Below are 55,604 nucleotides of genomic sequence, written 5' to 3'. Positions count from 1 at the left end.
ATGTCTTAAAAGTGTCCGGAATAGTGTCCTGCTCCTTGAAAGCAGCAGCTTTAGCTCAGTGCAGATGTTGCCTGGATTCCATGGCTTCTGGTTGGGATATGTACGTACGGACGTTGTTGGTGCACTTAATGAAGCCAGGGACTGATGTGGTAAACTTCTCAATACCATCGGATGAATCCCGGAACATATTCCAGTCTGTGCTAGAAAAACAGCCCTGTAGCTTAGGACCACTTCCGTATTGAGTGCGTCACTGGTACTTACTTTTTTTGTTGTTGTTTTTTTGCTTGTAAGCAGGAATTAAGAGGATAGAGTTATGGTCAGATTTGCCAAATGGAGGGCGAGGGAGAGCTTTGTATGGAGTAACGGTGATCTAGAGATGTTTTCGCCTTTAGTTGCACAGGTGACATGCTGGTAGAAATTAGGTCAAATGGATTTTAGTTTTCCTGCATTAAAATCACCGGCCACTAGGAGTACCGCCTCTGGGTGAGCATTTTCTTGTTGGCTTATGGCCCTATACAGCTCATTGATTGCAGTCTTAGCGCCAGCATGAGTTTGTGGTGGTAAATAGACAGCTACGAAAAATATAGAAAACTCTCTTTGTAAATAGTATGGTCTACAGCTTATCATGAGGTATTCTTGGCGAGCAGAACATTGAGACTTCCTTAATATTAGAGATCACGCACTAGAAAAAACAGCTCCAGTTATATTTTCCTTGTTCAGTCATGACTCAAACAGGATACTACAGTTCTTCAGATCACGTTTATAGGGTAGTATCAAATGGGGATCGTCCAGTTTATTCTCCAGTGATTGCATGTTCGACAATAGAATGAAGTGTAGAGGCGGTTCATCGTATTCCGCAATCCGGCCTCTGTAATGCCGCCTCTTCCTTTTTCGAGTGTCAGGGATTTGGGTCTGGTCCGGATGAGCATTATGTCCTTTGCTGTCAACTCTTTGAAGTAGAAATCCTCATCCAAATCGAGGTTAGTGATCGCTGTTCTGATGTCCTTAAGCATTTTTTCGGTCATAGGAAATGATGGCGGAAACATCATGTACAATTTTTTTTAAGATCAGCTCAAAAAAGCCCAATGTAAAACGTTTGCTCTTCCCTCCAGCGCCATTTCAAAAAGGCGGAAGACAGAGGGGCATACTTTATGCTACTTACCTATCTGTGTTTCAGAACACCTGTGTGTAAACAGAAGATGGATGCAACAAAGGTGTTGTCACAAAAAAATACTGTTGGCTGTAACTGTTAACGGTGTACAGTAAGTGTTTATTTTGGATTTGTGAAATTATTTTGATGTGATATTAAAGAGAGCTTTACGTTTGTCAATTGAGGTACAGTTCTATAATCAACTCACGTTTAGATGGAGTATTTGGATGTGATATTAAAGAGAGCTTTACGTGTATAGAACTGTACCGCAATTGGCAATCAACTCACGTTTAGATGGAGTATTTGGCTGTTTTGCTGCCAGAGCCAATTCGGCTCTGAACAGATCATATAAGGTCCTTGGACTATAAGGAGTAAAGTTAGGCTCCTTTGGTCCATATTGGGATAGTCTCAGTGGTTCGGAAAATTATGTAACATTACAAAATTTGAAATGGGTACATTATTTGTCTTGGTCCACTTTAAACAATGCTACCTTATATAATGTTACTTACCCTACATTATTCATCTCATATGCATACGTATATACTGTACTCTATATCATCGACTGCATCCTTATGTAATACATGTATCACTAGCCACTTTAACTATGCCACTTTGTTTACATACTCATCTCACATGTATATACTGTACTCGATACCATCTACTGTATCTTGCCTATGCTGCTCTGTACCATCACTCATTCATATATCCTTATGTACATATTCTTTATCCCCTTACACTGTGTATAAGACAGTAGTTTAGGAATTGTTAGTTAGATTACTTGTTGGTTATTACTGCATTATCGGAACTAGAAGCACAAGCATTTCGCTACACTCGCATTAACATCTGCTAACCATGTGTATGTGACAAATAAATTTGATTTGGTCTGCAATGGAAGTGAAGATGCAAAACTATTAATTACAACCATTTGCACTAACCACCGGATGTTATGTGATGGCTGTTTTGTGTCAACTTTTTATATACATTGTACATCACGTTCTCGTGAATTACTACGTAGGGGTGGTAGCGGAGGGAGGAGAGGAGTCAGGATCCTGTTGGTGGAGAACAACGCACGACACATTTGAACATTTTAACGAGAATTGTGTTTGGAACAGTTCATTTGTTAATGAAAGGTGAATTGGTGGAAGAGCACCTACAGCGTTAACATTCTGTACATTTTACTTTAATCGAGCTACAGGACAACTACGGGGCTGAGGATATGAGTATGGCCGCACTTCCCGAGGTCCGTGGACTTCAGACTGATGAGGTAAATATTTAGCTAGCTAATTAACCAACTGGCTACGTGGGCAGACAAAATCCGTTATATCCAAGTGTTTAGCTAACTTGTCATTACATTTCTTTGGGTATTGTCAACCAAGCTGTTAGAGTTGGACAGTCAAGTCCCAACATACCAATATCCATTTTACCGAAGCAACGTTAGCCAGCTAGCTAGCTAGCTAGTTAGCATGTGTAACAGTTGATGGTCACTGAGTACTCATAAGCTATCTGGTAGCTGTCATCGTTGTATAGGCCTACTGTTGATTAATTAACACACTTTTTTTGACCACCTATAGATAATTCAATTAATATATTGTATTATCAACTAACCATGTCAGTTGGCTATAAACTCAGAGAGGATTGCCCAAAGGAGTCATGTGAGTTATTATCACGTCATTATTAATGTGGCCTAAATTGATCAAATAAGTGTCCACGTGAAAAACCACACTTTATATTCCTGTGAGTCATTTACAGTAAGTGACATTTATGTAGTTAACATCATTTAAACTGATATTTGCAGTGTTGCATTTGGGAAGTATTCAGACCCCTTGACTTTTTTCAACATTTTGTTACTTTACAGCCTTATTCTAAAATGGATGAGAAAATAAATAAAACGCAGCAATCTACACACAATAACCCAAAATGACAAAGCGAAAACAGGTTTTTAGATTTTTTTGCAAATGTATTAAAATAAAAAAAACAGAAACCTTATTTACAAAAGTATTCAGACCCTTTGAGGTCGAAGGAATTTTCGGTAGAGCTCAGAGTCAGCAATGTGTCGCAGCACAGATCTGGGGAAGAGTACCAAAAAATGTCTGCAGCATTGAAGGTCCCAAAGAACACAGTGGCCTCCATCATTCTTAAATGGAAGAAGTTTGGAACCATCAAGACTTGTCCTAGAGCTAGCCACCCTGCCAAACTGAGCAATTGGGGGAGAAGGTCCTTGGTCAGGGAGGTGACCAAGAACCCAATGTTCACTCTGACTGAGCGCTAGAGTTCCTCTGTGGAGATGGGGAGAACTATCTAGAAGAACAACCATCTCTGCAGCACTCCACAAATCAGGCTTTTATGTTAGTGGCCAGACGGAAGCCACTCCTCAGTAAAAGGCACATGATAGTTTGCCAAATGACACCGAAAGAACTCTGACTATGAGAAACAAGATTCTCTGGTCTGATGAAAACAAGATTGAACTGTTTGGCCTAAATGCCAAGCGTTACGTCTGGAGAACATGGCACCATCCCTACGGTGAAGCACGGTGGTGACAGCATGCTGTGGGGATGTTTTTCAGCGGCAGGGACTTGGAGACTAGTCAGGATCGAAGGAAAGATGAACAGAGCAAAGTACAATGAGATCCTTGAAAACCTGCTCAGGACCTCAGACTGTGGCAAAGGTTCACCTTCCAACAGGACAAAGACCCTAAGGACACAGCCAAGATATCGCAGGAGTGGCTTCAGGATAAGTCTTTGAATGTCCTTGAGTGGCCCAGCCAGAGCCCGGACTTAAACCCAATCTAACATCTCTGGAGAGACCTAAAAAGAGCTGTGCAGCGACGCTCTCCATCCAACCTCGCAGTGCTCGAGAGGATCTGAGGAGAAGAATGGGAGAAACTCCCCAAAAACAGGTGTGTCAAGCTTGTTGCGTCATACCCAAGAAGACTTGAGTCTGTAATCGCTGCCAGTGATGCTTCAACAAAGTCCTGAGTAAAAGGTCTGAATACTTATGTAAATGTGATATTTCAGTTTTTAAAATTTTTAATACATTAGCAAACATTTCTAAAAAACCTGCTTTTGCTTTGACATAATGGGGTATTTTTTTGTAGATTGGTGAGGGGAAAAAACTTTAATATTTTAGAATGAGGCTGTAACGTAACAAAATGTGGATAAAGTCACTTTGCACTGTCAGCAGCAAGTAATGTGATTTATGTCCTTATTGTGTTTTTTTACAGAATGAGGCTAGAATTCTGAGAGTGAAAGTCATAGCTGGAATTGGTTTGGCCAAGAAAGATATCCTTGGAGCCAGGTCAGTCTTGATTTTGAGGAAAATATGTCTTCAAATGGATAATCCAATCTATCAGTATCACTTTAACAAATTCAGAAGATTGTTTTTTAATGGTATTATAGCGAATGGTGGGACAGAGAAGTTAACCTCATATAAGAGAGGATAGCTTCACTGCTCCCTCCGAACGCAAAATCACGTCCCTGTGTTTTGACCACTCGTACGTCCCGCCTTACATTCTGATGCAATCCCAATTCTGACACCAATTTAACGAACAGCGGTACAGGTAAGCGAACCCGGGTCATTGGTGTGAAATGCAAAAACCCTATGGATTGTACCCATAGGGTCAACCCACTTGGTTGGAATTGTAACCAGGCTCATATTAGTGAGGATTGCTTCAGTGTCTTTGTATAATTCTGGTGTCTCATGTTACCAAAATACTGTGTCCTATCTTTGGTACACTCCCTTTTTAGGAAACTCATGCTTTTGGCCATGTTATACCATAAAATACTAAATTCTGATTCTACATGATCCTTAGTGTGGACTGTGGAACCTTCCTAACTTATTGGACTCCTAAATCATATATTACAATTCTGTGTGCTGTTTTGCCCAAAACACAAGAGTCTAGAGTTTATAAGCATGTCTATTTCCCCAATCATTTTACACATCTACCCACTTCATTATAAACAGCAAACTGATTATCAGTTTGTACTGTAAACACTTGGTAATGAACCCATGTGTGTGGAACTTTTTTTTATTTAGTCAACATTGTGGACCTACTGGTGTGCATGCGCATACTATACTATATGGTTGTTGAAGGCACTGTGCATTTAGAAATACAAACTTATTTGCCTAATACTTATTGAATACTATTAATCAAACTTGAGTGCAAAAACCTGAAACTTGCAAAATCATCTTCAAACTGTGCTGTTCCACAGACAGATAATGGTTGCTGTGGTCCTGTTTTGCATTGTTGAATGGAAAGTTCAGCACCATAGCAGTGGGTTGAAAGACGGCCTTGAAGAAACCTTGTGTACCCACTTCAAAATATGATATTCTTATTCATATCAAGTAGGCTTATGTCATCTTCCATGCGTTCCTTAAATTGTTACATTTTTCCTTAAATTCTCTTTAGACCGTAATGTAGCTGTCCTGTGCCACCTTAAGATGGCCCTATAATCAGGAGTTCTGTGCCCTTGCATACAGTAGATGCTCCAGAATCTCCAGACTCCTTTCCCCTAAAATGCCCACCATTTCCCCTCAAGGCAGTGCTGTCGAATAAACACTTTTTTTCTTCACATGTACATTGTAAAAGATCAGTTGTTTATTTTCAGTGCAACTAGTTATGGTTTCGATGACATCATTGGTTTGTGCTCCATATGGCCTGTGGGATAATGTTACATGCTGAGATGTTCCCTCGTTTGATCTTTGGGCACACCAAGGGATAGATAGACAACAAGTTGAGCGTTGTCTTTTTTTTTTTTCACAGTGATCCATATACAAGAGTGTCCCTTTATGACCCTGTCAATGGAGAACTAACAAGTCTTCAGACTAAAACAATTAAAAAGGTGAGTAACTGCGCTAGCTGAATAAGTACAGAGCATTTATTTGTTTGTTTTGTAAGTATCCTATTTACATTTTAAATGCATTGTCATTTCCAGACATTGGATCCGAAGTGGAATGAGGAATTCTTTTTCAGGGTAAGTCAAATGTATGGTAAAAAGAGCATTGTGAATGTGTGTGTAGTTTCTGTTTTACCCAGGGCTCTGAGAACATTTAAGACTCAACCTTCCTAAAAAATAAATAAAAAATTCTCTCTCTTTATCTCATCTCTTTTTGCTGCATGCCTCCATGTAGTATGGACAATTAACTGGAGCCTTATTTCCTAGCCCTAACGGCTCAGTAATATGTTCCCTATTAGTGTTTGAAACTGCTCCAGATTCTCACTGGGAGGTTTAACATTTCACAAACAGTAAGTTAAAAGTCAGAACGCGAAACATGTTATGTTCATGTCTGCAGACATGAGTGTTTTTTGAAGAAAAGAAAATATTCACCATGTTCATGGGTGTCTGTACATAATGAGCACCAACAGGAAGTCCTCCACTGTGTTGGGCATTGTGATTGGTCAGTAAGATCCACACAGCATCCTGTGACTATTGTTGCCCCTTGTTCCTATCTTGGGCATGTAAACAAAGCTTGATTGAATGTTGAACTGAAGGTGTGAAACAGAGCCTCTGTGAGTCAGCTGGTGTTGTCGTGAGTCTTTGCTCTGAGGTTTTTGTGTGGAGAGCTGCGTATAGCAAGGTCCTTCTGTCCGGATTGTTTTTCATTAGGTTGATCCTCTACGGTGGAGGAACAGACATAAATATTCACAACTCTTTTTTAGTAGCAATGGGGGCACAGATATGAATTTGAAACGTTAGTGTACCTTGAGACCTGAAGTTCAAGGGCACAATTCAAAAGCTGGAACTTTTGCTGACGGAGGTTGAATTCGTTATTTCAACAAAAATACTTTGAAAAGAGTAGGTTGTTTGGGTGGTGGATTCCTAAGCCTATTGTGGTTGCAAAAATGTAATCTTGATGGAGAAATGCAGAAGATGTGGTTGTGGAGAAAAAGCAGAGAGCTGGGTAACTTCTACCTGCATCTGGATGTACCACATAGCAGGAGACTTGGCCCATCTCGCCAGGAGACCGAGGGAGATATTTGAAATGTTTTAATTTCTCTGGCCCTGGACATTGAGTATGAAGCTTTTGTGTGTGTGTGTGTGTGTGTGTGTGTGTGTGTATATATAGTTGTACACATTCACTAAAATGTCCACTATGTTTAAGCTTTAGACACTCATTAGCCATGTCTAGAAATGATGGCAGCGTTGCACAATGTCTCATTGCCCTGGACAATGATTCAACACTCTCCCAGTCATCTGAAATGTAAAAAACAATCACGTCACCATGCCAGTTGAGATTTCTCCATCTCCTACAGTCTATTCAGGGCTTTCTCCATCATGGTTTCTTGGTACAGTAAATCAGTACCTTAGTGTTACAACAGCTGTATACGTCTAACAGCTCCCTGCACTTTGTAGTACTTGTCCCTATTGTGAATATTATTATGTTTATACCTGCCCTGGAACTCTATATAGAACCTTCTTGATAAAATCAAATCAAATTTATTTATATAGCCCTTCGTACATCAGCTGATATCTCAAAGTGCTGTACAGAAACCCAGCCTAAAACCCCAAACAGCAAGCAATGCAGGTGTAGAAGCACGGTGGCTAGGAAAAACTCCCTAGAAAGGCCAAAACCTCGGAAGAAACCTAGAGAGGAACCAGGCTATGTGGGGTGGCCAGTCCTCTTCTGGCTGTGCCGGGTGGAGACTATAACAGAACATGGCCAAGATATTCAAATGTTCATAAATGACCAGCATGGTCGAATAATAATAAGGCAGACCAGTTGAAACTGGAGCAGCAGCACGGTCAGGTGGACTGGGGACAGCAAGGAATCATCATGTCAGGTAGTCCTGGGGCATGGTCCTAGGGCTCAGGTCCTCCGAGAGAGAGAAAGAAAGAGAGAAGGAGAGAATTAGAGAACGCACACTTAGATTCACACAGGACACCGAATAGGACAGGAGAAGTACTCCAGATATAACAAACTGACCCCAGCCCCCCGACACATAAACTACTGCAGCATAAATACTGGAGGCTGAGACAGGAGGGGTCAGGAGACACTGTGGCCCCATCCGAGGACACCCCCAGACAGGGCCAAACAGGAAGGATATAACCCCACCCACTTTACCAAAGCACAGCCCCCACCCCACTAGAAGGATATCTTCAACCACCAACTTACCATCCTGAGACAAGGCTGAGTATAGCCCACAAAGATCTCCGCCACGGCACAACCCAAGGGGGGGGGCAACCCAGACAGGATGACCACATCAGTGAATCAACCCACTCAGGTGACGCACCCCTTCCAGGGACGGCATGAGAGAGCCCCAGTAAGCCAGTGACTCAGCCCCTGTAATAGGGTTAGAGGCAGAGAATCCCAGTGGAAAGAGTGGAACCGGCCAGGCAGAGACAGCAAGGGCGGTTCGTTGCTCCAGAGCCTTTCCGTTCACCTTCACACTCCTGGACCAGACTACACTCAATCATATGACCCACTGAAGAGATGAGTCTTCAGTAAAGACTTAAAGGTTGAGACCGAGTCTGCGTCTCTGACATGGGTAGGCAGACCGCTCCATAAAAATTGAGCTCTATAGGAGAAAGCCCTGCCTCCAGCTGTTTGCCAATTTTGGGGCTTCACCATGTTTCATTGAAATGTACAGCTGTGTGTCATCCGCATAGCAGTGAGAGTTAACATTTATGTTTTCGAATAACATCCCAAGAGGTAAAATGTATAGTGAAAACAATAGTGGTCCTAAAACGGAACCTTGAGGAACAGCGAAATTTACAGTTGATTTGTCAGAGGACAAACCATTCACAGAGACAAACTGATATCTTTCCGACAGATAAGATCTAAACCAGGCCAGAACTTGTCCGTGTAGACCAATTTGGGTTTCCAATCTCTCCAAAAGAATGTGGTGATCGATGGTATCAAAAGCAGCACTAAGGTCTAGGAGCACGAGGACAGATGCAGAGCCTCGGTCCGATGCCATTAAGATGTCATTTACCACCTTCACAAGTGCCGTCTCAGTGCTATGATGGGGTCTAAAACCAGACTGAAGCATTTCGTATACATTGTTTGTCTTCAGGAAGGCAGTGAGTTTATTTATTTTTATTTTACCTTTATTTACTAGGCAAGTCAGTTAAGAACAAATTCTTATTTTCAATGACGGCCTAGGAACAGTGGGTTAACTGCCTGTTCAGGGGCAGAACGACAGATTTGTACCTTGTCAGCTCGGGGATTTGAACTTGCAACCTTTCGTTTACTAGTCCAACACTCTAACCACTAGGCTACCCTGCGCAACAGCCTTTTTTAAATTTTTGAGAGGAATGGAAGATTCGATATGTGCCGATAGTTTTTTATATTTTCTGGGTCAAGGTTTGGCTTTTTCAAGAGAAGCTTTATTACTGCCACTTTCAGTGAGTTTGGTACACATCTGGTGGATAGAGAGCAGTTTATTATGTTCAACATAGGAGGACCAAGCACAGGAAGCAGCTCTTTCAGTAGTTTAGTTGGAATAGGGTCCAGTATGCAGCTTGAAGGTTTAGAGACCATGGTTATTTTCATCACTGTGTCAAGAGATATAGTACTAAAACACTTGAGCGTCTCTCTTGATCCTAGGTCCTGGCAGAGTTGTGCAGACTCAGGACAACTGAGCTTTGAAGGAATACGCAGATTTAAAGAGGAGTCCGTAATTTTCTTTCTAATAATCATAATCTTTTCCTCAAAGAAGTTCATGAATTTATCACTGCTAAAGTGAAAGTCATCCTCTCTTGGGGAATGCTGCTTTTTAGTTAGCTTTGCGACGGTATCAAAAAGGAATTTCGGATGGTTCTTATTTTCCTCAATTAAGTTAGAAAAATAGGATGATCGAGCAGCAGTAAGGGCTATTCGGTACTGCACGGTATTGTCTTTCCAAGCTAGTCGGAAGACTTCCAGTTTGGTGTGGCGCCATTTCCGTTCCAATTTTCTGGAAGCTTGCTTCAGAGCTCGGGTATTTTCTGTGTACCAGGGAGCTAGTTTCTTATGAGAAATGTTTTTAGTTTTTAAGGGTGCAACTGCATCTAGAATATTGTGCAAGGTTAAATTGAGTTCCTCAGTTAGGTGGTTAACTGATTTTTGTCCTCTGGCGTCCTTGGGTAGACAGAGGGAATCTTGAAGGACATCAAGGAATCTTTGTGTTGTCTGTGAATTTATAGCATGACTTTTGATGTTCCTTGGTTGGGATCTGAGCAGATTATTTGTTGCATTTGCAAGCGTAATAAAATGGTGTTCGATAGTCTAGGATTATGAGGAAAAACATTAAAATCCACAACATTTATTCCATGGGACAAAACTAGGTCCAGCGTATGACTGTGACAGTGAGTGGCTCCAGAGACATGTTGGACAAAACCCACTGAGTCGATGATGGCTCCGAAAGCCTTTTGGAGTGGGTCTGTGGACTTTTCCATGTGAATATTAAAGTCACCAAAGATTAGAATATTATCTGCTATGACTACAAGGTCCGATAGGAATTCAGGGAACTCAGTGAGGAACGCTGTATATGGCCCAGGAGGCCTGTAAACAGTAGCTATAAAAAGTGTTTGAGTAGGCTGCATAGATTTCATGACTAGAAGCTCAAAAGACGAAAACGCCATTTTTTTTTGTAAATTGAAATTTGCTATCGTAAATGTTAGCAACACCTCCGCCTTTGCGGGATGCACGGGGGATATGGTCACTAGTATAGCCAGGAGGTGAGGCCTCATTTAACACAGTAAATTCATCAGGCTTAAGCCATGTTTCAGTCAGGCCAATCACATCAAGATTTTGACCAGTGATTAGTTCATTGACTATAAATGCCTTTGAAGTAAGGGATCTAACATTAAGTAGCCCTATTTTGAGATGGGAGGTATCATGATCTCTTTCAATAATGACAGGAATGGAGGTGGTCTTTATCCTAGTGAGATTGCTAAGGCGAACACCGCCACGTTTAGTTTTGCCCAACCTAGGTCGAGGCACAGATACAGTCTCAATGGTGATAGCTGAGCTGACTACACTGACTGCTAGTGGCCAGACTCCACTTTGCTGGCAGGCTGGCTAACAGCCTGCTGCCTGGCCTGCACCCTATTTCATTGTGGAGCAAGAGGAGTTAGAGCCCTGTCTATGTTGGTAGATAAGATGAGAGCACCTCTCCAGCTAGGATGGAGTCCGTCACTCCTCAGCAGGTCAGGCTTGGTCCTGTTTGTGGGTGAATCCCAGAAAGAGGGCCAATTATCTACAAATTCTATCTTTTGGGAGGGGCAGAAAACAGTTTTCAACCAGCGATTGAGTTGTGAGACTCTGCTGTAGAGCTCATCACTCCCCCTAACTGGGAGGGGGCCAGAGACAATTACTCGATGCCGACACATCTTTCTAGCTGATTTACACGCAGAAGCTATGTTGCGCTTGGTGATCTGACTGTTTCATCCTAACATCGTTGGTGCCGACGTGGATAACAATATCTCTATACTCTCTACACTCGCCAGTTTTAACTTTAGCCAGCACCATCTTCAGATTAGCCTTAACGTCGGTAGCCCTGCCCCCTGGTAAACAGTGTATGATCGCTGGATGATTCGTTTTAAGTCTAATACTGCGGGTAATGGAGTCGCCAATAACTAGAGTTTTCAATTTGTCAGAGCTAATGGTGGGAAGCTTCGGCGTCTCAGACCCCGTAACGGGAGGAGTAGAGACCAGAGAAGACTCATGTCCAACCAATGTCAAAATATATTTTTAAACACCTGATTCCCTAGCCTATCTCTTATCTTCATCCTTTGATTGTTCTATTGAACTTAATCATATAAAGTAAACAAGTTGTATTTGACGAACGCACTCATATATTCTACAGGCGTTGCGGCCTATTTGGCCCACCTTACCAACGTGGCAGTGTCAATAATGGCTTCATTTAGCAAGAGGGCCTGTTTTAACAGAAACACATTTCATTTTCCAGTGGTCATGAAATTCCTGGGGGTAGTGACTTTAGTTACAATGCCCCTGTGCGCCCCTTCCCAGCTCTGCCAGGTGGTTTTCTGACGTATTTTAGTTATAGATCACTCTCTCTGTTTTAAGCATTGAGAGGAAATACACCTATGTTTTGAAAATATTTATGAGAAATATTTGTACAAAAAAATGGTATTGTTAGTTCTGTGTTAAATTTAATTGAGCTTTATTTAACTAGGCAAGTCAGTTAAGAACAAATTCTTATTTTCAATGACGGCCTAGGAACAGTGGGTTAACTGCCTGTTCAGGGGCAGAACGACCTTGCCAGCTCGGGGGTTTGAACTTGCAACCTTCCGGTTACTAGACCAACGCTCTAACCACTAGGCTACCCCAGGGGGCAGGGTAGCCAAATAGGATGGGTTTTGTAATTAAAGCTGGGTGTCAGCAGATGGAGGATCCAATTCGCTTTCATTAGTCCAGTCAGCGATGGATTGAAACAGTAGCCATGTTTGGTGCGAAACCTACCAGTTTTCAAGGACCTGTTTGTGCTTTGTCTTAGCCAACCAGCCAGAATACCACAGGGCTATCTTTGCTTGTGAGTGGAGCTTGATTTTAGCTTTGACAGCTGACATTGGTCACCGGCCATTTGTGGTGCTGAGGACTGTGCTATTGGGGAGTGGGCTTCCTCCAAATATCAATCAATCAAATGTATTTATAAGCCCTTCTTACATCAGCTGATGTCAAAGTGCTGTACAGAAACCCAGCCTAAAACCCCAAACAGCAAGCAATGCATTTGTACAATCATGGCCAAAAGTTTTGAGAATGACACAAATATTAATTTTCAGTCTGCTGCCTCAGTTTGTATGATGGCAATTTGCATATACTTCAGAATGTTATGAAGAGTGATGAGATGAATTGCAAAGTCCCTCTTTGCCATGCAAATGAACTGAATCCCCAAAAACATTTCCACTGCATTTCAGCCCTGCCAGAAAAGGACCAGCTGACATCATGTCAGTGATTCTCTCGTTAACCTCTTGATGCTATGGGGGCGCTATTTCATTTTTGGATAAAAAGACGTGCCCGTTTTAAGCGCAATATTTTCTCACAAAAAGATGCTCGACTATGCATATAATTGATAGCTTTGGAAAGAAAACACTCTGACGTTTCCAGAACTGCAAAGATATTCTCTGTGTGTGCCCTAGAACGTGAGCTACAGGCAAAACCAAGATGAAACGGCATCCAGGAAATCAGCAGGATTTTTGAGGCTCCGTTTTCCATTGTCTCCTTATATGGCTGTGAATGCGAGAGGAATGAGCCTGCCCTTTCTGTCGTTTCCCCAAGGTGTCTGCAGCATTGTGACGTATTTGTAGGCATATCATTGGAAGATTGACCATAAGAGACCACATTTACCAGGTGTCCGCCCGGTGTCCTGTGCCGAAATTGGTGCGCAAACCTCAGCTGCAAGTATTTTTCCATGGAATTCAGAGAAGAAAGCAGGCTTCCACGAACGATATATCAATGAAGAGATATGTGAAAAAACACCTTGAGGATTGATTCCAAACAACGTTTGCCATATTTCGGTCGATATTATGGAGTTAATTCGGAAATAGTTTGACGTTGTTGGTGACTGACTTTTCGTTTCGTTTCGGTAGCCAAATGTGATGTACAAAACGGAGCGATTTCTCCTACACAAAGATTCTTTCAGGAAAAACTGAACATTTGCTATGTAACTGAGAGTCTCCTCATTGAAAACATCCGAAGCTCTTCAAAGGTAAATGATTTTATTTATTTGGTTATCTGGTTTTTGTGAAAATGTTGTGTGCTAAATGCTACTCAAAATGCTAAGCTAGCTTTGCATACTCTTACACAAATTAGTGAATTGCTATGGTTCAAAGCATATTTTGAAAATCTGAGATGACAGTGTTGTTAAGAAAAGGCTAAGCTTGAGAGCAGGCGCATTATTTTCATTTTATTTGCGATTTTCAGAAATCGTTAACGTTGCGTTATGCTAATGAGCCTGAGGCTTTATTCACGATCCCGGATCCGGGATGGGGAGTATCAAGAGCCACAGGTATGAGTGTTGACGAGGACAAGGCTGGAGATCACTCTGTCATGCTGATTGAGTTCGAATAACAGACTGGAAGCTTCAAAAGGAGGGTGGTGCTTGGAATCATTGTTCTTCCTCTGTCAAACATGGTTACCTGCAAGGAAACACGTGCCGTCATCATTGCTTTGCACAAAAAGGGCTTCACAGGCAAGGATATTGCTGCCAGTAAGATTGCACCTAAATCAACCATTTATCGGATCATCAAGAGCTTCAAGGAGAGCAGTTCAATTGTTGTGAAGAAGGCTTCAGGGCGCCCAAGGAAATCCAGCCAGCGCCAGGACCGTCTCCTAAAGTTGAAGGTACAGATTTGGACTGCTGAGGACTGGGGTAAAGTAATTTTCTCTGATGAATCCCCTTTCCGATTGTTTGAGGCATCCGGAAAAAAGCTTGTCCGGAGAAGACCAGGTGAGCGCTACCATCAGTCCTGTGTCATGCCAACAGTAAAGCATCCTGAGACCATTTGTGTGTGGGGTTGCTTCTCAGCCAAGGAAGTGGGCTCACTCACAATGTTGCAACTTCTCCCAACCATCCAGGAACAGTTTGGTGATGAACAATGCCTTTTCCAGCATGATGGAGCACCTTGCCATGAGGCAAAAGTGATAACTAATTGGCTCGGGGAACAAAACATAGATATTTTGGGTCCATGACCAGGAAACTCCCCAGACCTTAATCCCATTGAGAACTTGTGGTCAATCCTCAAGAGGCAGGTGGACAAACAAAACCCCACAAATTATGACAAACTCCAAGAATTGATTATGCAAGAATGGGCTGCCATCAGTCAGGATGTGGCCCAGAAGTTAATTGACAGCATGCCCGGGCGGATTGCAGAGGTCTTGAAAAAGAAGGTCTTGAATATTGACTCTTTGCATCAACTTCATGTAATTGTCAATAAGTCTTTGACACTTATGAAATGCTTGTAATTATGCTTCAGTATTCCATAGTAACATCTGACAATATCGAAAGACACTGAAGCAGCAAACTTTGGAAATTAATATTTGTCATTCTCAAACCTTTTGGCCACGACTAGAAGCACGGTGGCTAGAAAAAACGCCCTAGATAGGCCAGAACCTAGGAATAAACCTAGAGAGGAACCAGGCTATGAGGGGTAGCCAGTCCTCTTCTGGCTGTGCCGTGTGGAGATTATAACAGAACATTGGCAAGATGTTCAAATGTTCATAGATGACCAGCAGGGTCATATAATAATAATCACAGTGGTTGTCGAGGGTGCAACAGGTCAGCACCTCAGGAGTGAATGTCAGTTGGCTTGTCATAGCCGAACATTGAGAGTATCTCTACCGCTCCTGCTGTCTCTAGATAGTTGAAAACAGCAGGTCTGGGACAGGTAGCATGCCCGGTGAACAGGTCCATAGCCGCAGGCAGAACAGTTGAAACTGGAGCAGCAGCACGGCCAGGTGGACTGGGGACAGCAAGGAGTCATCACGCCAGGTAGTCCTGAGGCATGGTCCTAGTGCTCAGGTCCTCTGAGAAAGAGAGAATTAGAGAGAGCATACTTAAATTCACACAGGACACCGGATAAAACAGGAGAAATAATCCAGATATAACAGACTGACCCTAGCCACCTGACACAAACTACTGCAGCATAAATACTGGAGGCTGAGACAGGAGGGGTCGGGAGGCACTGTGGCCCCGTGCGACAATACCCCCGGACAGGGCCAAACAGGCAGGATATAAACCCACCCACTTTGCCATTGCACAGCCCCCACACCACTAGAGGGATATCTTCAACCACCAACTTACCATCCTGAGACAAGGTTGAGTATAGCCTACAAAGATCTCCGCCACGGCACAACCCAAGGGGAGGGTGGCGCCAACCCGGACAGGGAGATCACGTCAGTGACTCAATCCACTCAAGCGATGCACCCCTCCTCAGGACGGCATGGAAGGGCACCAGTAAGCCAGTGACTCAGCCCCTGTAATAGGGTTAGAGGCAGAGAATCCCAGTGAAGAGAGGGGAACTGGCCAGGCAGAGACAGCAAGGGCGGTTCGTTGCTCCAGAGCCTTTCCGTTCACCTTCACACTCCTGGACCAGACTACACTCAATCATAGGACCTACTGAAGAGATGAGTCTTCAGTAAAGACTTAAAGGTTGAGACCGAGTCTGCGTCTCTCACATGGGTAGGCAGACCATTCCATAAAAATTGAGCTCTATAGGAGAAACCCCTGCCTTCAGCTGTTTGCTTAGAAATTCTAGGGAGAGTAAGGAGGCCTGCGTCTTGTGACCGTAGCGTACGTCTTGGTATGTACAGCAGGACCAAATCGGAAGATAGTTAGGAGCAAGCCCATGTAATGCTTTGTAGGTTAGCAGTAAAACCTTGAAATCAGCCAGTGTAGAGAGGCTATCACTGGAGTAATAGCAGCCGTTTTTAGCACTAGTTTCTGATTTTTGCAATGTTACGTAGATGGAAAAAAATCTGTCCTTGAAACAGTCTTTATGTTCGTCAAAAGAGAGATCAGGGTCCAGAGGAACGCTGAGGTCCTTCAGGTTTATTTGAGACGACTGTACAACCATCAAGATTAATTGTCAGATTCAACAGAAGATCTCTTAAATAGAAATCAGAAGCTTGAAGCTTGCCTGAGTTTATCCGCATAGACAACTCATGTTTTACAGACCCCTCATAACATGGCTGGGCTCGTTCTTACTCAAATCTGGTCATGACTCAATCATGACTCAATGCATAAACACTCAACTTATTTACAGTAGGAAGTGCTCGGGATGTTTTCACAATTGTAACTATTTACATATTTTCTATTTACATTATTATGAAAACCCTCAGTCCTCTACACAATATTGTGCTGCTGGTGCCATGGCCCATAGCAGTCTCTTTCTGCTGTAAAGCAAAGGTTTACTGAACAGGTGGTGCAGGTGATGGGGCATTTCCTGTGACAAAGGGCACAACCACGTCTCCCTACTGTGCCCTTTTTGCCCAGATTAATCTGGGCAGGTGAACACCACTGGTTGGAGCAGAAGGGACAGAGGTAGAGGGGACAGAAGGTGCTACAGTGGACTTGCTGTAGTTCGCAAGCTCCTGGATGAGCAGCTCCCTGAAGGCTAGCTGTGAGATGGGGTGCTGCCCACATCTCTTAGCCATTTCCTTCTGGAGGATGAAGGCATTCACTACTTTTTTGTGGTCCATGCCCCGGCACCGTCCTTCACATGCCTGACGACGTGATCTCCACCGAAGGACTTGTGGATACTGGAGCACATGACCACCTCTCTGGTATCCATCCACTTCACAAAGAGCAGGCCATCTTCACGGACCATCGCATGGTACCCCACTCACGAACACTTTGTCCAAGTTGAATGAGACGGAAATCATGACGCAAGCGGTTTACAAATGTTTTGCATTAGGCAATAAAAATGGATTTTATCAAACATTCACTGTGTAGCTAGGACACTTGGCATTGCCACCAGAGGAAGACCTTCAATGGTAAGCAATTTATTTTATTATTTCTGACTCATGACGCTAATGCTTGGTTGGAAAATGATAGTAATACTTGTGTGTGCGTGGCGCCGTCCTCAGAAAATGGCATGTTTGCTTTCGTAGTAACTGCTTTTTGAAATTTGACACAGCGGCTGTTATAATAAGACATTCATCTTTTAAATGATGTAAGATACATGTATTTACAACAAATGGTGTATTTAGAATGTTAGCTCTCTGCAGTTTCAAAGGATGTTGGCCTGGTGGGACGTTAGCGGCCCCATTCATTCTTTCCTTTACATGGATCAGTCGTCCTGGTCCCTTTGCAGAAAAACAGCCCGAAAGCATGTGTTTCCACCCCCATGCTTCACAGTAGGTATGGTGTTCTTTGGATGCATCTCAGCATTCTTTGTCCTCCAAACACGACGAGTTGAGTTTTTACCAAAAAGTTATATTTTGGTTTCATCTGACCATATGACATTCTCCCAATCTTCTTCTGGATCATCCAAATGCTCTCTAGCAAACTTCAGACGGGCCTGGACATGTACTTGTTTAAGCAGGGGGACACGTCTGGCACTGCAGGATTTGAGTCCCTGGCGGCGTAGTGTGTTACTGATGGTAGGCTTTGTTACTTTGGTCCCAGCTCTCTGCAGGTCATTCACTTGGTCCACCCGTGTGGTTCTGGGATTGTTGCTCACCGTTCTTGTGATCATTTTGACCCCATGGGGTGAGATCTTGCGTGGAGCCCCAGATAGAGGGAGATTATCAGTGGTCTTGTATGTCTTCCATTTCCTAATAATTGCTCCCACAGTTGATTTCTTCAAACCAAGCTTCTTACCTATTGCAGATTCAGTCTTCCCAGCCTGGTGCAGGTCTACAATTTTGTTTCTGGTGTCCTTTGACAGCTCTTTGGTTTTGGCCATAGTGGAGTTTGGAGTGTGACTGTTTGAGGTTGTGGACAGGTGTCTTTTATACTGATAACAAGTTCAAACAGGTGCCATTAATACAGGTAACGAGTGGAGGACAGAGGAGCCTCTTAAAGAAGTTGTTACAGGTCTGTGAGAGCCAGAAATCTTGCTTGTTTGTAGGTGACCAAATGCTTATTTTCCACCATAATTTGCAAATTAATTAATTAAAAATCCTACTGTGATTTTCTGGATTTTTTTTCTTTCTCATTTTGTCTGTCATGGTTGAAGTGTACCTATGATGAAAATTACAGGCCTCTCATCTTTTTAAGTGGGAGAACTTGCACAATTAGTGGCTGACTAAATACTTTTTTGCCCCACTGTATGTGCAAAAGTACTATCTGACAACTCGATGAAACCTTCACTCTTGCGTAGACATTTAGAAACAAAATGTTCCAATTTGAAAAATAAGCCACAGGAGTTTTTTGAACAAGATTTAAGATGACTATAAAAGCAACAGATACCATTAATAAGAAGGGTCAAGAAGCATCTTACATGGTGAGCTACCGAGTGGCTAGGACAGGCAAGCCCCATACGAATGTGGAGGACTTTATTCTTCCTGCTGCTGCGGATATGGCTGGGACAATGCGGGGGGAAAAGGCAAAATAAAACTATAGAGGCAATGCCTTTATCAAACAACACTGTTTCACAACACATCAGTGACATGGCATGAGATGTTTTGAAACAATTACTGCTTCGCATACAAGCCAGTGAATTGTATGCGTTACAGCTGGATGAGTCAACAGGCGTGGCGGGCCTGCCACAGCTCCTGCTATATGTCTGTTATGTTTATGGCGGGTCAATTAAGGAAGACCACCTCTTCTACTAACCACTGGAAACCAGCACAACAGGAAATTATATTTTTAAAGTACTGGACAGCTTTGTGACATCAAATAGACTTTGGTGGTCAAGATGTGTTGGTATCTGTACTAATGGCGCAAAAGCCATGACAGGGAAACATAGTGGCGTGGTAACGCGTGTGCAAGCAGTTGCTCCCGACACCACTTGGGTACACTGCAGCATCCACCGAGAGGCACTTGCTGCCAAAGGAATGCCTGACCGCTTGAAAGATGATTTGGACACTACAGTGAAAATGGTTAACTTGTTTAAAGCAAGGCCCCTGAACTATTTTCTGCACTATGCAATGATATGGGCAGCGACCATATAACGCTTTTACAACATATAAAGTGGACTGGTTATCAAGTGGCAAAGTATTCACACTTTTAAAAAATTGATAGACGAGCTTAAAGTTTTATTTTCTGGCCTGAATGATCTGAAACTTGGATTACAGAGACTCTGCAACTATATTCAATGTGCGGGACAGAATTGAGGCTATGATTAAGAAGTTGGAGCTCTTCTCTGTCTGCATTAACAAGGACAACACACAGGTCTTTCCATCATTGTAGGATTTTTTGTTTGTCTGTAAACTTGAGTTCATTTGCAATGTCAAATGTGATATAGGGAAGTACCTGAGTGAGTTGGGTATGCGGGTACTTTCCTGAAACGGATGACACAAACTGGATTCGTTATCCCTTTCATGCCCTGCCTCCAGCCTACTTACCGATATCTATCTGAATGAGAGAGCCTCATCAAAATTGCAACAAGCGGTTTTGTGAAAATTTAATTTAATCAGAAGCCACTGCCAGATTTCTGGATTGGGCTGCGCTCAGAGTATCCTGCCTTGGCAAATCATGCTGTTAAGACACTGTTGCCATTTGCAACCACGTACCTATGTGAGAATGGATTCTCGGCCCTCACTAGCATGAAAACTAAATGACTTAAATGTAATGTAAATGTAAAACTAAATACAGGGACAGACTGTGTGGAAAATTATTTGACTGAGACTCTCTCCAATACAACCCAACATTGCAGAGTTATGTGCATCCTTTCAAGCACACCCTTCTCATTAACCTGTGGTGAGTTATTCACAATTTTCGATTAACAAATAAGATTATATATTTAAGATGGTTAAATGAAAAGCAAAATGATTGATCATTATTTGTGCCCTGGTCCTATAAGAGCTCTGTCACTTCCCACGAGCAGGATTGTGACACAAACTCACTCATTCTTATGTTTAATACATGTATAGTTTGCGTGTGTGGCAGGCTTACAATGATGGCAAAAAAACAACATTTGAGAGTGCGCTGACCCTGGTACCAGAGGGGGTACTCAGATGGAGGTTGAATGTTTGAAGGGGTACAGGACTATAAAAAGTTTAGGAACCACTGGTCTCGACGATGTCGCCGGTGTTGATGTTCTTATTTCTATGTGGATTTTCTTTTGACTTTGTAATCAGATTACTTTGAATCTTCACCTAGTTTTGAGACCTCTTAGGAAATTGCTCAGTAGATGTTTCCACTGCCTCTGTGGGTGTTTGTGACAGGCTATACAGCATAGCAATTCTAACTGTTTTCATGGTATGTGAGCTCTGAGCAACATGAGGTCAAATGTCATGTTTCCACATACCAACGCATTGTGTGGGCCACAACAGAGATGTTTAGAGGGTACACCCAATTCTAAAGAAACATTCAATTTGAACTTGGAAACCAATAGTAAAAAGGTCAAGTGCTATACCTAATGAAAGTAAACGATTTGTTGTGATTGACAGAAACTGGGGTTCTTCGGAATATACCATGTTGGGGAAATTAAGTAGGGGTTGTTGTTGATTTAATCTGTTGATGTTCTTTGACCCATTTATTGATGTCGATCTTTTCTCTTTCAGGTTCATCCCAGGAAGCATCGGCTGTTGCTGGAGGTGTTCGATGAGAATCGTCTGGTAAGTCATTACGATATTCCTTCAGTATGTCCAGGCCTGTGGTTTTGACACTGCCACCACCGCTGCTGACTCACTTTACTGGAAGTGGAAATGATCTTGAAGGCAGAGACATAGTGATTGTTATTATAATCCTGTACTTATGTTTTACCGTTTAGCACTTTATGCATCTAGTTCCCCTATTTGGAGGTTCATAAGTATTTAGACCAATTCACCTATGTGTATTAAACTAATCCGAGGCTAAGTATTTGGTCCCATATTCCTAGCACGCAATGGTAAAATCAAGCTTGTGACTCTACAAGCTTGTTGGATGCATTTGCAGTTTGTTTTTGTTGTTTCAGATTATGTTGTTCCCAATGAATGGTAAGTAATGTGTTGTCATTTTGAAGTCACTTTTATTGTAAATAAGAATAGAATATGTTTCTGAACACTTCTACATCAACCCCTTACACTTGTGGAAATTGGCCTATATGGATAGTGCCAAATTGAAATGAAGAACAATGAAAAGCATTTGCATGACCATGTTAGCAATTGGGGCAGCAGGGTAGCCTTGTGGTTAGAGCGTTGGACTAGTAACCGAAAGGTTGCAAGTTCAAACCCCCGAGCTGACATGGTACAAATCTGTCGTTCTGCCCCTGAACAGGCAGTTAACCCACTGTTCCTAGGCCGTCATTGAAAATAAGAATTTGTTCTTAACTGACTTGCCTAGTAATATAAAGGTAAAAAAAAAAAGAGAGAACACTTTTGAGATTATGGGGAAATGATCAAGCCAAAGGTGAGGACACAACAGTTCACCTGACACAAGACTGAATCCAAACATTACACTTTTGATTTTATGTGCATTTTACATTTACTGTACATTTTTCATAGCCTTTTTCAATAACGAAAATCTGAAATTACACTCGATACATTCAGTAACATAATAAGAATATTCATTGGCATTTTGGAGTAGGTACAATATATTAAGAAAATATTACAAGGGTTGAGTGAGAGGTCAGTGGTGTTTCCAAGTGGCCACACACCACTCCAGTGTGCACAGTTCCTAAGTCACTTCAATGCACTTTTATGATATAGTTGAAGGAACCCTTAACTATAAGGTCATTTTTTGAGCTCTCCTGGATTTGCTATTGAGGAACTGAAGCAAGCCCACTTGTAGTTTTTTCTGTGGAACACAGCCCTGTGTCCCAACCATCATACATTATTGTTGTATACGCAATCAAAAAACTTTCCATTTATAAATCGCAATTTGGGACAGAGGGCATCATTTGAAGGCTGATTCTATTGCCAACATGGCTAGCTAAGTTATAAAAGATGATCTTAGTGTTAGGCTTTCAAAAGGCACTTCAGAAGTTGAATGCATTTAAGTGCGTGTTCTGCTGCAAATTTTCTTCACAATACGACAAACACTCTCATTGTGTCCAGAACAACCCATGGTATAACGCATGTCATCCTGTAGCTGTGGATCAAACATAATGGTCATAAACGTTGATAAGGTAAATGACACGAGTTTTCAGATATGGACATGTGAAGTGCACATTTGGACTGTTGAGTGTGTGGTTTGCTTCTATAACATCAACGTGGTATTCATTATGATCCTCAAGGGTTCAACTTTCAGAACACATTGACGACTCCTGATTTACAGCATTATCCTCACTCAGACGACAAATGTGCAAAAGTAGACCAATTACTGGGAGGGACGGGGGCATCTTCTTGTCTCGTGCAGCTCTGTGAACTGTAAAAGCTGAGCTCTGACGTCATGTCTAGCATGTTGCTGTACAGCCACTGGTTTCCAATTTTGGTGCTTATCAATTATAAAATCTGCCACTTTCAACATGTGGAAAGGGTTATTCTGGATGAATGTATCGTGAATGAGAAAGTTACAAAGGCATAAATATAATACCCCCCCCCCCCAAAGTATGTATTGGGGGTATGATGTTTGGGCCTCTAACTTTGTCATTTCATGATTCATTCATGATTATCCATAATCATGGTAGCATCCACATTAGTACTGAAGTGTTCGGAAACATATTCTATTCTTATTTACAATGAAAGTGACTCCAGAATGACACAATACATTGTTTACCATTCATTTCTATTGGGAACAACAATCTGAAACACAACCAAAACAAATTACAAATGTATCCAACAAGTTTAAAGAGTCACAAGTGTGATGTAGTCATTGCGTGCTAGGAATATGGGAACATATATTACACTTTTCACTAATTTAATACAGAAGTGCATTTTTCCAAATACTTGACACCTTAAAATGGGGGGACAAGATATAAGAAGTGCTTTAATTTCTAAACTGTAAAATGGATATGTATGAAAATAACCTCAAATGAAAGGTAACATTTTGTGCTCTCGCCTCAAATTAAACATTTGAGCTCAATTCCAAAATGCTGGAGTATAGAGCCAAATGAAAGGTTTCAGCTTCACTGTCCAAATAAGTACGTAGGGGAGTGTAAATGTGGTGAGTTATCGCTTGATTCATTCTGACAATGGTCAGAATAACTTTTACTCCACGAATAGGCCTAGTTTATATTCAAGTACGCCAACACTGAGTAGGCCTACCTGTTTGTATTGCTACCTTCCAGGTGTATTTGGCTTTCATTTGGTTATTTCTGGTCTCTGTAATTGTCACATAGACATATTTTGAATGACCCAGTTACCTCTATTTCATGAGGTCTACTGAGCAGCATCAATACATTAAACTAACTCAAGTATGACCAAGCAGTGATTTGTTTTAGTAGTGTTATGGTTTGCCAACGGCCACATAGCTGAACTGCTGACTAAGACCCAGGATAATCTCCCTTTTAGTTCTAAGTGTGTAAAATTGTGCATACATGGGGCCTCGTCCAAACTTTAGACACGCCATGTAGGCCTGATTCAGACTTTCAGACTTTGTAAATTATAATTCATTGATATCAATAGATTTGCGCAGATCTTAACATATTGTACATGTATACAATATATCAGTGTTGATACTAGAGGTCGACCGATTAATCGGAATGGTCGATTAATTAGGGCCGATTTCAAGTTTTCATAATCTGAAATCGGTATTTTTGGACACCGATTTGGTCGTTTTTTTTTTGTTTTTTTTTTTACACCTTTATTTAATCTTGATTTAACTAGGCAAGTCAGTTAAGAACACATTCTTGTTTCCAATGACAGCCTAGGAACGGTGGGTTAACTGCCTCGTTCAGGGGCAGAACGACAGATTCTTACCTTGTCAGCTCGGGGGGGAATTCAATCTTGCAACCTTACAGTTAACTAGTCCAACACTCTAACCACCTGCCTCTCACTGCACTCCACGAGGAGTCTGCCTGTTACGCGAATGCAGTAAGCCAAGGTAAGTTGCTAGCTAGCATTAAATCTTATAAAAAAACTATCAATCATAATCACTAGTTATCTACACATGGTTGATATTACTAGTTTATCTAGTGTGTCCTATGTTGCATATAATCGATGCGGTGCGTATCGTTGCTCCAATGTGTACCTAACCATAAAATCAATACACAGAAGTATATATTTTTAAACCTGCATATTTAGCTAAAAGAAATCCAGGTTAGCAGGCAATATTAACCAGGGGAAATTGTCAGTGTATATGCAACAGTTTGGGCCACCTAATTTGTCAGAATTTTACGTAATTATGACAGAACATTGAAGGTTGTGTAATGTAACAGGAGTATTTAGACTTATGGATGCCACCCGGTTCCGTATTTCACTGAAAGAATAAACGTCTTGTTTTCGAGGTGATAGTTTGTGGATTCGACCATATTAATGACCTACGGCTCGTATTTCTGTGTTACCATGTTATAACTAAGTCTATGATTTGATAGAGCAGTCTGACTGAGCGATGGTAGGCACCAGCAAGAGCTCATAAGCATTCATTCAAACAGCACTTTTGTGCGTTTGCCAGCAGCTGTTTGACTTCAAGCCTATCAACTCCCGAGATTAGGCTCGTGTAACCAATGTGAAATGGCTAGCTAGTTAGCGGGGTGCGCGCTAATAGCGTTTCAAACGTCACTCGCTCTTGGAGTTGGAGGGGTTGTTCCCCTTGCTCTGCATGGGTAACGGTGCTTCGAGGGTGGCTGTTGTCGATGTGTTCCTGGTTCGAGCCCAGGTAGGAACGGGGAGAGGGACGGAAGCTATACTGTTACACTGCCAATACTAAAGTGCCTATAAGAACATCCAATAGTCAAAAGTTAATGAAATACAAATGGTATAGAGAGAAATAGTCCTATAATTCCTATAATAACTACAACCTAAAACTTCTTACCTTGGAATATTGAAGACTCATGTTAAAAGGAACCACCAGCTTTCAAATGTTCTCATGTTCTGAGCAAGGAACGTAAACGTTAGCTTTCTTACATGGCACATATTGCACTTTTACTTTCTTCTCCAACACTTTGTTTTTGCATTATTTATACAAAATTGAACATGTTTCATTATTTATTTGAGGCTAAATTGATTTTGATGTATTATATTAAGTTAAAATAAGTGTTCATTCAGTATTGGTGTAATTGTCATTATTACAAACAATTAATCGGAATCGGCTTTTTTGAGTCCTCCAATAATCGGTATCGGCGTTGAAAAATCATAATCGGTCGACCTCTAGTTGATACTTTAGTGGCTCTTGATACCCCCATGCCCATCACGGGTTGTTGTGGGAATAGTCACTATGTGGTGCGACGTGGGCGCCCTGACTGCGTCAGTCTCAACTGGTGAGTCATTATCACATCCAGCCTGTGCCACTTTCATAGCATTACAGTATGGAACTGACCTACTGCAGGCCAGGCTGACAGTAATGCCCCAGAATAGCCCCAGCCTCACACAATAGCTTTTAGTTGATATGGAGTGAAATGTCAATGACAGCATATTAAATTAAACCAGCTACTGGCTGTTATATGAGGTGTCGAATGACAGGTGATGCCACATATATCCCTTTGTGTTTCAAAGCTGCTTTATACATGAAATTATGCTCTCTATAGTTGCCTAGTTTTGTGCCGAGCTACTGTAGGAGTGAAGTTTGTTTGTAATAGGTATGAATGTTTAAACGTTAAAATTAAGTTGGGATCAATCATTTTAATAAAAATCGCCAGCCGATAAGCTTTTATTTTAATTTATTTTTTCCACAAAATTCAAATCACAGTGCAGTTACCACAAAACATATTACTTTCTGTAGACAGTAGGCTATAAAGGCCTGGGGAACGTTAGGAAGAGTCGAACTTTATGAATTTTTATTGTTTTAACGGAAAGTTACATGTTTTTCATTTGTCACATCCCTCGTTTGTAGATAATTTTTTATTACATTTTCCAGCCCTTTGTTCTTTTTCAGTTCTTTGTTTTTGGACAGTGCCATCAGCTGAAGCTTTCATGTCTTTATCCGCGCTTCAATGTGCTGCCGAGGGACTCAAGCATTCAGTTATTGTGCTTGCTGACTTTTGCAGTTTAACTACCAGTATCTTCCCTACATATTTCCCCGGCCACGGTGGTTTCCCAGTATGGATGCTATTCGTTTTTCTGCACCTTACATGTGGAACAATCTCAAACACCCTGAAATTGGGGGAATTTGTGCCTCTAGGGCTTTTCAGACTGCTGTTAGGGGACCCTTCATTAATGAACTTATTTGTATTTTATGATTGCATTGTGTGTATGGTTTTGTGTGTATGATTGTGTAGGTTCGTTTTTTATGATGAACCTGTATATTGTGCTTTTTTGTCATACCCCCATGTATATTTTTATCTACAGGGCTCATCTGTCAAAATAGTGATACAAAAAAAGTGTGTGTGTATTAGGACATCCATTCCTCAGTTTCATATAGAATTATGCTGAAACTCATTCCTCTTGATTTCCTGTAATTCAATACCAGTGGGTAAAAATATGTGTGGGGGCACAGCGCAGGAGAAACATTAGAAGCATAGCTGCTGCTGGGAGCCAGTAGTGCCAGAGTCTTGAGTGAGTGGCCTGAAACAGAAATGAACAGTTCTCCAGTCTGAGATGCCGAAGAGACTCCTGTGTTCTTGTTTCTAGTGAGGCGACCAGGAGGAGTGGGGCTTTTGGAAGAGGCAGGGGGGTGTCGGACACGGTCTGTCTATATTTCAGAAGGCACAGTTGCAACAAGGCTGAGGTTTGGCTGGAATGGGAGTGAGTACTGCCCTTTAAAGCCTTGGTGCAGCTCTCTGTGACTGGGTTAAGTTCAGTTCCATAAAGAGGCAGACCACTGGGGTTACTTCAGTCTGAGGGGATTGTGCGTTTGGGTCGTGGCTCCACAGAAGAGTGCCTGACCTCCAATGACTACTAGCCTTACAGAGCAGCCCTGAGAGGAATGTAGATTGTCAACCGAGGTATTTTGGTTATGTGCAACAGCTAATGATTGTAATCACAGAGCAGAACGGGACTCTGAGAAGTTTTTCCTCCCCAGCAGTTTTCTTGCCATGCCACGCTCACTGTCTCCCAGAGATTAGAGCGTTAGACGAATGGCACGTCGGCTCCGCTTGCACTTTGCGTTGAGAAGAAGCAACACGGATCCTCTGTCAGAGAGCCTGAGCAGCCATGGTGAGGAGAGCGGTCTCTGTGTGTCAACCCGCAGCCCCGCAGAGATCCTAGCGCACAGCTCTGTCCAAATGAAGGTGATTCCAGGGAAGCTAGCCTTGGCTTTGCCTCCCCTGTCCCCGGAATACGGTAATTTACAGCGCTACTCATCCGTATTTATACCCAAGGTGAACACCGTCAGCAAGAAGAGTACTCTGCAGATCTCCCTGCAGCCCCGTGGCAAGCTGAATGGAGAGTTGGAGAACAGCACTGAGGGCGGGGAGCCAGGGGTCTGCGATGTGGGAGCAGGCAGTGGCTCAGACGGGGTATCCTGTAGCAGCAGCAGCAGCACGGCCAGTGACGCAGGCTACTGCAGCAGCAGCAGCAGCATCTTTGAGCCAGAGTTCCCAGATCAGCGTAGGGCATCCCATGATAGAAGTCTGCCCCGTAGGAAAGCCAGGGTCCCTCTGAGACGCTGCTCCTCCCTGGTTATATTTCCAAGGAGCCCCTGTAATACACCACCAGCCTCCCCGGTCAGCCCTGTGGCACTACCCGCCTTGCCTCTAGCCAGGGGCTCCTACCAGACTTCTCACCAGCTCCAGTTGTCCCCCAGTGAGCCCCCGCAGGAGGACGAGACGGGGACATCAAAAGCGTCCATCGCCACGGCGATGAACGGCCTGCGACTCTCTAAGAGCAGCTTTCCATCAGCGGAGTTCAGAGACACCAGGCCCATGGTGCATTTTAACATTCCCCTTCCAGATAAACCTAAAGACAAAATGGAGGAGTGTGAGAAGACTGACCACTCGGCTACCTTAGACAGACCGTGTCGCGACAAGGCCGACCTATCGGCAAATTTAGACCAACACTCCAGTGTGCTACTGCACTTTGCCCACCAGCGACCAATATCTGGGAAGGCATCTAGAAACAGAACAACCGTCAATGTTGAATGTCCTGAATCTCCAACCCAGGCCCCTCAGTCGGAGGGTGAATGTTGCCCTCGCCACATTAAGCTGTTTCGCAGCACCTCTGCTTGCTTTCTCCCCTCAACTAAACTTTCAGAGAGGAGCCACATTGCCGGTCTTGCAGACAATGGAAATGGACAGGAAATGCCTGAGGAAAACCATTGTCATCACGCCTTACAAAGGAGCTTTTCTCTGGAAGTCCCCTACCATAATACTGGTATTTCATGTCACGTTTCCAACCAAAAACTATCTAACTCTCCACATGTGCACATCCATGTGTCCCACGGCTCTGGGGCAAGGGTCTCTAGCCCTGTCATTGATGTAAACACTAACCACAAAAGGGATCACATACAAAAGAGCCCTGCAAGAAAGACCACGGTGAGTTTTTTCCTTCACTGGGTGGGGTAGGATAGGAGCTTAGCAAGGCTGAGAATAGAGAGAAATTAGGCCTATGCTTTGGCCAAATGTAGTAGAACGGGTGGTACATTTATTGGTTAAATTATAGAATTTATGTTTTCAACTGTGTAGTGTGATAGTGTATTGGCTCATTGTGGTTGGTCTGTATTTGAACTATTTCACTTCTAACCTCAATAAATAGAGATTGTGGTATTCACTAAGTGGGGTATTAATGTTGTACTTGTTATGTTCGTCACCCATAAGATGGCATATCTGAAATGCTCCATTAGATTCCATTTGAAATATGTTATGCTGTTTAGTAAAGCAGCAAACCTACTCTCTAAGAGAGATTGATAAGAGTTTGTGTGTAACTTTCAATGATGTCCATTTGATAATGCTACCTCCTTAATTGCTCAGTGCTCAGTCTGTACCCTACATGTTTCTCTGTTTACTCAGCCTTTGGGCTCCCTGCGAGCAAGCAGGAGCAAAGTTCAGTAACTGAGAAGACAGCTACAGCTAAGTCATGCGATTAACAAGCCCAATGTGGACAAAAATGCAAAGGTATTCAGGTGTATAACAGTAAACCATTAACATACTTGCACCCAGCAAAATGCTAAAAGAGAAAGAAAAGAAAGGCTCCCTCTTGCGATACTTGTCTGCGGCGGCCTTGCGAGTGTTTCTGTACACACGTGCTTTGGTTAAGAGGGGTTCTCTGTTTTTATTATTCTATTAATGCTTTGAGTAATCAGTTTAAGTATTTACCCCTGACTAAATTTAGTTGTGGGAAAAGCAGGGCCCCCCCTCTCGCTATAAATAAAGCTCCTCTGAAATATTCCCCCCGACTCCAGATAGTCTGTCCCGCTGTTGCCTTGGCCAGCCCTATGAATTCAAATTGAACAACGTGATACTAGAGTAGCGCTCATTTATGCCAGCCGTCCGCAGGCCTGGGGATCATGTTATGTGGGTAGAGGGTGTTTGGAGACGAAGCCTTTTACAGTAAAAGGATGGTGTGTTCCCTTCCTCGCGGGTCCCCCTGCTAGACCGTGTTTGTAAAGCATCATGTGTCAGTCCTTCTCCCCCTCTATCACTCATGTTCCCTTGCTCCCTCTCCCTCTTTGCATTTAGCAGCTTGTCAAGTAAGACCTGCACCAGCAATTAGCCAAAGCTACTATCTTTATAACAGCTGAACTCTTATATAATCTCATTTAGGACATGAGAGACCCTCCGCTGCATACCTCTTGCTTAAGCCCAGCAGGTCATAAGCATCTGTGCTCCTGTTTTATGACTTATTTTAATCCAGTGATAGCCTCCTAGTAAAGCTCCTCTGGAAACATAATCTGAATAACAGTTGCAAGATGTGTTTATTACATTTATTCCACAGGACACTTTTGTTGACATTTTTGACTGGTATATTCTACTTTTATTAGCTCCAATCAGTACTGTTGCCAGGAAATGGCTTGTGCTATTTAAAGAGGGCTGACTGATACCATATGTTCCTGTATTTTGACACTGTTAGTCTCAAAGTAAGAGTTCTCTCTGATGTAGGGAAAACTAGATACTCAAAACGCTGGTGTATGTGTAGCCTGTCAGTGGAGCGTGAAGAGAAGGTAGACAAAGGTGTGCTGACAGAATTGTGCCAGAATTAGCCACGCGGTGAGAGCTTTGGAGTCCGAGGCGAGCCCTCATGGCCTCCACTGTGGCTACATCTCCTCCCTCCTTACTTACTTTCTCTCTGTCTCTTTCCCACTCTCTTCTTCCCTCTGCCTCTCTGTGTTCCTTGCCTATTTCTTGTGAGCTGACCAGATGCCTTTTGGACATTGACAAGGCTAAGCACCATCTTGATATGAGCCCTGATACCTCACTGAGCCTGATAAGTGACCATTTCTCCTGATCAGTCAATACACCTTAACCCTATTTGGCTGTTTAAAGGGCAAAAGAGTAGCAGCCCCAGAATCATGATCAGCAGCTCCGTGTTGTGGCCAAACACAGAGGATAAACAAGACACCTAGCATAAGAATGAGGAGAATGAGATGAATGACAGTCTCATAATGTAAACATTGAATCTCCCTAATCATGACGATCAGTCCCCAGGCAGTGAAGTTCAACAGAGCTCAAAGGTCATGCTCGTTTTTTGCATCACATCTGAGTGTTGTCCTGGATAATGCAAGAATGACTTGCTTTTCCTTCCAAGGTCGTGTAAAGATACTGTACAGTAGTCAGAAGATACTGTACAGTAATCAGACTATCGATAATGAATAACAGGTGACCGAATGCGTTGTTCCCTCTAATTTTTGCAGCACTGAGCAAATTTAAGGTCTGCTGAGAGCAAACTTCAATGTGAAAATTCTGTGCAACTTCCTTTGTGAACACTGAGGTTGTACACCCTTTAATTTACTATTTTAATAGTGACCAGGTAGGCTACTGTGACTATTTGATAATAATCTAGCCCTACCAGAGTGGCCTACCATAAAAAAACTATGAAGAAAATGCATCACATAACATTTTAACATGGAAATAGCGGTTCTATCATTCAGCCTACAGAAGCAGCCAATGTGTAGTGTTCAATGTAGGCCTACATTCCTTGAGACTTTTGGAAAAAAAAACATGCAAGCTTGGCATTAACCTGTTTATCCACTTGTCCTTCAGATGAGGTGACTGAACATTTTGTTTGATGCAAGAAACCACTTTACAAAATAAAATATATTATTATCCCCATACCGTTATTACAGAGAATCAGACAAATTATGCTACCCTCTGCCTATTGGCTACTTAGCTTATTCAAGCCTTTTTTTTTTAAATACAACACTGGCCATTTAGGACCAAAAAAAAGCTCTTTCCCTAACTCGCTTTTCAAAGATGGCTAGAAATGTTCACATTTTGTGCTCTTGTAGGAAGCAATCACTCCCACATTTCTGACGACAAATTAGCTATAAATTGGCTAATAAATCACTAACTAGCAAAGAATATGACCAAATGTTCACACGTGGCTACATGCAGCTCTCGCTTTGATCTCAAAACAAGTGCATAATAATCATTCATGCACTTCATGCACTCAAAGTGAATGGCACAAATCCGTATATGGCAATGGTAGATTTGCATATAGGTCTACTGCAGCTCTGATTTGGTTATGGCGCACGTAGTGTGCAGGCCTGAGTCGTGCCTGCCAATGCAATAGAAATCCTACTCCGATGTGCTCTGCCAACAAAATCTCTTGCGTAGTTAGTTTTGCATAATAATTATTGCGTAATTCATTTTATTTTGTTATGTTGCATTGAAAGTGGCTATTGCATTGATTCAAAATGCACGCAGAGACGTACAAATGCTATCCATGAGTTCATCTGACTCTGAGGAAGTGGATAAAGGGCTTCATTGCTAGAATCCTGACGTTTCCATTTAACTAGATATAATTTTTCCAGATAGGGTCCCCAGCATTTTCTGATGTCAATTTGGGGTTGTGTGCAGTGCCATTTTTTTGGAACACCTTGTCTAATAGAACTATGTGTATAATGTGCCAATGAATACATTTACAACTAAATCATCCATGAGGGCTGATGGCACGTGCTGTAAAGGTGACTGTATCATGGAAAAAGATTATCTATCTTGGCTAGTCGTGTTTGTGTGTGTGTGTGTGACTCATACCTTTTGCACTTGAGACGTAGGTAGGTAGGTGTGTGCGAGCCGGCAAACATGCCGATACATTGTAACCACTCCCTTTTTTGTTGGACTGACTCATGAATGACTACTGTACATGACTCCCCATTACAATCTCTTATATCCTTCCGCAGACACGTGATGACTTTCTGGGGCAGGTGGACGTGCCATTACACCAGATACCGGTGAGTCAAGTGCAAGGAAATTGTTTATTTAGCACTTGCATAATGTATGTGGAAACCAATTTTCCTAAATCAACATGTTTCCAATCCCACATCTAAAGGAGTAGGCTATTCTGTGCTGTTTGGTGTTCCATGTTCTCCATTAAATATAATTTGTTGGAGATCTGTACACTTTACATAGTTATCTTCACCCATGAACTCTTCATAGGCGCACTCATGTAAACATACTCCTAAACATACCCCTCATGTTCCACAACGTTGTCCATAGTTATGGAAATACAGTCCTCCATGTTTCCTACCTTTAGATGGCATTTACAGTAGACCTAGTGTACATCTGTCCACTGCCTATACAGGACTTGTTTACTGTTCATATATTATACAGTTACTGCGTGCATAGATGTTATACAGCAAATATCTTTATAGAACATTTCAACTGGTTTTTAAATACTTTTATTTTTGTTTCTTTTTTCAGACAGAAAATCCTAACATTGAAAGGCCATACACATTCAAGGATTTTCTACTTCACCCGAGAAGGTTGGCATTATTTCATGATTATTCAAGCTGCTTATCCTTCCTGGTTTAACATGGATTTACTTTGTGACATTTTTATCACATTCAGCCTCTTGGCATTGCATAAATTAATTTGAATAATATCTTGAGTTCCATTCCAGTGAGTTTGTCTAACATTCAATAACCTTATTTCCTGAGGTGTATAAATTAAGCTCAAATAACATGAGGTACATATTGATTTTACCTCGGAGAAAGCTCAATTTCATGTTTGAGTCCGTCACAATGATAAATTGTTCGAATTACATTTATTGTGTATTTGATACACCTAAGAGGCTCACATTACTCTCATTTAGAAAGTGCACTGTTTTCCATGTAATTTTTTTTGTAAAGTGTTCACTTTTTGTTTTGATGTAGTCACAAATCCAGGGTCAAGGGTCATCTCCGTCTGAAGATGACCTACCTACCCAAAAACAACTCAGAGGATGCTGCAGAACAGACTGAAGACATGGATGTAAGACCGCCACCCACCCAACCTACCCCTATCTCCAGCCCTCTGTCCCCCTGACCCCCTGATATTGAATATTCCCACGCCGTCACCCCCCTCCTCCTTTGATTAGACTGTGTCTAATCTACGTGCCTTGGCTGTTGCTCAGTCGGCGTGCTTCAGTATATACATGTAACGGCATATTGGTGCTCAGAGCCAGGAGAAAAGACACTAGGCTTTTTTTACCAATGTCAAGCCAAGATGGCTGATTGCCTGCCATCTCCCTCCTGATGTAGTTTTGATAAAACCAGCCTGTCATCATTCTTGAACATGCTTAATGTAAGCAGTGGCTAGGAACACCATGTCCAAAAGGCCAATCTATATTTGTCTCACCATGGGTCCATGGCCTTTGATGAATATGCTGACATCTTCCTTAGAATTATTTGAAGCCACACTTCAATAAATTACAAGTCCCTATGATTGCCACTGAATTTTCTGAGTACTGGCCAAGACCTTGTTTGACTTGAACAAACGTATGTAGAGGATTTGGGCAATGTTGACATCTGCATGTGCCGTGTAACAATTGTTTTTGTTATGCAGCCCAGCTGGGAGTTTCTAGAGGGCCAGGACATGTCCGGTCCCAGGCACAACCACCTGCTGCCTGCAATGCCCCCTGGCTGGGAGGAGAGGCAGGACAACCTGGGCAGGACCTACTATGTCAACCACGAAACCAGGACGACACAGTGGCACAGGCCCATAGTACAGTAAGTCTGGGGTTCTCCGGTCATGTCCTTTATTCTGACAGCTTGAACTTAATCTAGCACTATTTCAACACAATGGTAGTATTGGAATACACTAACACCTGGTTGTTCAAGAGATGAAAAGTTGACTGTGAGTATGTATGTGTGTTTCCCTGTGTAGAGACAGCCAGGTGGAGGCAGAGCAAAGGCAGAACATCCACATGGAGGCCCAGCACGCCTTCACCGCCCGCAGGCAGATCTCTGACCAAGAGGACTCCAACGACAGACACGAGTCTCCTGAGGTAACTTTCAAGTCAATCGAAGTTCAATTAATATATTGAAAAATTCACATTCAAGTTTAATGACACTTTAAATTCATAAATGGAATTACAGTTATTCTCCTGAATTAGATATTGAAATGGAGACGAGACTCTATTATATCCTTTTGCGGTCTCTGGTACGATTATGAAACAACTGTACGTGGTGTGCAGTCCAACTATACGACCTATTTAAGGTATATAGGCCCGGACCTACACTCAGCAAAAAAAGAAAAGTCCCTTTTTCAGGACCCTGTCTTTCAAAGATAATTCGTAAAAATACAAATAACTTCACAGATCTTCATTGTAAAGTGTTTAAACACAGTTTCCCATGCTTGTTCAATGAACCACAAACAATTAATGAACATGCACCTGTGGAATGGCCATTAAAACAATAACAGCTTACAAATTAAGGTCACAGTTATGAAAACTTAGGACACTGAAGAGACCTTTGTACTGACTCTGAAAAACACCAAAAGAAAGATGCCCAGGGTCCCTGCTTATCTGCGTGAACGTGCCTTAGGCATAATGCAAAGAGGCATGAGGACTGTAGATGTGGCCAGGGCAATAAATTGCAATGTCTGTACTGTGAGACGCCTAAAACAGCGCTGCAGGGAGACCGGACGGACAGTTGTTCGACCTCGCAATGGCAGACCACGTGTAACAACACCTGCACAGGATCGGTACATCCAAACATCACACCTGCGGGACAGGTACAGGATGGCAACAACATCAGCCCGAGTTACACCAGGAAAGCAGAATCATTCCATCAGTGCTCAGACTGTCCACAATAGGCTGAGAGAGGCTGGACCGAGGGCTTGTAGGCCTGTTGTCAGGCAGGTCCTCACCAGACATCACCGGCAACAACGTCGCCTGTGGGCACAAACCCATCGTCGCTGGACCAGACAGGACTGTCGAAAAGGTGCTTTACACTGACGAGTTGCAGTTTTGTCTCACCAGGGGTGATGATCGGATTCGTGTTAATCATCTAAGAAATTAGCGTTACACTGAGGCCTGTACTCTGGAGTGGGATCGATTTGGAGATGGAGGGTCTGTCATGGTCTGGGGCGGTGTATCACAGCATCATCGGACTGAGCTTGTTGTCATTGCAGGCGATCTCAAAACTGTGCGTTACAGGGAAGACATCCTCCCTCATGTGGTACCCTTCCTGCAGGCTCATCCTGACATGACCCTCCAGCATGACAATGCCACCAGCCATACTGCTCATTCTGTGCATGATCTCGTGCAAGACAGGAATGTCAGTGTTCTGCCATGGCCAGGGAAGAGCCTGGATCTCAATCCCATTGAGCATGTCTGGGACCTGTTGGATCGGAGGGTGAGGGCTTGGACCATTCCCCCCCAGATATGTCCGGGAACTTGCATGTGTCTTGGTGGAAGAGTGGGGTAACATTTCACATGTCAAACTGGCAAATCTGGTGCAGTCCATGAGTGGGAGATGCACTGCAGTTCTTATTGCAGCTGGTGGCCACACCAGATACTGACTGTTATTTTAGATTTTGACCCCGCCTTTGTTCAGGGACACATTATTCCATTTCTGTTAGTCACATGTCTGTGGAACATGTTCAGTTTGTCTCAATTGTTGAATCTTGTTAGGTTCATAGAAATATTTACACGTTTGCTGAAAATAAACCCAGTTGACAGTGAGGATGTTTCTTTTTTTGCTGAGTTTATAAGGACAATATCTTATGACCATGTGTTCTGGTCCTAGCCCCTCTCTTTAGAGGCTGCTAACCGAGCAAATGACTAAATGTCAGGAAGGCCCTTAACAAGATCAAGTTCAGGATCAGGGTGTTCCTCAAAGTCCCCCAAAATAGTTGCACTACTGAAGTAATATCGCATGTCAGTTTTGTGTAATAACGTCACTCCTTGCCAGAACAAGCATGCCAGAACTGTTTTCTTAGCTTATAGCTAGATAAGAAGACAGTGACATAACACTATCAAGACATCCTTCAGAACAGATGGTTAACTCTTCATTTGTCTTGTTTCCTGTCTGCTCCAGAGCTGGGAAATCATGACAGAGGATGAGTCCATCTTGTACAACAGCCAGCGCTCCCCCCCTCCACCCCACTCCCCCTGGAGTTTCACTCCTTCTGTGATGAGCTCAGTCGCCTCCAGGCCTCGGGTGCCACATCCGGCAACCGACGTACCTCCCTCCAGGTGAATAATTTACTGGCCGGCGCTGACCGGGCTCCCGTTATTAATCGACCGACACCCAAAGCCTCCTGGGGATACGCGTCCTCCACAGTTCCAAGAAGGGACTGAAACACACGTTATAGTTTGTGTTATAACAACACAGTCCCTCCAGGATTTCGCTGGGATTTTTTGTGATATGCAAAAATTATTGATTTTGCGACGTCAATTCTAAGATTTTACATGGCGATATGCAAAGTTTTTCTGTGTGGCTTGATTGAACCATATTATGCAGTATATGTACACTGCTGATTGGTTGGAGTTTGAAGTCCTTGCATAATATTGTTGATTTAAAAAAAAACATTTCAAATGCAATTGCGTAATCTTGGAGGGACTGTAATATTTTAGTGTAAGACGGGTATTAGTGCCTGTCTAGAGCTGGAGAATATGTGCCTATTAACACGTGTATGGGTAATGACTGTGGTTTCTGTTGTCTTGCTCTCTTCAGCTGCAGGGCACTTCCAGTCATTCAAGTCACTCCAGTCGCAGAGGCAGTGCCCAGACTCTGACCGTAGAGGAACACCCTGTTCATCCTGTGGTGTGTTGCATTCCCTGAATCCCCTCCGCCCTCACACACACACAGACACACACACACACACACACCGAAGCACAACACACACACACACACACCGAAGCACAACACTCCTGTATTACAGCAGTATTTGTGGGATAGGGTCATCTGAGCTCAGGTTTAGCATGTAAGTGTGGCTTCCATAGTTTTCCGAGATGATGCAAGGACAGTGAGAATGCAGTCATCAGGTTTGAGCATGTTGCTCAGTGATTCAGAGGAAGTTATTGTTCTATTCACTTAAGGTATTGTTGTATGGATTGTTTGATGCCTCTCTCTCTCTTTATGTTGTTCAATAGTTGTTAGCAACCTCAGCGGGGCTGCCTCCAGGCTGGGAGGAGAAGCAGGATAGTAAGAGCAGACTCTACTACGTTAATCACAACAGCAGGATAACCACTTGGACACGGCCACTCATCCAGGTAGGCTGCATTCCTCCTTCTTTTGCTCTCACTCTCTCTCAAACCACAGTGCACTGAAGAAGTATTCAAAGTCTTGTGAAAAGCCAATCAGGACCTACTTAACTTGTGTAGTTCCAGTGCCTTCAGGAAGTATTTAGACCCCTTGACTTTTTCCACATTTTGGTAGGTTACAGCCTTATTCTAAAAATTATTAAATAGTTTTTTCCCCTCATCATTCACAATATCCCATAATGACAAAGCAAAAACAGGTTTTTAGAAACTTTTGCTAATTTTATTTTAAAAAATACATTTACATAAGTATTCAGACCCTTACTCCGTACTTTGTTGAAGCACCTTTGGCAGCGATTACAGCATTGAGTACTCTTGGGTATGACGCTACAAGCTTGGCACACCTGTATTTGGGGAATTTTTCTCATTTTTCTCTGCAGATGCTCTCAAGCGCTGTGGGGTTGGATGGAGAGAGTTGCTGCACAGCTATTTTCAGGTCTCGAAATATGTTTGATCGGGTTGAAGTTCCTGTTCCACTCAAGGACATTCAGAGACTTGTCCCGAAGCCCTGCGTTGTCTTGCCTGTGTGCTTAGGGTCGTTGTCATGTTGGAAGGTGAACCTTCACTCCAGTCTGAGGTCCTGAGCGCTCTGGAGCAGGTTTTCATCAAGGATCTCTCTGTGCTTTTCTCCGTTTATCTTTGCCTCGATCTTGACTAGTTTCCCAGTCCTTGCCGCTGAAACACATCCCCACAGCATGACTGCCACCACGCTTCACCGTAGGGATGGTGCCAGGTATCCTCCAGATGTGATGCTTGGCGTTCAGGCCAAACAATTCAATCTTGGTTTCATCAAACCAGAGAATCATGTTTTTCATGGTCTGAGAGTCTTTTAGGTGCCTTCTGGCAAACTCCAAGCGGGCTGTCATGTGCCTTTTACTGAGGAGTGGCTTCCGTCTGGCCACTCTACCATAAAGGCCTGATTGGTGGAGTGCTGCAGAGATGGTTGTCCTTCTGGAAGTTTCTCCCATCTCCACAGAGGGACTCTAGAGCTCTGTCAGAGTGACTATCAAGGCCCTTCTCCCCCGATTGCTCAATTTGGCAGGGCAGCCAGCTCGAGAAAGAGTCTTGGTTGTTACAAACATCTTCCATTTAAGAATGATGGAGACCCAGTTGAGTCACGCGAGTGGTGTCGATAGACCCTATTCTGCAGATAACATACTGCGCATCAGTAGCCGCAGGACTAACCTCCCAACAGACTTTACAATGGGCTTTTACACCCGGCCGACATCAAGAGTCTGCGAAGTACTTATAGGAGACTTATACCCTTTACCCGTCTGTATTACTAGCGTCACCACCAGCCGGGCGTCGGCCACTGTGTTCTTGTGGACCTTCAAATCTGCAGAAATGTTTTGGTGCCCTTACCCAGATATGTGCCTCAATACAATCCTGTCTTGGAGCTCTATAGACAATTCCTTCGACCTCATGGCTTGGTTTTTGCTTTGACATGCACTGTCAACTGTGGGACCTTTTATATGGACAGGTGTGTGCCTTTTCAAATCATGTCCAATCAATTGAATTTACCACATGTGGACTCCAATACAGTTGTAGAAACATCTCCAGGATGATCAATGGAAATGTGATGTACCTGAGTTCAATTTTGAGTCTCATAGCAAAGGGTCTGAATACTTATGTAAATAAGGTATTTCGGTTTTCACTTTGTAGTTATGGGGCTATTGCTGAGGATAATTTTGAATTTAATCAATTATCAATTTTAGACTACGGCTGTAACGTAACGTGGAAAAAAGTCAAGGGGTCTGAATACTTTCCGAAAACACTGTAGATAATGTTGATATAGGATCCAGTCCACCCTCCTATTGAGTATACCAATAGTGTTAATCTTCATCTCTCCTTCCATGTTCCAGATAACCTCAGAGGCAGCAGCCCAGGCTCTTCTGTCCCAGAACGCCACTGTGTACCAGCCCCCCATGCTCCCTCCTGAGGGCTCCCCCCAGCACTCCCCCGGCTCACAGAGGGAGTGTGGCTTCATGCCGGCGGGCTGGGAGGTCCGCAATGCCCCAAACGGAAAACCCTTCTTCATCGACCACAACACTAAGACCACTTCCTGGGTGAGAGAGCAAGCACCTGCATTCTTAAAAGGACATGCAGTACCAGTCAAAAGTTTGGATACACTTACTCATTCAAGGGTTTTTCTTTATTTGTACTATTTTCTACATTGTAGAGTAATAATGAAGACATCAAAACTATGAAATAACACACATGGAATCATGTAGTAACCAAAAAAGTGTAAAACAATTCAAAATATATTTTATATTTGAGATTCTTCAAAGTAGCTACCCTTTGCCATGATGACAGCTTTGCACACTCTTAGCATTCTCTCAACCAGCTTCATGAGGAATGCTTTTCCAACAGTCTTGAAGGAGTTCCCACATATGCTGAGCACTTGTTGGCTACATTTCCTTTACTCTGCGGTCCAACTCATCCCAAACCATCTCAATTCGAGCATGAAGGCCTGATTCACGCAGTCTCCTCTGAACAGTTGATGTTGAGATGTCTGTTACTTGAACTCTGAAGCATTTATTTGTGCTGCAATTTCTGAGGCTGATAACTCTAATGACCTTATCCTCTGCAGCAGAGGTAACTCTGGGTCTTCCTTTCCTTTGGCGGTCCTCATGAGAGCCATTCTCATCATAGTGCTTGATGTTTTTTTCCGACTGCACTTGAAGAAACTTTTAAAGTTCTTTACCTTCGTGTCTTAAAGTAATGAGGGAGTGTTGTTTCTCTTTGAATATTTGAGCTGTTCTTGCCATAATATGGACTTGGTCTTTTGCCAAGTAAGGCTATCTTCTGTAACCATCCCAACCTTGTCTCAACACAACTGATTGGCTCAAACGCATTAAGAAGTTAAGAAATTCCACAAATGAACTTTTAACAAGGCACATCTGTTAATTGAAATGCATTCCAGGTGACTACCTCATGAATCAGGTTTGAGAGAATGCCAAGAGTGTGCAAAGCTGTCTTCAAGGCAAAGGGTGGCTGCTTTGAAGAATCTCAAATATTCAATATATTTTGATTTGTTTACACTTTTTTGGTTACTACATGATTCCATATGTGTTATTTCATAGTTTTGATGTCTTCACTATTACTCTACAATGTAGAAAATAGTACAAATAAAGAAAAAACCTTGAATGAGTAAGTGTCCAAACTTTTGACTGGTACTATATATGTAGTTTTTCTTGATCAGGTCACATGATCAAGAAATACACCCAGGCCCTACCTATAGGGTCTAGTCACGCAACATCATGGCCAGAATGTCCACTGGACAATACTGCCATTCCCACTGCTCCTTCCTGTTTGTGTGACTTATTTCCTGTTTATCTGGCTGTGAACAGGAAGACCCCAGATTGAAGATTCCTGTGCACATGAGGAGGAGACCTTCGCTAGACCCAACTGACCTCGGGCCAATGCCGGTAAGCTTTACAATGATATCATACCCAATAATAGCATTCTAAGAAGGCAATTAGAAGCCCAATGTGATGAGCCTCTTAAAGTTGAAAATTGCATGAGTGAATGGTTGATTTTTAAGGGGGAATATGATGGTGGGAGTAATGTTTGTGCTATCCCTTATCTTAGCCTGGCTGGGAGGAGAGGGTCCACAGTGATGGGAGGATATTCTACATAGATCACAGTATGTATGACATGTATTAAAATGTTTTAAAACTAGTGAAAAATGCATACGCCGACTACCAATGCTGAATAAATCTGATGTATTTTCAGATACGAAGAACACACAATGGGATGATCCCAGATTGCAGAATTCAGCCATAACTGGACCAGTAAGTACAGATTATATATTTAAAAAGCTATAGCTAGAGATTTTTATTTATTAGATTCCGATTGGGTCATATTGCATTCCTCATAAATTACTCTTTCTCTTTTTGGAGTCAGGTTCTCCAGGTTGGCCATAAAACCGCGTAATTCATCATGTGTTCATAATTGATTTCCGGTCATTGGATCTCCCATCCTTGTCTATTTTAGGCTGTGCCTTACTCCAGAGACTATAAACAGAAGTATGAATACTTCCGGAAGAAGATGAAGAAACCAGTAAGCATTGTTTTTATTTCACAAATAGGCCAGATATAGAGCACATTCAAACTGTAAAAGCCTATCTTGTCTTTCTTTCAATCATCCTCACAATATCTTCTATAACATTTAGTCTAGCTACATCACCTGACCTGACGTCAACTCAGCTCTTCAGTAGAAAGTCCACTCACTCAGCCTGCTCTATCTCCAATTCCAGGCTGACATCCCCAATCGCTTTGAGATGAAGCTCAGGCGGAACGCCGTGCTAGAGGACTCCTACAGACGAATCCTGTCAATCAAGAGGGCCGACTTCCTGAAGGCTCGGCTGTGGGTGGAGTTTGAGGGAGAGAAGGGCTTGGATTACGGTGGCGTGGCCAGGGAGTGGTTCTTCCTCATCTCCAAGGAGATGTTCAACCCCTATTATGGGCTGTTTGAGTATTCTGCCACGTGAGTCTATTTGAATGTGTTAGAATTCCATTTTCAGGCAAGGAAAAATGGAACATGCCCTCAATGGGGCTTGTTATTGAATAACATCTCTGACTGCATTATTAATCAATTTAATGAGGGGATATGTTCTGGAATGGATCAGAGAAGGATTTGGATAACTTTAGAGCTGTTTTAAGTTTCTCCTCTGCCTGTTCTGTGTCAGGGACAACTACACTCTGCAGATCAACCCCAACTCAGGCCTCTGCAATGAGGACCACCTGTCCTACTTCAAGTTCATTGGCCGTGTGGCAGGCATGGCTGTCTACCATGGCAAGCTGCTGGATGGTGAGTCTCACTGCTGGGGATTTCGCTCATGAACTTTGTGTTTGGTAAAAGATCATTAATTTGTATAATCGTAGTGTTACACGAGTGTGTGTATGTGTGTGTAGAGAAACTAAGAGCTGAGGACAGCTCTATGCATGGGCCACAAGGATTAGGTGTGTGTTGAACAGATCCTGACATGTAATTTTTTTTTTTTTTCTAGCCTTCTTCATCAGGCCTTTCTACAAGATGATGTTGCAGAAGCCCATTACTCTACAGGACATGGAGTCTGTGGTAGGTGCCTAATACTATCTAGATTACTCTCACATCTTCCCATCACCTAATCAGATAGTAGAGACATGATAAATCAGAGAGCTAAAACAGCAGTGTTTCACCATAAGAGGTAATGGTGTTTGTGTGTTGTTATTTCAGGACAGTGAGTACTTCAACTCCCTGAAGTGGATATTGGAGAATGATCCGATAGACCTGGATCTGAGGTTCACCATAGACGAAGAGCTCTTTGGACAGGTGGGACCTGCATCCTATTTGTTGTTTGGCACAAGTATTTTCTGTTCTATCTTGTGCCTATTGAGTGAAGAGGTTAAAGTCGATGCTAGGTGGTACTCTGGTATCAGTCATGCTGACATGACATTTCCTCCTCTTTAGACACACCAGCATGAGCTGAAGCCAGGAGGATCTGAAATAGTCGTCACCGATGACAACAAGAAGGAATACATCCAGTAAGCACCAGAGCCCTCTGCTGGTAGAAAGAGGAAACACGCCTCATACTCACTGCCATGTAGAGCTGTTCAGCTGGTTACCTGTTGGTGACCCACAAGTCACGTATTTGGCCTTAGAAGGGTTTGCTAATGGACAGTGAAACCACCACCCACCACATAATGTTTGCATCATTAGATAAATTTGAAATTATTTTCAAATTATTTTGAATGCTTCCATTTCAAAGTAATCCTTTTCTTTGTCAGTCTTGTCATGCAGTGGAGGTTCGTGAACAGGATACTGAAGCAGATGACTGCATTCAAGGAGGTAAACACTAGGTTTTATTGAGATGTTTTGATTGAGTTGTGATAAGATTGAAAGAAATGGTTGACTTATTGCTTGTTCCTCTCTCTTGTCTTAGGGATTCTATGAGTTGATACCCCAGGATCTCATCAAGATATTTGACGAAAATGAGCTGGAGGTGGGTGTCATTCCTATCACTCTGAAATGTATGCATGACTGAGAGCCTGTCTTTCCAGATCGTTGAGTGATGTTCTATCTTGTTTTTTTCTCTCTCTTTAGCTCCTGATGTGTGGCCTGGGAGACGTGGATGTGAACGACTGGAGGGAGAACACCAAGTACAAGAATGGCTACTGTCCCAACCAGCCTGTCATCCTGTGGTTCTGGAAGGTAAGAAGATACTCCACCACTAGAACAGAAGCCCGTGGATTCTAGAATGTTTTTGTTAGGGATGCAGGATTGATTGGTGACCATATCGGTATTGGACAATAATTGGTAAACAAAAATATTATGTCTATCTGTCTGATGTGGAGACAAAGGACAATGATGGAGACCATGGTCTGTGGCGTTTTTTAAAAGTGGGTAGTGTGACGAAAAGGTCTTCCTATGAATTTGGCTTTAGCGTCCAAATGGTTTGAGCTATTAGCTATTATTAGCCCATTCCTGAAAGCGAAAACTCCCAGGAACGCGTTGGATATCGCTAAATATCTGATCGGCCCAGAATTTCCACATTGGTGTAGCCTTAGTTTTTGGGTGAATTCTCAATATTCATTCCAACAATTTGAATGATATTTTGTCATTCTCAGACTGTTCTGCTGATGGATGCAGAGAAGCGTATCCGCCTTTTGCAGTTTGTGACTGGCACCTCCCGGGTCCCAATGAATGGCTTTGCAGAGCTCTACGGTGAGTCCTCTTTTCTACTTCTCTGTATTAAGACTCATTTGTATAATACAGGGTACATTCTGGTTATGTTTTTAACCATTTTGTCATTACATAGATTGATATGAACTTTGAAACATGGATTCTGAGTTGTAACCAGAGCTGTTTGTATAAGATTCTCACCTCCTAATCTTGTTTTATGTTGTGAAATCGCAGGGTCTAACGGACCACAGCTGTTTACCATTGAGCAGTGGGGAACACGAGACAAACTACCCAGAGCCCACACATGGTGAGTAACAAACAATACAGCAGTTTGGCTAATAGTCCTACCTGGTTACTGCAACAAATGTGCATTTGAATTTGGTTCTGTTTTACCGTCTTCAGCTTCAACCGGCTGGATCTGCCTCCCTATGAGTCGTTTGAGGAGCTGAGGGAGAAGCTACACATTGCTATAGAGAATGCACAAGGCTTTGATGGAGTAGATTAGGGGAGTGTGTGGCCTATGGCGCAGATGTTAAAAGGGCAGTTACTGCCAGTGAACTGAGGGCTAGTTTTGTGCTGTAGTTCTGTTTAATGCTGATAAAACACCTAATATTCAGGTCCAGACCTGACAACCGCCTGAGAAGATGGAGAACAATCACAGACAGCAAAGGTCTTTGGTGCTCCTCTCTCCTGCACAGTGGAAGGGGTGGATGATGAGTGAAAATCACTTCTTAAATCACTCTTGGTCTGTGAAGTTTACAAATAGTTTTTTTGTCTCATAAATATGTATGTATACTTAAACCAGATCTATATACAATTTATCAAATGCATTATAGCATACATATATTATTGTTCATCTATGATAAACATTCTATCATGAGGAGATTGACATTGGACTTCGATATACATTACCGTATATACACTGGTGTCGAAAGAGTTCAACAGGGATGCTGGCCCATGACTCCAATGCTGGCTGGATGTATTTTGAGTGGTGGACCACGGGAAACTTAAGTGAGAAAAACCATGCAGTGTTGCAGTTCTTGACAAACCGGTGCGCCTGACGCCTACTACCATACCACTTTCAAAGGCACTTCAATCTTTTGTTTTGCCCATTCACCCTCTGAATGGCAGACACAATCCTTGTCTCGAGGCTTAAAAATCCTTCTTTAACCTGTCTCCTCCTCCTTCTACACTGATTGAAGTGGATTTAACAAGTGACATCCATAAGGGATCATAGTTTTCAGCTGGATTCACCTGGTCAGTCTATGTAATGGAAAGAGCAGGTGTTTTCTTCCTGTTTTGTACAATCAGTGTATGTGTACGCAATTGACAGTGAATACACTTTTGTATAGCTTACTGAGGAAATCAGACTCCACATGAGACTCCATTGAAAAACCATGTTGCCATTGCTTTCTCATTCTTGCACACACACTTGCAAAATATTTCCTCTGCTGTTTTTTTATTCAGTGATGGATGTATTATTTTTTTATTCCGCTATTCCAGGGCTCTCAACCCTGTTCCTGGAGCGCTACCCTCCCGTAGGTTTTCACCTCAAACCCCAGTTGTAACTAATTAACATAATCAGGAGCACTAGATTAAGGTTGGACTGAACCTACAGGACAGTAGGTCTCCAGAAACAGGGTTGGAGAGCCCTGCTCTATTCATGGGTGTTATAGAGCAGTAGAATACTCTATTTTTAGGAGTACATGTATTATTTTTTTTCAAATTGCTCTATGTAATAACTCTATTGAATTAATATCAAGAAATTGATATGGTCAATTCTCAAAGATTTCTGTGAATGTCTTTTTGCCTTTGATTTTCTTGAGGGAATTGACTGTACATATGCAGTGGTGTGCTCTATCAAGAATGTATTGTATGAATGGTAGAAAACATATGTTTACATGCTGGTATGTTTACAGATTGTTGATGAAGGAAAATATGATGGGCTTTTTCATTTCTCTTAAATCAAAATGTTATACTTGTGCTTTTATAAGGTAAAGCACTTGTTAAAATGGTTATAAAAGTCTTAGTGTCTTGATCTTTGCCAAACTACCAATTTCAGAATGCATACGTTTAGTATGATTTCATGCTAAAATCCTCTGCTTTTAAGTGCACATTTGACTTGAGTACATTTTACTTGCCAAGGAAGAAAAAAAGTGCTTTCTTTCCTTTCACTGGTAATTAAGACTTAAATTACAATGCCTTCATTTGTAATGTATCATAGAATTTGATCATCCAAATCGTTTGACATGTTCTTATCCTTTAGTTGAATGGATATATTGTTAACATCCGATACTCTATAATTCATTATTTTAAGAGATACTTCATTTATATATTATCTCAGAACTGTCATTCTGACAACTGTAAGTGGATTTTCTATCAATGTTTTAATGAAATAAAACCTCTGTATCTTGATGAAAACATGTTTTGATTACATTACAAGTAAATGGCAGCATATTTAGAAAAACAAATACATGGAAAATGCCACCTAATGTTCTCCTTTCATATTATACTGAACAAGAATATAAACACAACATGTAAAATGTTGGTCCCATGATTCATGAGCTGAAATTAAAGATCCCAGAAATGTGCCATACACACAAAAAGCATATTTCTCTCAAATGTTGGGTACAAATTAGTTTACATCCCTGTTAATGAGCATTTCTCCTTTGCCAAGGTAATCCAGCCACCTGACAGGTGTGGCATATCAAAAAGCTGATTAAACATCTTGATAATTACATAGGTGCACCTTGTGCTGGGGACAATTAAAGGCCACTCTAAAATGTGCAGTTTTGTCACAACACAATGCCACAGATTTTGAGGGATTTCAAGTTTTGAGGGAGAGTGTAATTGGCATGCTGACTGTAGGAATGTCCACCAGAGTTGTTGCCAGAGAATGTAATGTTAATTTCTCTACCATAAGCCGCCTCCGTCATTTTAGAGAATTTGGCAGTAGATCCAACCAGCCTCACAACCGCAAACCGCGAATAACCCATGCCAGCCCAGGACTTCCACATCCGGCTTCTTTACCTGCGGGATCATCTGAGACGAGTCACACGGACAGTTGATGGAACTGAGGAGTATGTATGTCTGTAATAAAGGCCTTTTGTGGGGAAAAATTAGTTCTGATTGGGTGGGCCTATGCCCACCCATGGCTGCGCCCCTGCCCAGTCGTGAAATCCATTGATTAGGGCCTAATGAATTTATTTCAATTGACAGATTTCCTTAAATAAGCTGTAACTCAGTAAAATCGTTGAAATTGTTGCATGGTGCGTTTATAATTTTGTTCAATATAGTTGTTTGATATCTACAAGCCAGAGAATTACTTTTATTCACTTTTTGATGACAGTATTTGTCTGTTTTAAGACTAGTTAATTTCTCAAGACATCAAATCAAATTTATTTATATAGCCCTTTTTACATCAGCTGATATCTCAAAGTGCTGTACAGAAACCCAGCCTAAACCCCAAACAGCAAGCAATGCAGGTGTAGAAGCACGGTGGCTAGGAAAAACTCCCTAGAAAGGCCAAAACCTAGGAAGAAACCTAGAGAGGAACCAGGCTATGAGGGGTAGCCAGGCCTCTTCTGGCTGTGCCGGGTGGAGATTATAACAACATGGCCAAGATGTTTAAATATTCATAAATGACCAGCATGGTCAAATAATAATAATCACAGTAGTTGTAGAGGATGCAGCAAATCAGCACCTCAGGAGTAAATGTCAGTTGGCTTTTCATAGCTGATCATTAAGAGTATCTCTACCACTCCTGCTGTCTCCAGAGAGTTGAAAAAAGCAGGTCTGGGACAGGTAGCACGTCCGGTGAACAGGTCAGGATTCCATAGCCGCAGGCACAACAGTTGAAACTCGAGCAGCAGCACGGCCAGATGGACTGGGGACCGCAAGGAGTCATCATGCCAGGTAGTCCTGAGGCATGGTCCTAGGGCTCAGGTCCTCTGAGAGAATTAGAAAGAGCATACTTAAATTCACACGGATAAGACAGGAGAAATACTCCAGATATAACAAACTGACCCTAGCCCCCGACACATAAACTACTGCTGAGACAGGAGGGGTCAGGAGACACTGTGGCCCATCTGATGATACCCCCGGACAGGGCCAAACAGGAAGGATATAACCCCACCCACTTTGCCAAAGCACAGCCCCCACACCACGAGAGGGATATCTTTAACCACCAAATTACCATCCTGAGACAAGGCTGAGTATAGCCCACAAAGATCTCCGCCACGGCACAACCCAAGGGGGGCGCTAACCCAGACAGGAAGATCACGTCAGTGACTCAATCCACTCAAGTGACGCACCCCTCATAGGGACGGCATGAAAGAGCACCAGTAAGCCAGTGACTCAGCCCCTGTAATAGGGTTAGAGGCAGAGAATCCCAGTGAAGAGAGGGGAACCGGCCAGGCAGAGACAGCAAGGGCGGTTCGTTGCTCCAGAGCCTTTCCGTTCACCTTCACACTCCTGGACCAGACTACACTCAATCATATGACCCACTGAAGAGATGAGTCTTCAGTAAAGACTTAAAGGTTGAGACCAAGTCTGCGTCTCTCACATGGGTAGTAGGCAGACCATTCCATAAAAATGGAGCTCTATAGGAGAAAGCCCTGCCTCCAGCTGTTTGCTTAGAGATTCTAGGGACAATTAGGAGGCCTGTGTCTTGTGACCGTAGCGTACGTGTAGGTATGTACGGCAGGACCAAATCAGAAAGAAAGGTAGGCACCAGCCCATGTAATGCTTTGTAGGTCAGCAGTAAAACCTTGAAATCAGTCCTTACCTTTACAGGAAGCCAGTGTAGGGAGGCTAGCACTGGAGTAATATGATTAAATTCTTTGGTTCTCGTCAGGATTCTAGCAGCCGTATTTAGCACTAACTGAAGTTTATTTAGTGCTTTATCCGGGTAGCCGGAAAGTAAAGCATTGTAGTAGTCTAACCTAGAAGAAACAAAAGCATGGATTAATTTTTCTGCATAATTTTTGGACAGAAAGTTTCAGATTTTTGCAATGTTACATAGATGGAAAAAAGCTGTCCTTGAAACAGTCTTGATATGTTAGTCAAAAGAGAGATCAGGATCCAGAGTAACACCGAGGTCCTTCACAGTTTTATTTGAGACGACTGTACAAACATCAAGATTAATTGTCAGATTCAACAGATGAGCTCTTTGTTTCTTGGGACCTAGAACGAGCATCTCTGTTTTGTCCGGGTTTCAAAGTAGAACGTTTGCAGCCATCCACTTCCTTATGTCTGAAACACAGGCTTCTAGCGAGGGCAATTTTGGGGCTTCACCATGTTTCATTGAAATGTACAGCTGCGTGTCATCCATATAGCAGTGAAAGTTAACATTATGTTTCCGAATGACATTCTCAGGAGGTAAAATATATAGTGAAAACAATAGTGGTCCTGAAACAGAACCTTTAAAGAGACATGCAGCTCTTTACTATTCACTATGTGTCATGGGCTCTAAGTCAACTGTGCAATAAGCACTTTTTAAATATATATACACAGTGCCTTGCGAAAGTATTCGGCCCCCTTGAACTTTGCGACCTTTTGCCACATTTCAGGCTTCAAACATAAAGATATAAAACTGTATTTTTTTGTGAAGAATCAACAACAAGTGGGACACAATCATGAAGTGGAACGACATTTATTGGATATTTCAAACTTTTTTAACAAATCAAAAACTGAAAAATTGGGTGTGCAAAATTTGCTGCGATTACAGCTGTAAGTCGCTTAGGGTATGTCTCTATCAGTTTTGCACATCGAGAGACTGAAAATTTTTCCCATTCCTCCTTGCAAAACAGCTCGAGCTCAGTGAGGTTGGATGGAGAGCATTTGTGAACAGCAGTTTTCAGTTCTTTCCACAGATTCTCGATTGGATTCAGGTCTGGACTTTGACTTGGCCATTCTAACACCTGGATATGTTTATTTTTGAACCATTCCATTGTACATTTTGCTTTATGTTTTGGATCATTGTCTTGTTGGAAGACACATCTTCATCCCAGTCTCAGGTCTTTTGCAGACTCCATCAGGTTTTCTTCCAGAATGGTCCTGTATTTGGCTCCATCCATCTTCCCATCAATTTTAACCATCTTCCCTGTCCCTGCTGAAGAAAAGCAGGCCCAAACCATGATGCTGCCACCACCATGTTTGACAGTGGGGATGGTGTGGTCAGGGTGATGCGCTGTGTTGCTTTTACGCCAAACATAACGTTTTGCATTGTTGCCAAAAAGTTCAATTTTGGTTTCATCTGACCAGAGCACCTTCTTCCACATGTTTGGTGTGTCTCCCAGGTGGCTTGTGGCAAACTTTAAACAACACTTTTTATGGATATCTTTAAGAAATGGCTTTCTTCTTGCCACTCTTCCATAAAGGCTAGATTTGTGCAATATACGACTGATTGTTGTCCTATGGACAGAGTCTCCCACCTCAGCTGTAGAACTCTGCAGTTCATCCAGAGTGATCATGGGCCTCTTGGCTGCATCTCTGATCAGTCTTCTCCTTGTATGAGCTGAAAGTTTAGAGGGACGGCCAGGTCTTGGTAGATTTGCAGTGGTCTGATACTCCTTCCATTTCAATATTATAGCTTGCACAGTGCTCCTTGGGATGTTTAAAGCTTGGGAAATCTTTTTGTATCCAAATCCGGCTTTAAACTTCTTCACAACAGTATCTCGGACCTGCCTGGTGTGTTCCTTGTTCTTCATGATGCTCTCTGCGCTTTTAACGGACCTCTGAGACTATCACAGTGCAGGTGTATTTATACGGAGACTTGATTACACACAGGTGGATTGTATTTATCATCATTAGTCATTTAGGCCAACATTGGATCATTCAGAGATCCTCACTGAACTTCTGGAGAGAGTTTGCTGCACTGAAAGTAAAGGGGCTGAATAATTTTGCACGCCCAATTTTTCAGTTTTTGATTTGTTAAAAAAGTTTGAAATATCCAATAAATGTTGTTCCACTTCATGATTGTGTCCCACTTGTTGATTCTTCACAAAAAAATACAGTTTTATATCTTTATGTTTGAAGCCTGAAATGTGGCAAAAGGTCGCAAAGTTCAAGGGGGCCGAATACTTTCGCAAGGCACTGTACCTTTAAAAATAGATTTTTCCCGTCGTCACCGGGATACAGAGGTCAGGGGTTAGGGTTAGGGTTAACCCTAACCCTAACCCTAACTTCATGCACACATCCCAGTTCAACCCTCAGCCACAACCCTAACTCTAACCCTAGCTTCATGCACACATCCCAGTTCAACCCTAGCCTCAACCACAACCCTAACTCTAACCCTAACTTCATGCACATATCCCAGTTCAACCCTCAACCACAACCCTAACCGTAGCTTCATGTCCACCATCCAGATCAACCCTCAACCAAAACCCTAACTCTAACCCTGGCTTCATGTCCACATCCCCTGGCCCATTCATATGATTCAGTTTACCCACAACTGTCCTATTTTCCCCCAATCCCCAAAGTGCTGGCTAAAGACCAACCCCCCAGGCCAAAGGGTCAGGTGGTAGGTCACACACAATTCAGGCCAGCCTTTTGGATGCTGCTGGGGTCAGTGAGGATGGGTGTGTATGTGAGCAGGATGACACTGGGTTTGTCCAATAGCAGAAGGCCATGGAGGTGCCGGATACTCCTCAGCCCCCTTTTAACCTATTGATCTGGCCCCAGAGCTCGACCTCCATCCATGTGCAGCCCTATCTTCACTCCACCCCCTAACAGTGTCGTGTTGGGAGGTGCTCAAAACCAATTTATAATCGAACATCCTCGAGACCCCTCGTGAGGGGTCACCATAAATGAGGCTGCATATTCACTTTCACATGTTATGTAAGAGCAAAAGCCATAAGGTTAGCCTGGGTCACAAACAAACATATTTCTAATACAATGATTCGTCAGGAGGGTACTGTGGTATATCTCTACGCAGCCTACTGGATGTTCAGTTATCGTGATGGATCACATAGTTGTAGTATTATTACACAAGAGGATCATAGTGTGTCCACATTGATTGTTCAGACCAACAAACAATATTATTCTAAGTGATTTTAGAGTTATTACAGTCATAAGGCACTATACATTGTAAATCATGTTAGTTCAAAATTAGCAGATCTTAAATTCATTTTTTTTTTCAAATTAATAATCATAAGTCCTTGCACTTGCATTTTAACTTCAAATATTTCACGAGTTCAGTTATATTTCCGAAAATAATTTTGTTTCACCACTTTTACACCTTAGCTTTCATCCATTTTCTCTTTAAGTGCACACCTTGATCCTTGACTGTGAGAATCAGCTTTTGGTTTGGTTATATTTTGGGCTGGGGACACTCAAGGACACAACAGCTGGGCCTCGGCCCTGCTGCTGAATGAGAGTCCGGAGCAGGGAGGAAGGTCAAACTCACTCCATAATAAAACATGGACACTGGATCAATATCTGTATTTTCTGCATTTACGCAGCAGTTGTCCTGCTCCTACCAATGCTTCCTGGCAATTGCTGAGCCTAGTTCTTAGTGTTGGAGAGAGTGCCTCATTTCCATAAACAGTTTTTTCTCCTCCAGCGTGACCATTTGCAGTGCAGTTGTCCTGTTTGACATGGAGTGACATTTACCGGCATGTGTTGAAACAAACACAAATGTATCTATCTTTACCCATATGCCTTAAAAAAAGGTCTATGTGACTGAAACATTTTCATTTGTCAATTATGTTTAATTATGCAAGTATACACAATGAGTTATTCTACCAGTTCTCTATATCCATGACGTCACTTTCAAAGTGGGAACGTTGGTCAAATTCCTCAACACCTTCTTTCCATTCATCAATTGTCCCTGAGTTGTCTTAAACGCATCATACTGGTGTTGGAATACAGCCGTGTCCTTGAGAGCCATTAAAAATAAATGCATGGTGTAAATAGTATATGGCATTGGCAATTGATAGTGTGAAAGGCCAATATGTCAAGAGCTTTTAAAAGTTTTAAGATGTCCATAAATGTCTGAGCATTATGCAATGGAGGTTGCTATTTTAATGACACTCAGAGTTATGTTGTGGGATATCTCACTAAGAAAGTTACTGAATTATTGAGACTAACTGGGAAGTGTTATGATGCTCTGTCAACCTAAACCCTTATGATAGGTAATTGTCACCACCCTCTTTATTTTCCTCTTCCACTTTTCATCTTCTTCTGTCAGTTTGTTCTCTAACTGTGGCTATTAGCAGTCTTCAACTGCAACTGCAACTGCAACTCCTTTGTGTTAGAATACAGACTCGTCATTGAGGGGCATTAAAAATAAATGCATGCTTGGAAGACAACATGATAACCAGTGGTGGAAAAAGTACCCAATTGTCATACTTGAGTAAAAGTAAAGATACCTTAATAGAAAATTACTCTAGTAAAAGTGAAAGTCATCCGGTAAAATACTACTTGAGTAAAAGTCTAAGTATTTGTTTTTAGATATACATAAGTATGAAAGTAAATGGAATTGCTAAAATATACTTTCTATCAAAAGTAAAAGTACCAATAATTTCAAATTCTTTGTATTAAGCAAACCAGATGGCCCATTTTTCCCCCTTTTTTCTGATAGCTAGGGGGACACTCCAAAACTCAGACATCATTTACAAACGAAGCACTTGTGTTTAGTCAGTCCACCAGATGAGGCAGTATGATGATCAGGTATGTTCCCTTGATAAGTGTGTGAATTGGACCATTTTCCTGTCCTGCTAAGAATTCAAAATGTAACAAGTACTCTTTGGATGTCAGCGAAAATGTATAGAGTAAAAAGTACATAATTTTTTTTAGGAATGTAGTGAAGTAAAAGTAAAAGTAGTCCAAAATATAAATAGTGAAGTAAAGTACGGATATCCCCAAAAATGACTTAAGTAGTACTTTAAAGTACTGGTGATAACTCACCTTGTCAGGTGTAAAATATGTTATATGCTTTGTTGGACCAAAATCCTTTTGGCTATACAGTATCTGAAATTAAATGCAATACCTTGGTTAGAGTGGGAATTTGATCTACAGTCCAGCTAGCTGGTATAGGATGGTTCTGAGTAAATCTGAATGCACTTTTAAATAGACAATTGTTGGAACAGCCTTGGGATAACCTAATATGAATAAATATATGCACACACATGTAAACATTAGGCACAGAATATAACACATTGCCCTGGTTTTTTTACAGACAGTATGATAAATTATTTATTGCATATCCAAACGATCCACATGAACCTTAACTCCAAAGCCATTTCCACACAAACACACTTTTCCGGAGGAACTGATGCTTCCCAGGATTTAAATTCTCAGTAAGCAGTAGACCATAGTCACACCTTGCACATTAACAACTGTGAGTTTCGTGGTGGGTTTACTCTAGTCATCATCATTCAGCACTGCACTCAGGGCATGATAGCTGTGCATAATGCTCCCCAGATCTATGAGGGCATGTGGATCATATTCTCTCAATGATACTCAATCATGTTCCATGGTTAAAACTCTATATCCTTGTTTATTTAGGTATGTCTATGTCTAGGTGAATTATCATTCTAATTCCCAAGTCTCTTAGTTATCATTGAATTATCATTGATCCTGATGAGTCATCAAAGTAAAG

General features: G+C 42.3%; 2 protein-coding genes across 2 annotated transcripts; both read left to right on the top strand.

Moving 5' to 3' along the window:
• The first annotated feature begins 2,144 nt into the window (after positions 1 to 2,144).
• LOC135558895 (E3 ubiquitin-protein ligase NEDD4-like) lies at positions 2,145 to 45,966 on the top strand. The gene is given in 30 exon segments (XM_064993105.1): positions 2,145 to 2,414; positions 4,371 to 4,444; positions 5,910 to 5,988; positions 6,082 to 6,120; positions 21,263 to 21,316; positions 32,991 to 33,041; positions 33,511 to 33,572; positions 33,963 to 34,059; positions 34,633 to 34,796; positions 34,954 to 35,074; positions 37,110 to 37,176; positions 37,179 to 37,267; positions 37,749 to 37,838; positions 38,168 to 38,287; positions 40,198 to 40,401; positions 41,686 to 41,763; positions 41,927 to 41,981; positions 42,071 to 42,129; positions 42,332 to 42,397; positions 42,594 to 42,823; positions 43,026 to 43,147; positions 43,347 to 43,417; positions 43,556 to 43,651; positions 43,790 to 43,863; positions 44,107 to 44,167; positions 44,262 to 44,321; positions 44,423 to 44,530; positions 44,947 to 45,043; positions 45,236 to 45,308; positions 45,404 to 45,966. Coding segments are annotated over 30 exon segments (2,712 nt in total). The 5' UTR covers positions 2,145 to 2,366; the 3' UTR covers positions 45,507 to 45,966.
• LOC135558904 (E3 ubiquitin-protein ligase NEDD4-like) lies at positions 26,978 to 32,984 on the top strand. The gene has a single exon (XM_064993118.1). It carries the CDS (start codon positions 27,793 to 27,795, stop codon positions 29,215 to 29,217), a length of 1,425 nt encoding a protein of 474 aa, XP_064849190.1. The 5' UTR covers positions 26,978 to 27,792; the 3' UTR covers positions 29,218 to 32,984.
• Positions 45,967 to 55,604: the final 9,638 nt, after the last annotated feature.

The sequence above is a fragment of the Oncorhynchus masou genome, chromosome 2 (assembly GCF_036934945.1).
Source record: "Oncorhynchus masou masou isolate Uvic2021 chromosome 2, UVic_Omas_1.1, whole genome shotgun sequence".
NCBI classification, from domain to species: Eukaryota; Metazoa; Chordata; class Actinopteri; order Salmoniformes; family Salmonidae; genus Oncorhynchus; species Oncorhynchus masou.
Note: the sequence above shows the minus strand (reverse complement) of the source record. Positions and strands in the feature narration are given on the sequence as shown.

Coding starts and splice junctions, on each gene's coding strand:
- LOC135558904 (XM_064993118.1), top strand. CDS start 27,793: ATGGCACGTCGGCTCCGCTTGCACTTTGCGTTGAGAAGAAGCAACACG.